This window comes from Lolium perenne, chromosome 4, assembly GCF_019359855.2.
Source record: "Lolium perenne isolate Kyuss_39 chromosome 4, Kyuss_2.0, whole genome shotgun sequence".
Taxonomy (NCBI): Eukaryota; Viridiplantae; Streptophyta; class Magnoliopsida; order Poales; family Poaceae; genus Lolium; species Lolium perenne.
In genome coordinates this window covers 40,010,638-40,082,726 of record NC_067247.2, presented here as the reverse complement: position 1 = coordinate 40,082,726, position 72,089 = coordinate 40,010,638, and the positions used below count along the sequence as shown (strand labels likewise).

The following is a 72,089-nucleotide window of genomic DNA, read 5'->3' as shown; positions in this document are numbered from 1 at the left end:
CTCTAGAGCTTAGGTTTTCGGGACGAAGATGTACGCGAAGGAGAGGAGGCCAGAGGGGGCTGTGGGCCCCCTCACATGGCGGCGCGGCCAGGGCAGGGCCCGCGCCGGCCTATGAGGGGGGCCCATGGCGGCCCTCCTCGGCTCCTCCTTCTGGCTCTCTTCGTCTTCTGGAAAAATAGGATTTTTCATATAATTTCTGTCAATTGTTGATCTTCCGAAATATTGCATTCTGACGGCGCTTTTTCCAGCAGAATCCTAACTCCGGTGCGCGATCCTCCAATAATCATGAAACATGCAAAATAGATGAAATAACATAAGTATTACCTCTAAATATGAAATATATCAATGAATAATAGCAAATTATGATATAAAATAGTGATGCAAAATGGCCGTATCAACTTCCCCCAAGCTTAGACTTCGCTTGTCCCCAAGCGAGACTGAACTCGGTAAACATGACCACATGTTTATGGAGTGAAGAGTCGATAAATAAAATACGGACAAGAAGCATCATATTAATTCACACAAGACATTCTAGTGAACAACTTCCTCTTATAATTCAACTTGAAACAAGTAGAAGGTAATCACAAATAAAGGTGCATAAGAAATCATAGTTGGTGATGGCAAACTTCGTTCTTGGTCAGAGAACAATTAACAGATTGTACTTATCTATCGAGCAGCGCTCTCATGTTAAAGTTTATATGGCACAACTTGCATACTCAATCATAATAATCTCTCATAATCATTGATAACTTTCAAAGCTATATTCATTCGGATAAAACTTGTACTAAACAAGGAAGAGTAAAAGGCATGATGAAGTAGATCACAATATAAATGGTTTGATCACAACAACTCAAATGCTTGCTTGAGATGGAGGGAGATAGGTTTACTGACTCAACATAAAGTAAAAGACAGGCCCTTCGCAGAGGGAAGCAGGGATTAAATCATGTGCTAGAGCTTTTTCAGTTTTGAAATTATATAAAGAGCATAAAAGTAACATTTTGAGAGGTGTTTGTTGTTGTCAACGAATGATAGCGGGTTCTCTAACCCCCTTGCCAGACAAACTCTCGAAGAGCGGTTCCCATAAAATTTTATTTTTGGTTGACACTCCTTCCAACCTTTGCTTTCACAAACCATGGCTAACCGAATCCTCGGGTGCCTGCCAACAATCTCATACCATGAAGGAGTCTCTTTTATTTTAGCTTTATTTAGATGACACTCCTCCCCTCCTTTGCTTTCTCAAGCCATGGCTAACCGAATCCTCGGGTGCCTTCCAACAATCACATACCATGGAGGAGTGTCTATTTGTAAAATTATGAAAATTAATTAATCGGGGCTGGGAACCCCATTGCCAGCTCTTTTCGCAAAATTATTGGATAAGCGGATGAAGCCACTAGTCCATTGGTGAAAGTTGCCCAACAAGATTGAAAGATAAAACACCACATACTTCCTCATGAGCTATAAAACATTGACACAAATAAGAGATAGTAAATTTTGAATTGTTTAAAGGTAGCACACGAAGTATTTACTTGGAATGGCAGGAAATACCATGTAGTAGGTAGTTATGGTGGACACAAATGGCATAGGTTTGGGTTAAGGTTTGGATGCACGAGAAGCATTCCCTCTCAGTACAGGTTTTTGGCTAGCAAGGTTGATTAGCAAGCATAAGAGTTGAGGGAAACAAACCAATATACATGTGATAGAAACAATCATGCATCTTCCTTGTAAGCACAAACAACTTTAACTTCAGAATAATAAGCTTAAGAGCTAACAAGAAAGAAAGACAATGGAACAACATATCTACATGTACTTCTCTTTTCTACTTAAACCTTAAAGTGTTGTTGCTATTGACCAATGCTAAGTTTGCCAAAACCAAATAGATTTATTCAATACTCCCAAAGTGATACCAATACTAATAACAAGATCAATCATATAATAGAGATTGCAAACTAAAATAAGATGTGCAATATGTAAATGATAAGACTTCTCATTAATATTCCATAACGATAACTCACACCAAGGGATACATAGACAACCAACTAAGGAGAGATACTTCCACACTGCAACCTATCTTATATGATAACTTCCCTACTCATGCTATGACACTACTTGATAGTAAAAAGTAAAAGATAGTGATGATGTGATACCGCAACACTCCCCCAAGCTTGGAACAAACCAAGGGGATGCCAATACCGATGATGAATTACTCCTTCGGCGGTGGTGGTGATGAATTCTTAACAAGCTTCTCAACAAGCTCCTGAAGCTCATCAATCTTGTAAATGAGGTTGCGAATCATCTCTGAATTGTGCTCGACGCGGTTAAGAAGTATGTCCGATGGCGAGCCCCAACTCTTGGAGTTATTTCCCCACTCTTCAGCTCCAGGCTTCATCCTTCCTGCAGTGTTAGAACGATCTATATCCCAATTGCTAGGCAATGCTGCCTTGGGAGTCCTTTCGATTTGACTATTGTAAATTAGATTGCGGAAGGGATGGTAAGTGCCTGGAGAAGATGTCTTTGGAGCTAAGTAGTGATGTGGAACCCTTCCTCCGGTGCGAATTCTTGCGCTCCTCTTGGCACTGAAAGGGTTTTCCACCACCTCGATGCTCGCGATGGCAGCACGCGGGTATGCACGCGAGTCTTCCTCCACTTCTTCTTCATCTTCTTCCTTGACGCTCTCGTCCACCTCTTTCCACTCGGGATCTTGACTATCTTCATCCGAAAGCCCCTTGCCCTTGTTGTTGGAGACCATGGTGCTTCTAGATCAAAGACAGATCCTGACAGAAACAGCTCGAAACAAAACACATCAAGAAAACGATATACAGACCTCCAGGGGTCCGGGGGATTATATAGCAGGAATTTTTACGACAAAAGGAAAGTACCAGGTCGAACCAGAGTCGGAGAGGGGAAACGAGGGGCTCTCCTCATAGGGCAGCGCAGCCAGGCTAGGGCCCGCGCCGGCCTATGAGGGCACGCCCTCGTGCGTCTCCTCCACTCCGTTTCGATCTCGTAATTTTTCATATTTTCCAAAAACAGCAAAAACATTGTTCGGAAAGTAAAACGCAAACTTTTTATTACCAGTACTGTTACCTATTCAAAGTCCAATTCTGCCGGACTGTCAATTTGACCTTTGATGAAAGCTTCCGGAGTTTCCACTCGAATAACATCAACATCTTCATTATAAGAATCACCTAAGATATAATGCTTGAGTCTTTGTCCATTCACCACTTGTGTGGCATCACCTCGGAGAGAACTAATTTTAATCGCTCCTGAACGATACACCTCCTCAACAACATAGGGTCCTTCCCACTTTGAGAGTAATTTCCCTGCAAAGAATCTGAGACGAGACCGATACAATAGGACTTTATCCCCAATATTAAATTCTCTTTTGATAATTCTTCTATGATGCCATTTCTTAACTTTCTCTTTAAAGAGTTTAGCATTTTCATAAGCTTCACTTCTCCATTCATCTAGAGAACTCAGTTGTAGCAATCTCTTCTTACCGGCAAGTTTAGGATCTTTATTTAGTTCTCTTACAGCCCAGTAAGCTTTGTGCTCTAGTTCTAAAGGTAAATGACAAGCTTTCCCATAAACCATTTTGTAAGGTGACACGCCCATGGGATTTTTATAAGCAGTTCTATAAGCCCATAGTGCTTCCTTCAATTTACTAGCCCAATTCTTTCTAGATTTATTAACAATCTTTTGCAAGATAGATTTAATCTCTCTATTTGATAGTTCTACTTGCCCACTAGTTTGAGGATGATAAGCAGAAGCAATTCTATGATTAATACCATATTTAGCAAGAGTTTTTCTAAAACCACCATGAATAAAATGAGAACCTCCATCAGTCATAATATATCTAGGAACTCCAAATCTAGGAAAAATAATATCTAAAAGCATTCTTAGAGAGGTCTCACCATCAGCACTTTTTGTGGGTATGGCTTCCACCCATTGAGTAACATAATCAACAGCGACAAGTATATGAGTGTTACCTTCTGAAGAGGGAAAAGGTCCCATGAAGTCAAATCCCCAACAATCGAATGGTTCAATAACAAGAGTATAATTCATAGGCATTTCATTGCGTCTGGAGATATTACCAACCCTTTGACATTCATCACAAGATAAAATAAACTTCCTTGCATCTTTGAAGAGAGTTGGCCAATATAAACCTAATTGTAGAACCTTTTGCGCGGTTCTATCTCCGGCGTGATGTCCTCCATAAGCACTACCATGACATTTACTCAATATTTCTTGTTGTTCATATTCGGGAACACATCTTCGCAGAATACCATCCACTCCTTCTTTATATAAGTGTGGGTCATCCCAAAAATAATGCCTCAAGTCATAAAAGAATTTCCTCCTTTGCTTTGAAATGAAAAGGTTGGAGGCAAGTACTTGGAAACAATAAAGTTAGCATAATCAGCATACCAAGGGCTATCTCGCGAGCTCACCTTTATTACAGCCAATTGTTCATTTGGAAAACTATCATTAACAGGAACATGATCATAAGCAATATTTTCCAATCTAGACAAATTATCAACAACATGATTATCAGCACCTTTCCTATCTACAATATGCAAATCCAATTCTTGCAACAGAAGCACCCATCTAATAAGCCTTGGCTTAGCATCTTTCTTTTGCATTAGGTATCTAATTGCAGCATGATCAATATGAATTGTAACTTTTGAATCAACAATATAAGATCTAAACTTGTCACAAGCAAAGACTACAGCTAACAATTCTTTTTCAGTAGTAGCATAATTTCTTTGAGCAGCATCAAGAGTTTTGCTAGCATAATGAATAACATTCAATTTTTTATCTACTCGCTATCCAAGAACAGCGCCTACAGCAAAATCACTAGCATCACACATAATTTCAAAAGGTAAGTTCCAATCAGGAGGTTCAACTATAGGTGCAGTTGTTAAGGCTTTCTTTAGAGTTTCAAAAGCTTCCTTACAATCATCATCAAAAACAAAAGGTACATCTTTTTGAAGAAGATTAGTAAGAGGTTTCGAAATCTTGGAGAAATCTTTAATAAATCTCCTATAAAACCCAGCATGACCAAGAACACTACGAATACCTTTAACATCCCTAGGATAGGGCATCTTCTCAATTGCTTCAACTTTAGCTCTATCAACTTCAATACCTCTCTCGGAAATTTTATGTCCCAATACAATTCCTTCATTAACCATAAAGTGGCATTTCTCCCAATTAAGAACAAGGTTAGTTTCTTCACACCTCCGCAAAACTTTATCGAGGTTTCGCAAGCAATTATCAAAAGAATTCCCATAGACAGAAAAATCATCCATGAATACCTCCACAATATTCTCGCAAAAGCCAAGAAAAATAGCAGACATGCATCTTTGAAAAGTAGCAGGAGCATTACATAAACCAAAAGGCATACGTCTATAAGCATAAGTTCCATAGGGACAAGTGAAAGTGGTTTTCTCTTGATCCTTAGTTTTAACAGCAATTTGTGAAAACCCAAAATAACCATCAAGAAAGCAAAAATGAGTATTTTTAGACAACATTTCTAACATTTGATCAATAAAAGGTAAAGGGTAATGATCTTTCTTAGTAACCTTATTAACTTTTCGATAATCAATGCACATTCTATACCCTACAACTACTCTTTGAGGGATGAGCTCATCATTATCATTAGGCACAACAGTCATTCCTCCTTTCTTAGGAACACAATGCACAGGACTAACCCATCTACTATCAGCAATAGGATATATAATACCAGCTTCAAGAAGTTTTAATACCTCATTTCTTACCACATCCTTCATCTTAGGAATTAGACGACGCTGATGTTCAACAACAGGCTTTGCATCATCTTCCATATTAATGGCATGTTGGCAAATAGAGGGAGAAATCCCCTTCAAGTCATCAAGAGTGTAGCCAATATCTCCTCAGTGTTTCTTCAATATTTCCAATAACTTTTCTTCCTCAATCTCTGAAAGCTTAGAACTAATAATAACAGGATATATTTTCTTATCATCAATATGAGCATATTTAAGATTATCAGGCAATGGTTTTAAATCAAAAACAGGATCTTCTTTTGGTGGCAGTGTTGTACCTAGATCTTCTACCGGTAAATCATGCTTAAGAATAGGTTGACGAAGGAAAATTTCATCAAGCTCATTTCTTTCTTCCCTAAAAACTTCACTCTCACTATTCTCCAAATGTTGCTGCAAAGGATTATTAGGAGCAAGAGCAATAGATGCACATTGTTCAACTCTAAAATCATTATTAGGCGAATCAGCTTTATAAGGAGTTTTGGCAAATTTAGAGAAATTAAACTCATAAGATTCACCAGCAAATTTAGTCAAAATTTTCTCTTTCTTGCAATCTATAACAACTCCACAAGTATTTAGAAAAGGTCTACCAAAAATGATAGGACAATACTTACTAGCAGCATAACCAAGTACCAAAAAGTCAGCAGGATATTTAATCTTACCACATAGAACTTCCACATCTCGAACAATACCAATTGGAGAGATAGTTTCTCTATTAGCTAGCCGAATAACCACATCAATATCTTCAAGTTCACAAGAACCAATTTCGTGCATAATCTCCGTGTAGAGCTCATAAGGAATAGCACTAATACTTGCACCAATATCGCATATATAAACCATAATAACAATGATCACCAATTCTAACAGATGGCATAGGAACACTAGTTTTTCTAGACTTATTAGGATGTGAAACAACATTAGAAGCATCTTCACAAAAAATAATATGACCATCTTCCACATTTTCAGTCACAAGATCTTTAACTATTGCAACAGCAGGTTCAACTTTTATTTGCTCGTTAGGTTCTATAGGTTTCTTTTCACTTTTATTAACAGCACTATTTATAACAGAGTACTCCTTCATTTTAGCAGGGAAAGGATTTTTTTCAATATAAGCTTCATGAATAACATGATCAACAGTTTCAATTACAACACATTTATTTATAGATGAATCAATTTTATCTTTATACGGTTCATGATACTTATCAAAATTCTTCTTAGGCAATTCATAATGAGAGGCAAAAGCTTTATAAAGATTTGCAGCAACTTGAGAATCAAGACCATAAGTAGCACTCATATTACGAAATTTATCAGTATCCATAAAAGCTTCAATGCATTTGTAATCATATTTTATACCTGACTCTCTATCTTTGTCGTTCTCCCATCCTTCAGTATTCTCCTGGATCCGATTAAGAAGGTCCGTTTTAAACTCTTCTTTGTTGCGTGTAAATGATCCAGAACAAGAAGTATCCAGCAAGGTCTTGTCTTGAAAAGAAAGTCTTGCATAGAAATTATCAATAATAATATTACCAGGAAGCTCATGAATGGGGCATTTGAGCATTAAAGACTTCAATCTCCCCCACGCTTGGGCAATACTCTCTCCATCATGAGGCCAGAAATTATATATGCGGTTCCGATCCTTGTGAATTTCACTTGGAGGATAGAATTTAGAATAAAATAGGGGCACAATATCATTCCATTCAAGAGAATCCCCATTATTCAGTAATTTGTACCAATGCGCCGCTTTACCAGACATCGATATAGAGAATAGCTTCTTCCTCACTTCATCCATAGCAATACCTGCACACTTGAATAAACCGCATAATTCAGGTAAGAACAATAAATGATCTCCAGGATGGACAGTTCCATCCCCTGTATAACGGTTATCCACAACACGTTCAATAATTTTCATAGGTATTTTGTATGGAACTTCTTCCTCACCTGGCACCTCATCCACTACCTTTGCAATAGTAGTAGATTTTCCAAATAAAAATTCAAGAGAAGATCTCTCCATAATGAATTATAGCAGCAGGCAGGAATAAAATCGGCACTAACAGTAAAAGTTCCCCTTACCAATTCCACTTACCAATAGCGCTTCACTCCCCGGCAACGGCGCCAGAAAATAGTCTTGCTGACCCACAAGTATAGGGGGTGTATCGTAGTATTTTCGATAAGTAAGAATGTCAATCCCAACGAGGAGCAGAAGGTGTTGACAAGCAGTTTCGATGAAGGATTCACTGTAAATGCTCACAGACAAGTATTCAGGGGGTTTTGATGTAGCAGATGAATAAAGTACGAGTAAGTAAAATGTGAGAGTAACAATTGCAGCGAGTGTCCCAATCCTTTTTAACACAAAGGACAAGCCGGTTTGTTTACTTATAATGACCAAACGTTCTTGAGGACACACGGGAATTTAGTCTAGTGCTTTCGCTTCATACAGCTGATTAATCTTCATTGTTTTGATAAGTGTTGTGTGGGTGAACCTATGCTAATGCACCGCCCTTCCTAGGACTAATACATACTTGTAATTATACCCCTTGCAAGCATCCGCAACTTCAAGAAAGTAATTAAGATAAATCTAACCACAGCCTTAAACTCTGAGATCCTGCTATCCCTCCTGCATCGATATACCAACGGGGGTTCAGGTTTCTGTCACTCCGGCAACCCCGCAATTGGCAAACGAGTACAAGATGTATTCCCCTAGGCCCATAAAGGTGAAGTATCATGTAGTCGACGTTCACATGACACCACTAGAAGAATAACACCACAACTTAAATATCATAACATTGAATATTACTCAACCATAATTCACTACTAACATTTAGACTTCACCCATGTCCTCAAGAACTAAACGAACTACTCACAAGACATCATATGGAACATGATCAGAGGTGATATGATGATGAATAACAATCTGAACATAAAACTTGGTTCAATGGTTTCACTCAATAGCATCAATAACAAGCAGAAATCAATATCGGGAGAGTTTCCCCTATCAAACAATCAAGATCCAACCCTAATTGTTACAGCGGTGACGAGGTGCAGCGGTGGAGATGGCGGTGGAGATGGCGGTGATGATGATGGAGATGATGGTGATGACGATGGAGATGATGTCCAACTCGATGACGGTGACGATGGCGTCGATTTCCCCCTCCTGGAGGGAATTTCCCCGGCAGATCTCAGCCTGCCGGAGAGCTCTTTTCTCTCTGGTGTTTTTCGCCCCGCAGAGGCGGCTGTGACTCTTCGCGACTATCCTCTGGAGCTTAGTTTTTCGGGACGAAGATGTACGCGAAGGAGAGGAGGCCAGAGGGGTCTGTGTGCCCCCTCCCCACATGGCGGCGCGGCCAGGGCAGGGCCCGCGCCGGCCTATGAGGGGGGCCCATGGCGGCCCTCCTCGGCTCCTCCTTCTGGCTCTCTTCGTCTTCTGGAAAAATAGGATTTTTCATATAATTTCCGTCAATTGTTGATCTTCCGAAATATTGCATTCTGACGGCGCTTTTTCTAGCAGAATCCTGACTCCGGTGCGCGATCCTCCAATAATCATGAAACATGCAAAATAGATGAAATAACATAAGTATTACCTCTAAATATGAAATATATCAATCAATAACAGCAAATTATGATATAACATAGTGATGCAAAATGGACGTATCAGAGTCCATTATCTGTTGTCTATGTTGTCCCGGTATGGATGTCTAAGTTGAGAATAATCAAAAGCGAGAAATCCAATGCGAGCTTTCTCCTTAGACCTTTGTACATGCGGCATAGAGGTACCCCTTTGTGATACTTGGTTAAAACATATGTTATACGATGATAATCCATGTAAATCCGAGCTAATTAGGACAAGGTGCGGGCACTATTGGTAATCTATGCATGAGGCTTGCAACTTGTAGGATATCTTATACATAACACATATGCTTTATTACTACCGTTGACATAAGAAGAAGGATATGATATGGGTAATAGTGGACAGACTTACCAAGAGTGCTCATTTCATAGCCGTAAACACAAAAGATACTGCAGAAAAGCTTGTGGATATATATGTGAAGGAAATTGTGAGTAAGCATGGAGTACCAAAGAAGATAGTCTCAGATAGAGGTTCAATTTTCACATCAGCATTCTGGAAACGACTACAAGAAGCTTTGGGATCCAAGTTGGATTTCAGTACAGCATATCATCCACAAACCGGAGGACAAAACAAAAGAACCAATCAGATACTTGAGGACATGCTTAGAGCTTGTGCCTTGAACTTTGGAGGCTCATGGGAGGACCATTTACCTCTAGCGGAGTTCTCATATAACAACAGTTATCAGAGTAGCATCCAGATGGCACCGTACGAAGCATTGTACGGAAGAAAGTGTCGATCACCAATTTGTTGGTTTGAAACCGGAGAAAACAAGGAGTTTACACCGGACTACATCAAGGAGAGACAAGACGTCATCGAGGTGATCCGGGATAGACTCAAAATAGCTCAGAGTCGTCAAAAGAGTTACGCCGACTTAAAGAGAAGAGATTGGGAACCGAAAGTGGGAGACATGGTTTATCTAAAGGTTAGCCCAATGAAAGGACTTAAGAGGTTCGGAGTGAAAGGAAAGTTAAGTCCTCGATATATTGGACCATTTAAGATACTTAGTCAGAATCGAGGAACAGCTTTTGAGTTGGAGTTACCGACACAATTAAGTCAAGTTCATAATGTGTTTCATGTTTCACAACTCAGAAAGTGTTTGAAGGCACCAGATGATCCCATTACATATGAAGAAATAGAATTGCAATCTGACCTAACTTATGTGGAAAGACCGGAAAAGATCTTAGAAGTACAATGGAAGAAGTTAAGAAACAGAGCAATCAAATACTGCAAAGTGCAATGGCAACATCATCCTGAGCGAGAAGCAACTTGGGAGACGGAAGAAGAATTAAGGAAGTCTTACCCCGAAATGTTCAGGTACCAATCTTAACTTCGGGACGAAGTTTTTGTTAAGGGGGAGAGGCTGTAATAACCCAGAACATAGGAACAACGAAGGGTAGATTTAGAAATGGGATGTGCATTTCATCGCAAAACGGGGGAAATTTTCGCGCCTTATTGCAACTAAACCTAAGAGGGATCGAGGTTCTCTCTCATTTTGCACTTAGGGTTAGGCAATGTGAGTTAGGGAAATTTTGACATGATCTCTTTTGTATCTTGTTGATTTGGGGAATTGATTTCATTTGACAAGTAAGATGCATTTGGAATATCAAACATTAAGTATAAATGAATATGGAAATTGAATTCACAATTCAAAAAAACAAATTATGAATTCAAATAACTTTGAATTTCAAAGTGAATAATAAATACAACATTTATTCCAGAATATAAACATTACACAAATCAAAAGCTCATAAGTAAAATTTGAGCTTTATTGATATCACAACACAGATTACATTGTCTTTACAATATTCTTGATACAAGAATTGATGAATAATAAACAGAAATGAAAATGAAGATTACAATATTGCCCCTAAATTAAAACCTAGACTAAATGACTTGAAGAATATCTTCTGGTCATATTCATCTTCAAAACCTGCAAAATAAAACACCAACACTAGACAAGGGTTATGTATTACACAGATATTCAGTTTGGACACACACCAAGTGTCATGCACACTTGTGCTTGTCCAAAACCAAGGACAGCACAAGATAAGGGCAACAGCAGACCAAACCTGAGCACCACCAGGGGCTCAAGTTTCAGCATATGAGAGCACACAGCTCATGTGTGCTAGGCAGGCCACAGCAAGGCAATGCATCAGCTTAGTCACAAAGCAAGCCATGCTTGTGTGTCATTGCAAGAACAGAAGTAGAGTTCATATAAAAGGGGCATAAACCCTAGAAACAGTAACCAGTCGACCAGATAAGGATTCACAAGGTAAGGTGAAGGTAGCACAGCATAGTTCATCCAGTTCTTGCTCAAGAACAGAACCAACACACACAACCACTCAACCACCAGAAATCATGGTGACCTGAGAAGATCATCCAAGACCTGGAGGTGAAGGGCTGTGACACAAACCACAAGTCTGCATCAACACAAAATTTCACACTAGGAGCTGGAACAAGGTATACCAAATACCTGGACAGATCCAATGGATCTGATCCATCACATATGCATGAAATGCTCATATGGGTAGATCATCACTTGGTTTTCACCAAGGATTACTGCCAGTCTAGAAGCCACTAAAACAGAAATCATCCAGATACAGATCTTGTGCACAGAAACTAGCAAACATGCATAGATGCACACACTAGCAAGATCTCATGCACAGATAGCACCAGTAGATGTATTGCAAGGTTTAGCAGCTAACCAAGACTACACAGAAAATCCTAAGCATGCAACCATCAGGAAACCCTAGATTTCTTCACAGGCAAGCATATTGGCATTCATATTTATTATGATCCCCAAATATGCAAGCAAAGATGAGTAGCCAACAAGATCCAACCAACCATGTGAGCAACCAGTCAGTAGCAAGGCTACTGAGGTCACATCACGCTTAGCATCAACTAAAATGAAGCCAAACATAGCACATCATTATCCAGGAATGGATTCAGACTCTATTTGCTTGTAAAAGAATCATGAACAGCAAATTCATATACAAGCAAGTAATTTAATCATCACTGCATAAGCAGTTCATCATAATTTAATTAATACAAGCATGAATTTATCACAGATCCATGCTAAGCACTGACAGTAGCATACTATTAAGCAACACAGTTTAATCCATAGCCACTAGAGCAAGTCTAGGTAGCTAAGATGAGCAACAGCACAAGTAAGCAACATCATAGTGATGCTTGAGCATCAGCATCACAAGATAATTGAATCAATTAGCCACAATATTAACCAGTAAGCTATCACTGGCATTTAATTGATCAAATGGATCAATTGAACCAAGTCAAGCCACACAGATAGGCTAGCCAACATGAAATGGTTGATCCAATGGATCATTGGATTATACAGGAGGCACTGAAGCATATCACAGGCATCACTGGCCTTCACAAGTGTCACAGATGCATAGCAGTACACCTAGACAAGCAAATATAATATGCCAGTAAGCATAGCAAGCTCATAAGCATGAACAGCATGGCATAGCAAGCAATAAACAAGCAACACATGACATGCACAGCCAGCAACACACACTGGCCAGTACCAGAGATTGGTAAATTGGCCAGAGCTTGCAGAAAATGAAAGCACAGGTAGCTTAAGCAGCAGTAGCAAGGCTCTGCATGATCACAGGATCATCAGAGAGCAGTAGAACAAGAGAAGAAGGAGCACAGAATCTTGGGAGGCGCACAGGCATGGAAAGGAGAAGGAGAAGGAGCAGAGCAACTTACACGCGCACAGTGGCGCAGGCTATGGCATGGCGAGGCAGTGCTCGCGCGGCCATAGCAGCTGCAAAGCCAGGGAAGGCGCCGGCGTTACGCCGACGAACACCACCACAGCAGCACGGCACGGAGACGACGGCACAGGTACTGCGAGCAGCACCCGCGCCAGGTCGGTCTCGGAGGCGCACACGTCGACGGCGAGGGCGAGAGCTCGTCGGAGATCACCCAATCGCCCTAGGCGATTCTCCACGAGATCCAGAGAGGAGGCGATTCGCCAGGAGAGGAAGCAATCGGAGAAACCACGCGGACAGATCGATAGATCGTCTCGCGGCGGTCCAGATCAGGTAGGTGGCGAGGTCAGGGAAGCACGGAGATGGCCGGAGCGAGGCGGCGGCCATGGCGGCGACGCCATCGCCAGGGCGTCGCGAGAGAGGCTAGGGTTAGAGGTGAACGAGAGAGAGAGGGCCGAGTGAGTGAGAGTGAGGTGGGCCGTTCGGCGCCACCGAACCCAAAAGGGATTAGCCTATTGGGCCGTCCCTGGGTTTAGGTAAATGGGCTGGGCCCAATAGGGGTCCAGGGGGGTATTTTGGTCTTTTAACATTTAATAAAAGGCCAGAACTTTACCAAATTTTAATAAATCAAACACAACTCTAAAAATCCATTAAAATTGGTTTAATGAATGAAAAATAAATCTTAACAAGAATAAAAATATGAAATGGAATTTATGAAACAAATTCAAAATTATGAATTTTAAGAATTTAAATAATAACTTGGAATTTAAAAATTATTATTTCCTTGTAATTAAAATTCAAGGAAAAATCTCAAATAAGTTCAAATACTTATTTTCAAACATTTCAAAATGAAATTCTAATATTCCAAGTCATTTCTTTTGGAAAAGGGTATTTTTCCCAGAAAAATACTATACTCCTTTTTATTTCCAAAAACTATAGAGGTAACTCTATAATTTTCAATTATTTTTGGAATGATTAAGGGAATCAACAAGTAAATAGTTTTACTTTGAATTGTTAAACTTTGTGTGAATTAAAAATGGTTTATACTTTTAAATCAATTGTAAATTACTGTCAAAGACATAAATCTTAAACGCAACCCTAAATTGATATGACTCAGCGGGGTAACGGGATTCAACATAAAATAATACATCCATGATTGCATTATTTGGATTTTATAACATTGTCCTTACCGGACAATGATGCTTCTTACAGAACCCGAGGTCCAGGTTCCATCAACTGCATTGAACTGCACTATCTCGCAGTCCACAGGCAAGTTCACCCTTGCTCATGTCAACTTGAGTATTTTCTACTACTTTAATGCAAAGCTATATACTTATCATTCCTGCATCGCAAATGAAATGTTACTTTCCAACTATGAATATGACTATGTGGCTGGCAATGGAACCATGGTATGTGTTGATATGGTGGAGGTTCCATTGCAATGGGTTATATCACCCTAGGATTAAATTACCAATGCCGTCCAGTGATTCTAGCGCCGTACAAATCGCGTTGACCATGAGATCTATAATGGCTCTGGGGAAGCCAGTCGTATCTTTTCCCTTCTGCACGCCAACGGATTGGTAGAGCCGGCGGGGTGTTGGAGGCACTGTCGTAAGTTGGGATAGCCTTTTAAATCCCCATCCATTAGTGATGATGGCTCTACGATCTATGAAGGATTGTCCGGAGTACACCATGAGTAAAGCCGTATTATCGGGGGAAGTCTACTGGAGGTGTACGGTTGGACAAAAGGGTGGGTTTGCAGTCGCGGAGAAGGCGGTGTGGGCTTGGATCTTTATACCTGGCCTCACACCAAAGGAAGTGTGAACGGGGCAAGTCCCTGCGGATGGCAAAAAGGGTGAGATCTCTTGTGGGAAAAGTAACGCACCTCTGCAGAGTGTATCAAATTGTGGCTGTCACTCCTTGTTCCAGGAAGGGAACTGCGAACGCGGCAGGAAAGGAACTCCACGAAGTTCTAGTCAACCTGTGAAGACTGACGGGCATAGTTTTCATAATAAAAGCAACCTTTTGAAGAAATGATTTCAAAACATGCATTGACCTGCGATTTCCTGATCAATGGTCGTAGCTAGTGCATCAAACACCTTTTTACTCTTTTAGAACTTGCTGAGTACCCCTGTACTCACTTTCTTTCGACACCCTTGCTAGATCGTGATCGGAAGTGGAGGCCATCAACGATGGAGCACCAGAAGGAAGTTACGAGCTGGTCTACGAAGAACCTGATCTTACCGGCGGAGTGGAAGGCGTAGACTATGGGATAGTCTACGGACCAGATGACACGGAGGTGGAGGAGTAGTGACATATGCTAGCATCATAGAGCCGAGCAACGTAGAACTTACCTAAATAAGTTGTCGAGCTCTTTATATTTGTTATGAGTTGTAATCGTACTTAAGTAGTATCTTAGGGTGTTCTCATAGGACCTGTGAGAATACCAACTTGTTAAGACAATGATTGTAATAAAGTATGGAGTGTTATGACCTGCAATGTTTCTGTTGTACCACTCTGAGGGATATGGCAAATTGTGAAGAAGTCCCTTCGCAAAGATCATATCAACGACTTGTATACTACAAAATGCAGTGGTATGCTGGGTCACCGCAAATGCCTTTACCTTGAATCTATTGCTTTATGAGTTAACTCTTATGCAAGACTTATTGATGCTTGTCTTGAAAGTACTATTCATGAAAAGTCTTTGCTATATGATTCAGTTGTTTAGTCATTGTCTTTACCATTGCTTTGAATCGCTGCATTCATCTCATATGCTTTACAATAGTATGATTAAGATCATGTTGGTAGCATGTCACTTCAGAAATTATCTTTGTTATCGTTTACCTACTCGAGGACGAGTAGGAACTAAGCTTGGGGATGCTGATACGTCTCCAACGTATCGATAATTTCTTATGTTCCATGCTTGTTTTATGACAATACCTACATGTTTTGTTCACACTTTATGATGATTTTATGCGTTTTCCGGAACTAACCTATTGACGAGATGCCGAAGTGCCAGTTCCTGTTTTCTGTTGTTTTTGGTTTCAGAAATCCTAGTAAGGAAATATTGTCGGAATTGGACGAAATCAACGCCCAGCATCTTATAATTCCACGAAGCTTCCAGAACACCGGAGAGGGGCCAGAGGAGGGCCACAGGCCCCCCACACGTGTGGGCGACGCGGCCCAGGGGGGGTGCCCCTGTTGTCTAGCGGCCCCAGACCCCCTCCGACTCCAAATCTCCGCCTATAAGAAGCTCCCTGACCAAAAACATCGACACGGATTGACGAAACTCCAGAAAACCTTCCAGAGCCGCCGCCATCGCGAAACTCCAATTCGGGGGACAGAAGCCTCCGTTCCGGCACCCTGTCGGGACGGGGAATTGCCCCCGGAAGCCATCTCCACCGCCATCTCCACCGCCATCTTCACCGCCATCGCTGTCTCCATGATGAGGAGGGAGTAATTCTCCCCCGAGGCTGAGGGCTCTACCGTAGCTATGTGGTTCATCTCTCTCTTTGTGATCTAGTTGAATATCATCTATGTGCTACTCTAGTGATGTTATTAAAGTAGTCTATTCCTCCTCCATGATGTAATGTTGACAGTGTGTGCATCATGTAGTACTTGGCATAGGTTATGATTGTGATCTCTTGTAGATTATGAAGTTAACTATTACTATGATGGTATTGATGTGATCTATTCCCCCTTTCATAGCCCGTCGGTGACGGTGTGCTTGCTATGTTAGTACTCGGTATAATTGCGTTGGTCTATCATGCACTCTAAGGTTATTTAAATATGAACATCGAATGTTGTGGAGCTTGTTAACTCCGGCATTGAGGTGCTCTTGTAGCCCTACACAATTAATGGTGTTTGTCATCCAACAAGAGAGTGTAGAGTGGTTTTATTATGTGATCAATGTTGAGAGTGTCCACTAGTGAAAGTATGATCCCTAGGCCTTGTTTCCGAATAGAGAAGTTACACCACAAAGATTCCTATCTCCCACGTCAACTTCACGCCAGAAAGCTATTTTCTGGTGCCATTGCCGGGGAGGTCACCATTTATTTACTGATCCACTGCATGTTTACTCGCTGCCATATTTCATTCAGATTGCTATTACCACTCATATTCATCCATATTACTTGTATTTCACTATCTCTTCGCCGAACTAGTGCACCTATACATCTGACAAGTGTATTGGGTGTGTTGGGGACACAAGAGACTTCTTGTATCGTGATTGCAGGGTTGCTTGAGCGGGATATCTTTGACCTCTTCCTCCCTGAGTTCGATAAACCTTGGGTGATCCACTTAAGGGAAAACTTGCTGCTGTTCTACAAACCTCTGCTTTTGGAGGCCCAACACTGTCTACAGGAAAAGAAGCCTGAGTAGACATCACTGGTCGATAGTGGTCAGCCGACAGTGCTGGGGGGCAACCACCGACAGTGCCGGGGTGCATTGATACGTCTCCAACGTATCTATAATTTCTTATGTTCCATGCTAGTTTTATGACAATACCTACATGTTTTATTCATACTTTATATCATTTCGATGCATTTTCCGGTACTAACCTATTGACAAGATGTCGAAGCGCCAATTCCTGTTTTCTGTTGTTTTTGGTTTTAGAAATCCTACACAAGAAATATTCTCGGAAATTGGACGAAACAAAAGCCCACGGCCCTATTTTCCACGGAGGGTTCCAGAACATCGAAGAAGAGTCGGAGACGGCCAGCAGGGGGGCCACCCCATAGGGCGGCGTGGCCAGGCCCCCTGGCGCGCCGAGGTGTGGGGAGCCAACCCCTGGCTCCCCCGACTCTGCCTCTTCGTCTATATATTCCTTCGTATCGGAAAACCCTAGTACCGAGAGCCAAAATACGAGAAAAGTTTCAGAGACGCCGCCGCCGTCAACCCCATCTCAGGGGGTTCTGAAGATCTCCTCCGGCACCCTGCCGGAGAGGGGAATTCATCACCGGAGGGCTCTACATCACCATGCCCGCCTCTGGACTGATGCGTGAGTAGTTCATCCTTGGACTATGGGTCCATAGCAGTAGCTAGATGGTTGTCTTCTACTATTGTGCCATCATGTTTAGATCTTGTGAGCTGCCTATCATGATCAAGATCATCTTATTGTAATGCTACATCTTGTGTTTGTTGGGATCCGATGAATATGGAATACTACGTCAAGTTGATTATTGATCTATCATATATGTGTTGTTTATGATCTGGCATGCTCTCCGTTTCTAGTAGAGGCTCTGGCCAAGTTGATACTTGTAACTCCAAGACAGAGTATTTATGCTAGATAGTAGGTTCATGCCTCCATTGAATCTGGGACAGTGACAGAAAGTTCTAAGGTTGTGGATGTGTTGTTGCCACTAGGGATAAAACATCAATGCTTTGTCTAAGGATATTTATATTGTTTACATTACGCACAGTACTTAATGCAATTGTCTGTTGTTTGCAACTTAATACTGGAAGAGGTGCGGATGCTAACCCGAAGGTGGACTTTTTAGGCATAGATGCATGCTGGATAGCGGTCTATGTTTTTGTCGTTATGCCCTAAGTAAATCTCATAGTAGTCATCATGATATGTATGTGAATTGTTATGCCCTCTCTATTTTTCAATTGCCCAACTGTAATTTGTTCACCCAACATGTTATTTATCTTATTGGAGAGACACAACTAGTGAACTGTGGACCCCGGTCCATTCTTTTACATCTGAAATATAACCTACTGCAATCATTGTTCTCTGTTGTTCTTTACAAGCAAACATCATTCTCCACACCATACGTTTAATCCTTTGTTTTCAGCAAGCCGGTGACATTGACAACCTCACTGTTAAGTTGGGGCAAAGTATCTTGATTGTGTTGTGAAAGTTCCACGTTGGCGCCGGAATCCCTGGTGTTACGCCGCACTACACTCCTTCACCAACAACCTTCACGTGACCTTCATCTCCTACTGGTTCAATAACCTTGGTTTCTTACTGAGGGAAAACTCGCTGCTGTACGCATCATACCTTCCTCTTGGGGTTTCCAACGGACGTGTGCTTTACCGTCACAAGCAGCTTTGTTGGCGCCGTCGCCGGGGAGGAATTAACACTCCATCACCGTTGTGCGCTATCAAACACTTTTCTGGCGCCATTGCCGGGGAGATCAAGACACGCCGAAAGGGGAGTCTCTCACACCCAACATATTTACTTTGTTTATTGTCTTGCTTTATTTTATTTTCTGTCCTGTTTGCTTTCTTTATATCAAAAACAAAAAAATTAGTTACTCGCATTTACTTTATCGGTTTAACCTTGTTTATTTCACCATGCTTCTCCCTAAGTTCACTTTGAAAGAATATCGGTAGGGAGTGGGTCTATCATTGGAAGAGATAATATAGAAGAATTTTTCAATCATGTTAGTAAGGTTGAAGATTTTGAAGATAGATCCTTGGTCGAACTTGCTCCAAATTATGAAATTGCTACTGCCTCTTTAATGCACATGTTGGAAGCTAGATTTGTCAATCTTAATCCTATAATACAACATATGTTCCTTACACTCCGTGATAGGGAAGAAGGGGAGAAGAAAGATTTTGTTTTAGAAACCCTTCTTAAAGAATTTGGTGATGCAGCTAGAGAAGGTAGAAAAGTCTTTATTCAACATAAGATGCTTGGCTTTTATATCAATGTTGCAAATACCCTTGAAATGATGGAAAAAAGATAAGCTAAAGTACACTAATGAAGCCAATTGTGAGGGGGAGACTAAAGTACCAATACCTTATAAGCTTATAGGAATGCATGAGGCACTAGAAAAGAATTTTGATTGGATTGTTCCTGAAAATTTATTTGAGGAGGATAGTAAGCCTAAAAGTAATGAAAGAGGAGCCTCTGAAACTTACATAGATAAGATACAATGCATCGTTGAGAAAACTCCCAACTCTGATAATGATGTTTCTTCTCCTGATATTACTTGATTTGCACTTTCTGAGCCTAGCTGAAAGGCGTTAAAGAAAAGCGCTTATGGGAGACAACTCATTATTTTATTTCTGCAATTTTTGTTTTATATTTGAGTCAAGGTGCTTGTTACTACTGTAGCAATACATTTGTATCTTTACTTTATTGCATTGTTGTGCCAACTAAAGTCTTTGATAAAAGTTGATACGAGATTTAAATTTCTGCGCAGAAACAGATTTTTAGCTGTCACGAATTTAAGCTGTTCTCTCTGTAGGAAAATCGTAAAATCTTGAAAAAATTCGTGAGTAATCCTCAGATATGTATGCAACTTTCATTCAATTTGAGCTTTTTCATCTGAGCATGTTAAGTGCCTCGAAAAAATTCGTCTTTACGGACTGTTCTGTTTTGACACATTCTGCTTTTTATTTTGCATTGCCTCTTTTACTATGTTTGAGTGGGTTTCTTTGCTCCATTAAATTTCAGTAACCTTGGGTAATGTCCATAAGTGTTGGAAATGATTGTGTCCTTGCTGAACATGCGAATTTTTGATTATGCACTAACCTGTTGGAGATATGCCCAAGAGGCAATAATAAAATGGTTATTATAATATCTTTGAGTTTATGATAATGTTTACATACCATGCTATAATTGTATTAACCGAAACATTGATACATGTGTGTTATGTGAACAACAAGGAGTCCCTAGTAAAGCCTCTTGTATAACTAGCTTGTTGATTAATAGATGATCATCGTTTCATGATCATGAACATTGGATGTTATTAATAACAAGGTTATGTCATTATGTGAATGATATAATGGACACACCCAATTAAGCGTAGCATAAGATCACGTCATTAAGTTATTTGCTATAAGCTTTTGATACATAGTTACCTAGTCCTTATGACCATGAGATCATGTAAATCACTTATACTGGAAAGGTACTTTGATTACATCAAACGCCACTGCGTAAATGGGTGGTTATAAAGATGGTATTAAGTATCCGGAAAGTATGAGTTGAGGCATATGGATCAACAGTGGGATTTGTCCATCCCAATGACGGATAGATATACTCTGGGCCCTCTCGGTGGAATGTCGTCTAATGTCTTGCAAGCATATGAATAAGTTCATAAGAGACCACATACCACGGTACGAGTAAAGAGTACTTGTCAGGAGACGAGGTTGAACAAGGTATAGAGTGATACCGATGATCAAACCTCGGACAAGTAAAATATCGCGTGACAAAGGGAATTGGTATCGTATGTGAATGGTTCATTCGATCACTAAGTCATCGTTGAATATGTGGGAGCCATTATGGATCTCCAGATCCCGCTATTGGTTATTGGTCGGAGACAGTACTCAACCATGTCCGCATAGTTCGCGAACCGTAGGGTGACACACTTAAGGTTTGATGTTGAAATGGTAGAACTTGAATATGGAATGGAGTTCGAAGTTTTATTCGAAGTCCCGGATGGGATCCCGGACATCACGAGGAGTTCCGGAATGGTCCGGAGAATAAAATTCATATATAAGAAGTCATATTCCAAGTTTGGAAATGATCCGGTGCATTTATGGCAGGTTCTAGAAGGTTCTAGAAAAGTCCGGAAGAAATCACCATGGAAAGTGGAGTCCCGGAGGGACTCCACCTTGCATGGCCAGCCAACCCTAAAGGGAAGGAGTCCAAGGTGGACTCCCCAAGGGTGGCCGGCCAACCCCCCAAGGAAAGGGTGGGAGTCCCACCTTGAGTGGGATTTCCCCCTTGAGTAGGTTTCCCACCTATGGGAGGTTTTGTTGTTGGGGTCTTATTCGAAGACTTGGACTACAACTCTTGGGGCTTCCACCTATATAATGAGGGGCATAGGAGAGGGGGCTGATCACCACAAGCCCATAGCTTGGCCGCACCCCTAGGTGGCCGGCCACCCCCTCTCCCAAACCCTAGCCGCCCCCTCTCTCCTCCTCTTCTCCCGCACGCTTAGCGAAGCTCCGCCGGAGATCTCCACCGCCACCGCCACCACGCCGTCGTGCTGCCGGATTCAAGGAGGAGCTACTACTTCCGCTGCCCGCTAGAACGGGGAGAAGGACGTCGTCTTCATCAACACCGAACGTGTGACCGAGTACGGAGGTGCTGCCCGATTGTGGCACCGTGATCAAGATCTTCTACGCGCTTTTGCAAGCGGCAAGTGATCGTCTACCGCAGCAATAAGAGCCTACTCTTATAGGCTTTGGAAATCTTCAAGGGTTAGTCTTGATCATCCCCCTCGTTGCTCCCGTCTTCTAGATTGCATCTTGGCTTGGATTGCGTTCTCGCGGTAGGAAAATTTTTGTTTTCTATGCAACGAATCCCTACAGTGGTATCAGAGCCGTGTCTATGCATAGATGGTTGCATGAGTAGAACACAATGGTTTTGTGGGCGTTGATGCTCTTGTTATCTTTAGTTTGAGTACTTTGCATCTTTGTGGCATAGTGGGATGAAGCGGCTCAGACTAACTTTACATGACCGCGTTCATGAGACTTGTTCCTCGTTCGACATGCAACTTGTATTGCATAAGAGGCTTTGCGGGTGTCTGTCTCTCCTACTATAGTGAAGGTTCAATTTACTCTTCTATTGACAACACTAGTATCACCGTTGTGGTTCATGTTCGTAGGTAGATTAGATCTTACTCGAAAACCCTAAACCACGTAAAATATGCAAACCAAATTAGAGACGTCTAACTTGTTTTTGCAGGGTTTGGTGATGTGATATGGCCATAATGTGATGATGAATATGTATGAGATGATCATTATTGTATTGTGGCAACCGGCAGGAGCCTTATGGTTGTCTTTAAATTTCATGTTGAGTAGTATTTCAAAGTAGTTGTAATAGTTGCTACATGAGGTGAACAACCATGAAGACGGCGCCATGAACCTTGACGCTACGCCGACGATGATGGAGATCATGCCCGTTGATGATGGAGATCATGTCCGTGCTTTGGAGATGAAGATCGAAGGCGCAAAGACTAAAGGGCCATATCATATCACATATGAATTGCATGTGATGTTAATCCTTTATGCATCTTATTTTGCTTAGAACGCGACGGTAGCATTATAAGATGATCCCTCACATTAATATCAAGATAATAAAGTGTTCTCCCCTCGTATGCACCGTTGCATTGTTTGACGTTTTGAAGCATCTCGTGATGATCGGGTGTGATAAACTCAACATACAACGGGTGTAAGCCATGTTGCACACGCGGAATACTTGGGTTTGCTTGACGAGCCTAGCATGTACAGACATGGCCTCGGGACAACGGAAACCGAAAGGTTGAACACGAGTCATATGGATGATATGATCAACATGTTGATGTTCACCATTGAAGCTACATCATCTCACGTGATGATCGGTTTTGGTGTAGTGGATTTGGATCGTGTACCACTTAACAACTATTGAGATAGAAATACTGTTAAAATCTGACAAGAAACTTTACGGATTGGTACCGTATTGTTAAAGAATCAAGTATTGATTAAATCCTATTGCAAACTTTTAGTAAACCTCATATTGTTGATTCAAAGAGCTATGGTTTCAATTAGTACCTAAAGTTATCTTGTCTCCGTGAAACTTGAAGTTCAAATTTGTTTGAAAAGTAAGGAGCTGAAAATTTAGTTTTCAGAAATAATCAAGGTATGAGATATATGTGATATCTAAGACCTTATTGCAAGATGATAGAATATAAATTTGGTGAGACTACATAAACTCATAAGTTTTATGGGAATGTATGAAGGTTGAAGACGCCAGGCGTCACAATCCTCCAACTATTGGGGCACTAATAATATTCGCATATCCATGAAGTTATCATCCTTAGTATGCACCGTTGCTAAGACTCGTCGTTTCGAAGCATCACGTGATGATCGGGTGTGATAGATTCTACGTGTGCTTACAACGGGTGCAAGCCAGATTTGCACATGCGAATACTGAGGTTAAACTTTATGAGCCTAGCATGTACAGACATGGTCTCGAAAAGTCGTCATGATATGATGGATAAAATTATGAGTGAAATTGTTCATCATATTACAAAGTTACTAATAGTGAAATCTGAAACACTTGTCATATGATGATCAACTTCAAAGTAAGAACCTCAAGGTTATTGGTATTTTGACCAACAAACCTAGAAGTTATTGAAGTAGAAATGTTTTCTGAATAATGAGGAAAGCTAAAAGAGAAACTACAAAAGATTATTGGCAGAAAGAAAAGAAAGACTAGAATGTCTAGCTCAGGTATATATAAATGATATACATGTTATGGTTGTATTCCTAGTTAGGTCACACAATGAAATTCTTGGGTATTAGTACTATATTGGTTGGTATGAAGTGTCATATAAAACAACGCAATACAAGAATACAATGGCCTAAGTGACTGACAAGGAATATGATAGGAATGCACGACTAGAACAAAATAAAGTGTTATTATGTTCGTCGTTAGCATTCTATCTAGCCCTTAGAATTTATAATAAAGAACTTAATAATTGTTATTTTGCTCTGGTCAAATGAAAACAATGAGTTGTTCAAATTATGACATTACTCCATGTACGATGGATAAGTTATTATAAATCTTAATGGTGAAACACACACACATAATACTGACGCTAAAATGCCATAAGGAAAATGATTTGAATTCCACTTATTTGTGGAACCGCCATTTAGGTCATATTGGAAAGGAACGCATGAAGAAACTCCATGCAAATGGATTATTGGAGTCATTTGATTTTTGAATCATTTGGCGCTTGCAAATCTTTTCTAAAGAGAATGACTAAAATACCGTTCATAGGCCAAGAGTTGAACGGGCAACTAACTTAGTGAAAACATACATGGTGATGTAGGTGGTTCACTGGGCATAGTTGTGTGCGGGAGATTCTTCTACTTCATGAAAACTTTCAACAATGAATTGAGTATATGTGGATATATTCGATAAGGAAGAAGTTTGAAACATTTGAATGGATTCAAATAATTTTTCAGCATGAAGTGGAAATCATCGTAATAAAAAAATCAAATATCTATGATTGGATCATGGTGGAAATATTTGTATTACGAGTTTTTAGCGAACATCTAAGAGAGTTATGAAATTGTTCTACAACTCACGTTTCTTGGAGTATCATAGTGATGATGAAGTATCCAAGAGATGTATCCAAACTTTGTTGGATTAATGATGAGATAAAATAAAATAAAGCCATTATATTTTTGTGGATTATGCTTTAGAGACTACCGCTTTTACACTGAATAGAGCATCATCATGATCCGTCAAAATGACACCATACGAGTTATGGCATGGGTATGAACCCTAATAGTCCTTTCTTAAATTTTGGTATGCATAGCATAAGTAAATAAGTTTACAACCAAAATCGGATGAATGTCTTTGTTGGTTATCCCAGAGAATTGATTGGGAATTCTTTCCACGTTTCTTATTTCCAAGAAATTGTTTTCTAGCGAAGTATTTGAGTGGGAGGACAATAGAACTTGATAAGGTTTATGAACCTAAGCATAATGATCAGAGTAGTGCAGCATCGGAATTGGTTCCGGAAGCGGCCACGTCGGTCATAGTTCCCATGACTACAAAGTGTTTTAGCCATGGAAGATCGAAGTACATATTGAACCTGTTGTGTTCAGAAACCCACCGGCGAGCAGCGACGGGCAACACAGTAGAGCCGGGAGGCTCCCAGGACTGCGGCTGGCCCTGGTCCCTCCGAGCGACTGCCCGCAAAGACTCGGCACGCACGTCCGATGCTGGTGCAAGGGCGTGCCACCTGACCTATACCTGGTCAGGAAGGTGATGGATGTGCCTCGCTTAGTTTCCTGCATGGCATACACGTAAACATTAAATACGAGCCTCGATCGGCTCTCAGGTTGTCCTGTGAATCGGCTCAAAGAGCCGATCCACCCATGATCCGTACGAGGTGTACGAATATATGGTGGTCCTGCTTGATCAGAATAAAGCTAAAACGACCTACTACGATTTAGGGTTTTCACCACATAATCGGAACATCCTACTCGTGATTGAGCCTGGCGGCCACGCACGGTGATCGTAAACCGTCCCTAGACAAGGCCTAAAAACAAGGAGCAATCATAACAGATCGGATCTACTAAATAACGATCAAGCGGGGTGCCGCCCTTACACCTAAGATAGGCGTAAGGGCGGCTAGACGTCTCAGGGTTGCACGACGATAGCATATGATACGATGAACAATGCTAACCCTAACACGTCTAAGATAACTACGTTGCTCGCCATCAAAAAGGCTTCAGTACGAGCAACGCATGAATAGCGAATAAACGTGTACTGCCTAGATCGCAAGATGCGATCTAGGCAGCATGATGCTTACCCGGAAGAAACCCTCGAGACAAGGGAGTTGGCGATGCGCCTAGATTGGTTTGTGGTGAACGTGATTGTTGTTTATTTCATAAACCCTAGATACATATTTATAGTCCGTAGACTTTCTAACGTGGGAATAATCCCAACCGTGCACGGGCCAAACTCTAATTAACCGACACGTATCCTATATTTACAGATACAAGGGCAAACTAGCCCAAACTTTGCATATAAGGCCGATTCACATATATTCTTCCATGTATATTCTTCAAGCCCATCTTGATCGCGGCCCACCTCTGATTCGGTCAAATTCTGGTGATAACACATGCCCCCTGGTTTTGGAATTGATAATTCCAAAATCACTCTGCTTTTCTTCGTCGGGTCATGTCGTGGCAGAACCGTCGCAGTATCCTTCATCATGATGCCTTGCCTCTTCCACTTCTGCGTGTCCTGGCAATTTTTTTGTTGTTGGGCACCACTTCCTCGGAAACTACTATGGCATTGAATTTCCACTATACCCCCTTTATTTAACCGTGCCGAACGGTTCGCCACTTCATCCCCTTGCTCTGCTCCTGCCATCGGCACCTAAAAAACCCTCTTTCCCTGTAGCAATGTCTTCTTCTTCCTCCATCTCCTCAGGCCTCTCTCTCCAATCTTCCTCCTCGAGCGAGCAGGAGTGGAACTTTGATCCCGTGCCAGATGGCCCACCCGAAGCACTCGTCGGGTCAGATGGTGACCTACCCCTGACCGATGGGGAAGACAACCTCGAGTTCCTCATCGAAGGGGAACTGAAGAGCGAGAGCGAAGACGACCTCCACTCCTGGGCGAACTCCACCTCCTCCGACGAGGAGGAGGAAGAAGAAGCAGAGGAAGAAGAGGAAGAGGAGGAGGATGATTCCTCCTCCTCCGCTGGGTATCCGCCGGCGAAGCGCTTCCGCGCTTGGGCGGACAGCGAGGATGATGATGATGACGAGGAAGAAGAAGCTCCGGCCGAGGGTTGGGGCAGCAGCGACAAGGAACTCTCTGGAAGCAGCGCCGGCGGTAGCTACAATGGCGACGATGAGGACAGCGATGACCCCTAGAACAGGGGCCAACTAGTGTAGGACTAGTAGTAGCCGTGCACTAGGTATCGGATGACCCTTTTGAGAGCCATCGGCTCTTTCTTGTAAAGCCGCTCCTTTGAATCAATAAGAATTGTTCTTCTAATTTGACTCTCAATTGATCCAATTCCAAGCCTTCCGTTTGCCGTACCAAGACCGATAACAACGTATCGGACTTTTCACCTCCGACGCCCATGAAGCCAGACTCAGATACCAATTAGACCGTCAGTCAAGCACTTCTCGAATTCAGACTGTAATTTGATGTCTGACCATAATACTTTGCAATCCTACAGCCGATGGCTGTCCATCGGCTGTTTTGAGAATCCAGTCTCCTTCATTTTCTTGTAGCAACAGGACGGTCCAAACCCCGTAGATGACGATGGCTTCCCTTTCCGCAGCTCTAGTAGTCTTCTTCTGCAACAACTCACCGCTTTCGAAGAAGGTTATGATGCAGGGTCAGCCGATGACACTCCAATCGGCTTCCAAAAACAGAGTGTCTATCAAATCAGCTGCCCCCCGAGCCTCAGTTAAGGTGAGAACAGTGGCGAGGATACACAGTTCAGTCTAAGGGCCTTGAACTCAGGCAACTTAGCCATTCCTACGAGCGTAGCTGAGAAGGTGGCCAACTTAGCCAGGCCGACGGTAGATACACCAGAGCCGATCACCTTTTCTTCCTTCGAAAGCCGATATTGCAGACGAAACACCAACGGCCCAATGAGTAAAAGGTTGGAGGTTGGCCTTGAGGCTGAACTGAAAACCGACTCGGTCGAAATCCGTGTCTTGAACACGCAACGGGTAGATCCTGTGTAATTTGTACTAGAGTCGATGGCTGTGCATCGGCTGTACACCATGAGAATTTTTTTTTTACTGGCCGATTTTCTATCGGCCCCCAATATTTCACTGCACATGTATCGCACATGTTCGTCTGACTAGGTGCCCCCCGAGCCGAATCTGCCAGGTAACTGCGGATATCGGCTCTGTAGTTAGCCAAGGCACTGTATTTGAACGTCGGCTCCATTAGGACTAATGTTGACTCTCATCAGCCGACGTAAAACCGCTGCCCATTAGATCGACGTTGAACACAGGCACAATGTGTGGTGAGGATAATTTTGGCCGATTGCTGGAATCGGCCTCCATGTCGATTGAATCGCTCAATGAAGGTTTTGTAATGTTCCTCCATAGATCTTTGGGGCCGATCCCAAGGATCGGCCTCGCCACGTTTGCCCATAGGTTTGTTCTTGTTATACCGTCAGGCCGGTGGATAAGACCAGCCTAACCCCATCCTTTGTCACGTCGATGCGCTCGCAGTCATCCAAATTGATGCCTGAGAGTGGCTCTTGGCCTGCTGTCTCCCAAGCGTTCATGCCAGCCGTTGAAATCTCGGCTGAGTCATCTGCATGGACGACCTCTACCTCATCTCCATCCCACTGTATTACGCATTGGTGCATCGTGGACGGAATGCAACAGTTGGCGTGGATCCAATCTCTTCCTAGCAGGACAGCATAGGTGCTCTTGCTATCGACAATAAAGAACATCGTAGGGATGGTTTTCCTTCCTACGGTCAGATCCACGTTCAGAACACCTTGTGCGTCAGACGCTTGGCCATTGAAATCGCTCAATGTCACGTTGGTCTTGATCAGATCCGAGCTAGAGCGTCCCAACCGACGTAGCATGGAGTATGGCATAATGTTGACTGTCGCTCCGGTGTCTACCAGCATCTTGTTGACAGGCTGCCCATTGATATAACCTCGCAAGTACAGGGCCTTCAGATGTCTGTAGCTTCTTTCTCGTGGCTTCTCAAAGATAACTGGCCGTGGGCCGCAGTCAAGTTGTGCACAGGTGCTTCGTCTAATCCTGGAGCACTAAACTCCGTCGGAAGGATGAACACCATGTTCGTGCCAGCCGATGTTTCATCATCGGCTTTCCTTTGCTTGGGGCGCCACTCCATTTTTTGTGGTCGACCCTCTTCATCCAGGGTTCGTTGAATTTTCGCGGCCAGATCAGGCCGCGCCTTCCTTAGCGTGTGCAGGTATAACCTTTCGGCTTCCTCCAAGCCACGCAGTCGCTGAACCCTACGCTTTTGGGAACGGCTGAGTCCATCAGGGCACCACCTTGGTCGGTGGTACCTGTCTTCTTCTTCCTCATCATCGTCTTCCAAATCCTCGAGATCTTCCACCCGAGGGGACTCAGCGTGCTTGTTCCGAGGCGGGAGAGGCCCTAGACGTTTGAACACGGACACGTTAGCTGCATCCTTCCTCTTCTGTCTACATTCTGGGCAGTTGCCGATTGTAGGCAATCGGCTCATTCCTGAATCCCAGCAGTGTCTGAAGAAGGGGCAGTCCCAGTGCCTATCCTCGTCGTCTCGCTCTCTTGACTTTTCCTTGGCGTGGCGCTCATATCTCTCCTCGTCGTGATCATGCCGACGACGTCTCCTGGCATCCCTAGCCAGACGATCTCTTTCATCATCGTCGTTGGGTCGTCGGCATTGGTCATATTGACTCACATACTTGTTGAGGAGGTGATCAGAGAGAGGTCGCTGATATTCACGTTCCTCACTTCTCCCTCTGTGATGTAGCACTTGCCATCGTGACGGAGCCGATCGCGTGGAATGGCTTCCTTTGTGTCCTTGCTACGAGAGCAGCTGCCCTCGTCTCCGCCCTTACCAGAGTGGTGTCCAGGTCCTACCATGTTGATGTTGAACGAGAATCCTGGCTGGCACCCTCCAGGGTAAGTGCACTCCACCATGTTAACGGCGGGGAAGGGGTGAGTGTCGACTTTCATGGCGTACTGGTTGAAAATTAGACGTCCTTGTTCTATCGCCATTTGGATCTGCTGACGCCACACCCTGCAGTCGTTGGTGGTATGGGAGAACAAGTTATGCCATTTGCAGTATGGCTTTCCGTTCAGCTCCTGTACCGTGGGGATTTTGAGGCCTTCGGGTAACTTCAGCTGCTTCTCCTTAAGTAAGAGGTCAAAAATTTGCTCAGTTTTAGTTACGTCGAAATCAAACCCTCTGGGCGGACCTGGTGGCTTAACCCATTTGCAGGATATGTGGGTTGCCCCCCGAGTCCATTCAGCCACTGCTACCTCTTGATCTCCCGCGGACCCTTCATCTTCATCTGCTTCAACCAAGACTACCGCACGCTTGAATTTGTCCTGGTACAAGTCTGGGTGGCGCTGTTCATATAACGTCAGTTTCTGAACCATGTGCGCTAGTGAAGGGTAGTCTGCTTGGGAGGCCATATCCTTGATTGGTGAGGCAAGGCCCACCACTGCCAACTCGACTGCTTCTTTTTCAGTCACACGAGCCGAATAACATCGGTTCCTAACAGTTCTGAAGCGCTGGACGTATTACGCCACGGTTTCTCCACGCTTCGACGTACTTGTGCTAGATCGGCAATGCCGGCCTCGGAAGCCTCTGAGTGATACTGCATGTGGAACTGCTCTTCCAACTGCTTCCACGTCCGGATTGAGTCTGGTGGCAGCGATGTGTACCACCCGAAAGCCGATCCTGTGAGGGACTGTGCGAAGAACCTCACACGCAGCTCATCTGCCGCTGAGATTGTGCCCAGTTGTGCCAAATATCGGCTCACATGCTCGATGGAGCTGGAACCATCTGATCCATTAAACTTGGAGAAATCAGGGAGCCGATATTTGGGTGGTAGCGGGATCAACTCGTACTCGTTGGGGTACGGCTTGGAATAGCCGATTGTCCTCCTTTTCGGCACCATGCCGAACTGTTCTCTCAGGATGGTACTGATCTGATCCGCGGTGCTGGCTGCAGGAATCGAACTCTGAAGATTCGCCGGAGTGGCATACTTAGCCAGCCATGCTTGCTTTTCCAGCTCTGAGCCAACTGCAGGAGCTGAGCTCTGGAGGTTTGTCGGAGTGGCATACTTAGCTAGCCACGTCTGCTTCTCAAGATCTGTTCCCGAAGTTCCTCCTGTTGTTCCAGAAGTCCCTGCTGTTGCAGCCTGGTTTGTGAGTGCCCAGTTACTGTAGTCTGGCACGTATGTGCACGTGTATCCGTGAGGGATCTCCTTAGGCGCCTCATGCAAGAACTGGTAGTCACTAGGGTCACCACCGATCTTGTAGACGACGTATGCCGGTGAATTCGGCACTTCTGGTGCTGCCAACGCGAATGGCAGCGGTGGACGGGACTGTAGTGGCATCTCTCCTTGGTAACTCCCGAGAGCTGGTCCTGACGGAGAGTACTGATGCCTCATGATTTCCTGGATCACCCGAAGAGCGACACGCTCCAAAGTGTTCACCAGGCTCTCAGAATGGTGGTGTAGCGAATGAGCTACCATGAAGTTAACCTCCTGACGCAGGGACCTGGTGCGTTCTTCTGACGGGGCGGACAGGTCCACCCCATCGAGCGCGCCTTCAGGTGAGAACCCTTTCCACCTGATGCCATGTGAGCAGGTTCTGTGAAAAGAGCCGATGAGGTCGGCTTCGAGGATTGCTTTGACCTCGTCATACTTCTTCTTGAGCTCCTCGGTCAGATCCTCGTACGTGACTGGAGTGCCGTCCGCCATCTCAGATGTAGATGGTGATGTGGTTGATGTCGCAGATTGTCCCACCGGGCGTGCCAGAATGTGTTGCGGTCAGAAACCCACCGGCGAGCAGCGACGGGCAACACAGTAGAGCCGGGAGGCTCCCAGGACTGCGGCTGGCCCTGGTCCCTCCGAGCGACGGCCCGCAAAGACTCGGCACGCACGTCCGATGCTGGTGCAAGGGCGTGCCACCTGACCTATACCTGGTCAGGAAGGTGATGGATGTGCCTCGCTTAGTTTCCTGCATGGCATACACGTAAACATTAAATACGAGCCTCGATCGGCTCTCAGGTTGTCCTGTGAATCGGCTCAAAGAGCCGATCCACCCATGATCCGTACGAGGTGTACGAATATATGGTGGTCCTGCTTGATCAGAATAAAGCTAAAATGACCTACTACGATTTAGGGTTTTCACCACATAATCGGAACATCCTACTCGTGATTGAGCCTGGCGGCCACGCACGGTGATCGTAAACCGACCCTAGACAAGGCCTAAAAACCAACACGAGGTTGATCCCCGGAACATCCTGTCTAGGGCTAGCAAACTACACCCTACGCGCCACTGAATCCTTCAACCCGTTTGTAAGGCCTAACTATGCAGATATTAAACTAATCCTTGAAGAACAAGGAGCAATCATAACAGATCGGATCTACTAAATAACGATCAAGCGGGGTGCCGCCCTTACACCTAAGATAGGCGTAAGGGCGGCTAGACGTCTCAGGGTTGCACGACGATAGCATATGATACGATGAACAATGCTAACCCTAACACGTCTAAGATAACTATGTTGCTCGCCATCAAAAAGGCTTCAGTACGAGCAACGCATGAACATCGAATAAACGTGTACTGCCTAGATCGCAAGATGCGATCTAGGCAGCATGATGCTTACCCGGAAGAAATCCTCGAGACAAGGGAGTTGGCGATGCGCCTAGATTGGTTTGTGGTGAATGTGATTGTTGTTTATTTCATAAACCCTAGATACATATTTATAGTCCGTAGACTTTCTAACGTGGGAATAATCCCAACCGTGCACGGGCCAAACTCTAACTAACCGACACATATCCTATATTTACAGATACAAGGGCAAACTAGCCCAAACTTTGCATATAAGGCCGATTCACATATATTCTTCCATGTATATTCTTCAAGCCCATCTTGATCGCGGCCCACCTCTGATTCGGTCAAATTCTGGTGATAACAGAACCTTGTAGGTATGGTTTATTTTGTGATCAAATAAATGATTTGTGGACAAAGGATTGATTTTGAACAATGATAAACCAACTACAAACAAAGAAGTTATGATGGGCCCTGACTCCGTTAAAATGGCTATACGCCATGAAATCCATAATAGATGAATACTTTTTGAAAGTAAATGGATCTATAGACTTGGATGAAATATCCTTGAAGAAGCTCGACTTGTCGAAAAGTTGTTTACGACAAAGTTCAAAGAGTTGACTACGATAAGATTAGATCTTCCGTAGCAATGCTTATAGTCTATGTGGATTATTCTAGTAATCACTACATATTTCTTTTATGAGATATGCTAGTAGGATGGCAAAATACATTACTTATCAGAAGTGTGTATTAAAGGTGTATACAAGATACAACCAAGAGTTTTGCTGGTCCGTGGAATACTAGATAGGTATACATACTTCAATTGGATGAAGTGAGTATCATGGAGTTGGAATCTTCACCAGATGAAATAGTCAAAGAGTTTTTGATTTCATTAGAGACGATGAAGAGACTTGCATTTGCAAGAAATTAAGTGGGAGCGCTAAGACATATTTATAATACTTTATGTAGATGACATATAGTTGGTTATAAATGATGTAATTATATACTTGATTAAAAAGGTTTCATTGAGAATTAATTTCAATGAAAGGATATGGACTGAAACAAATTTAGTGTCAAGATCTATGAAGATAGATTGAAACACATAAATAAGTTTAAGTCAAAGTACATAGGATGGATATTGAAGTAGTTCAATATAGAAATATTAAAAAAATGTTCTTGTCATGTGAAGGTTTAACAAGACTTGAGTGTATCTGACACTCAATGAGTAAAAACACATGAGTGATTATAGATCACGAATAATATGTACACAATCAGATGTCCTATGCTCTAAAAGTGTTATGAGCATGTACCAGAATGATTCATGTGATGATCATTAAAAAACAGTAAGAATATTCTTGAGTACTTAAGAAGAACCAAGTATATATATATATAGTTTTGTAAGGGGTAATGACAAACAAATCGCTGTAAACTGTTGCACCGATATTAGTTTGGTCACATATAAAAATGAATTTCAAATCTCAATTAGGCTAAGTGTTGTTCAAAAGGTAGCACAATGCTAGATTTAGAAGAGTTCTAAATATTGTGACGGATTCTACAAACATAGGCAAAGCATGACATTGTTTTGACAATGACTGAGGATGTTGAGTTGAGAAGTTCTTTGAGAACTTGGTGTAGTTCCGACAGAGTCAGAACTTTGAAACTATATTGTGTGTGACAATATTAGTGACATATTTCAGATCGCGGAATTAAGGTTCCACCAGAAGACCAAACATATTTAATGCTGACTCATTTGAAAATGATTGATGCGTTGAGACGCAAATGAATTACAAAATACATACGGTTCTGAGCATGTCAGGTCCGTTGACTAAAACCTCTCCCGTGAGCAAAACATGATAAAGCACCGGAAGGCCAAGGTGTTATATCTTTACAAATGTAAACTAGATTATTGACTCTAGTGCAAGTGGGAGACTGTTGGAGATATACCCAAGAGGCAATAATAAAATGGTTATTATAATATCTTTGAGTTTATGATAATGTTTACATACCATGCTATAATTGTATTAACCGAAACATTGATACATGTGTGTTATGTGAACAACAAGGAGTCCCTAGTAAAGCCTCTTGTATAACTAGCTTGTTGATTAATAGATGATCATCGTTTCATGATCATGAACATTGGATGTTATTAATAACAAGGTTATGTCATTATGTGAATGATATAATGGACACACCCAATTAAGCGTAGCATAAGATCACGTCATTAAGTTATTTGCTATAAGCTTTTGATACATAGTTACCTAGTCCTTATGACCATGAGATCATGTAAATCACTTATACTGGAAAGGTACTTTGATTACATCAAACGCCACTGCGTAAATGGGTGGTTATAAAGATGGGATTAAGTATCCGGAAAGTATGAGTTGAGGCATATGGATCAACAGTGGGATTTGTCCATCCCAATGACGGATAGATATACTCTGGGCCCTCTCGGTGGAATGTCGTCTAATGTCTTGCAAGCATATGAATAAGTTCATAAGAGACCACATACCACGGTACGAGTAAAGAGTACTTGTCAGGAGACAAGGTTGAACAAGGTATAGAGTGATACCGATGATCAAACCTCGGACAAGTAAAATATCGCGTGACAAAGGGAATTGGTATCGTATGTGAATGGTTCATTCGATCACTAAGTCATCGTTGAATATGTGGGAGCCATTATGGATCTCCAGATCCCGCTATTGGTTATTGGTCGGAGAGAGTACTCAACCATGTCCGCATAGTTCGCGAACCGTAGGGTGACACACTTAAGGTTTGATGTTGAAATGGTAGAACTTGAATATGGAATGGAGTTCGAAGTTTTGTTCGAAGTCCCGGATGGGATCCCGGACATCACGAGGAGTTCCGGAATGGTCCGGAGAATAAAATTCATATATAGGAAGTCATATTCCAAGTTTGGAAATGATCCGGTGCATTTATGGCAGGTTCTAGAAGGTTCTAGAAAAGTCCGGAAGAAATCACCATGGAAAGTGGAGTCCCGGAGGGACTCCACCTTGCATGGCCAGCCAACCCTAAAGGGAAGGAGTCCAAGGTGGACTCCCCAAGGGTGGCCGGCCAACCCCCCAAGGAAAGGGTGGGAGTCCCACCTTGAGTGGGATTTCCCCCTTGAGTAGGTTTCCCACCTATGGGAGGTTTTGTTGTTGGGGTCTTATTCGAAGACTTGGACTACAACTCTTGGGGCTTCCACCTATATAATGAGGGGCATAGGAGAGGGGGCTGATCACCACAAGCCCATAGCTTGGCCGCACCCCTAGGTGGCCGGCCACCCCCTCTCTCCTCCTCTTCTCCCGCACGCTTAGCGAAGCTCCGCCGGAGATCTCCACCGCCACCGCCACCACGCCGTCGTGCTGCCGGATTCAAGGAGGAGCTACTACTTCCGCTGCCCGCTGGAACGGGGAGAAGGACGTCGTCTTCATCAACACCGAACGTGTGACCGAGTACGGAGGTGCTGCCCGATTGTGGCACCGTGATCAAGATCTTCTACACGCTTTTGCAAGCGGCAAGTGATCATCTACCGCAGCAATAAGAGCCTACTCTTATAGGCTTTGGAAATCTTCAAGGGTTAGTCTTGATCATCCCCCTCGTTGCTCCCGTCTTCAAGATTGCATCTTGGCTTGGATTGCGTTCTCGCGGTAGGAAAATTTTTGTTTTCTATGCAACGAATCCCTACATAACCCTCTAATGAGATTGTTTTGAGTTTGGTGTGAAGGAAGTTTTCAAGGATCAAGAGAGGAGGATGATATAATATGATCAAGAAGAGTGAAAAGTGTAAGCTTGGGGATGCCCCCGTGGTTCATCCCTGCATATTTCAAGAAGACTCAAGCATCTAAGCTTGGGGATGCCCAAGGCATCCCCTTCTTCATCAATAACTTATCAGGTCACCTCCAGTGAAACTATATTTTTATTCCGTCACATCTTATGTGCTTTACTTGGAGCGTTTGTGTGCTTTTATTTTCGTTTTGTTATTTTCATTCTCTGAATAAATTCGGATCCTAACAATCCTTGTGTGGGAGAAAGAGACGCTCCGCTTTTTCATATGAACACTGATGTTCTTCGTTTTACTTTTAATGTTCATGGCAAAAGCTGAAAGCCGCTGCATTTATTGCTATTTGGTTGGAAACAGAAAATGCTTCATGTGGTAATTGGTATATTATCTTGAATAATTTGATACTTGGCAATTGTTTTGAGCTCTCAAGTAGATAATGTTTAAGCTTTTGCATCATGTAGTTTAAACCTATTAGTGGAGAACTACCGTAGAGCTTGTTGACATTTGGTTTGCATGATTGGTCCCTCTAAGGTCTAGATATTTTCTGGTAAAAGTGTTAGAGCAACAAGGACGACAGTGTAGAGTCTTATAATGCTTGCAATATGTTCTTATGTAAGTTTTGTTGTGCCGGTTCATACTTGTGTTTGCTTCAAACAACCTTGCTAGCCAAAGCCTTGTACTGAGAGGGAATGCTTCTCGTGGATCCAAAACCTTGAGCCAAAACCTATGCCATGTGTGTCCACCATAACTACCTACTATGTGGTATTTTTCTGCCATTCCAAGTAAATATTTCATGTGCTACCTTTAAAAAATTCAAAAGTTATCATCTCTTATTTGTGTCAATGTTTTATAGCTCATGAGGAAGTATGTGGTGTTTTATCTTTCAATCTTGTTGGGCAGACTTTCACCAATGGACTAGTGGCACATCCGCTTATCCAGTAATTTTGTAAAAAGAGCTAGCAACGGGGTTCCCAGCCCCAATTAATTAACTTTCATTAATAATTCTCTTCACATGTTTTGCCCTGATTCATCAGTAAGCAACTTAATTTTGCAAATAGACACTCCTCCATGGTATGTGAAATGTTGGAAGGCACCCGAGGATTCGGTTAGCCATGGCTTGTGAAAGAAAAAGGTTGGGAGGAGTGTCATCCATAAATAAAACTAAAGTGCATGTGTAAACAAAAGAGAAGAGGGATGATCTACATTGCTGGTAGAGATAACGTCCTTCATGGGAGCCGCTCTTTGAAAGTCTGTTTGACAAGGGGGTTAGAGTGCCCACTACCATTCGTTGACAACAACAAACACTTCTCAAAACTTTACTTTTATGCTCTCTATATGATTTCAAAACTTGAAAAGCTCTAGCACATGATTTAATCCCTGCTTCCCTCTGCGAAGGGCCTTTCTTTTACTTTATGTTGAGTCAGTCTACCTACTTCCTTCTATCTTAGAAGGAAACACTTGTGTAAACTATGTGCATTGATTCTTACATGCTTACTTATTGCACTCATCATATTACTTTGTGTTGACAATTATCCATGAGATATACATGTTGAAAGTTGAAAGCAACTAATGAAACTTAAATCTTCCTTTGTGTTTCTTCAAAATGTTCTATTAAGAATCTATTGCTTTGTGAGTTAACTCTTATGCAAGACTTTTTGATGCTTGTCTTGAAAGTACTATTCATGAAAAGTCTTTGCTATATGATTCAGTTGTTTAGTCTTTATCTATTTGTTAGTAAACTATAGACCATTGCTTTGAGTCACTTCATTCATCTCATATGCTTTACAATAGTATTGATCAAGATTATGTTGGTAGCATGTCACTCCAGAAATTATTCTTTTTATCGTTTACCTACTCGAGGGCGAGTAGGAACTAAGCTTGGGGATGCTTGATACGTCTCCAACGTATCTATAATTTCTTATGTTCCATGCTAGTTTTATGACAACACCTACATGTTTTATTCATACTTTATATCATTTTGATGCATTTTCCGGTACTAACCTATTAACAAGATGCCGAAGCGCCAGTTCCTATTTTCTGCTGTTTTTGGTTTCATAAATCCTACACAGAAAATATTCTCGGAATTGGACGAAACAAAAGCCCACGGCCCTATTTTCCACGGAGGGTTCCATAACATCTAAGAAGAGTCGGAGACGGCCAGTAGGGGGGCCACCCCATAGGGCGGCGCGGCCAGGCCCCCTGGCGCGCCGAGGTGTGGGGAGCCCACCCCTTGGCTCCCCCGACTCTGCCTCTTCGCCTATATATTCCTTCGTATCGGAAAACCCTAGTACCGAGAGCCAAAATACGAGAAAAGTTCCGGAGACGCCGCCGCCGTCAACCCCATCTCGGGGGGTTCTGAAGATCTCCTCCGGCACCCTTCCGGAGAGGGGAATTCATCACCGGAGGGCTCTACATCACCATGCCCGCCTCCGGACTGATGCGTGAGTAGTTCATCCTTGGACTATGGGTCCATAGCAGTAGCTAGATGGTTGTCTTCTCCTATTGTGCCATCATGTTTAGATCTTGTGAGCTGCCTATCATGATCAAGATCACCTTATTGTAATGCTACATGTTGTGTTTGTTGGGATCCGATGAATATGGAATACTACGTCAAGTTGATTATTGATCTATCATATATGTGTTGTTTATGATCTTGCATGCTCTCCGTTGCTAGTAGAGGCTCTGGCCAAGTTGATACTTGTAACTCCAAGAGGGAGTATTTATGCTAGATAGTGGGTTCATGCCTCCATTGAATGCAGGACGTGTGAGAAAGTCCTAAGGTTGTGGATGTCTTTGTTGCCACTAGGGATAAAACATCAATGCTTTGTCTAAGGATATTTGTATTGTTTACATTACACACAGTACTTAATGCAATTGTCTGTTGTTTGCAACTTAATACTGGAAGGGGTGCGGATGCTAACCTGAAGGTGGACTTTTTGGGCATAGATGCATGCTGGATAGCGGTCTATGTTCTTTGTCGTAATGCCCTAAGTAAATCTCATAGTAGTCATCATGATATGTATGTGCATTGTTATGCCCTCTCTATTTGTCAATTGCCCAACTGTAATTTGTTCACCCAACATGTTATTTATCTTATTGGAGAGACACCACTAGTGAACTGTGGACCCCGGTCCATTCTTTTACATCTGAAATACAACCTACTGCAATCATTGTTCTCTGTTGTTATTTACAAGCAAACATCATTCTCCACACCATACGTTTAATCCTTTGTTTTCAGCAAGCCGGTGAGATTGACAACCTCACTGTTAAGTTGGGGCAAAGTATCTTGATTGTGTTGTGCAGGTTCCACGTTGGCGCCGGAATCTCTGGTGTTGCGCCGCACTACACTCATTCACCAACAACCTTCACGTGGCCTTCATCTCCTACTGGTTCGATAACCTTGGTTTCTTACTGAGGGAAAATTCGCTGCTGTACGCATCATACCTTTCTCTTGGGGTTCCCAACGGATGTGTGCTTTACCGTCACAAGCAGCTTTGCTGGCACCGTCGCCGGGGAGGAATTAACACTCCATCACCGTCGCGCGCTATCATGCATCCATCGGCAGTGCCAGGGTGCAACCACCGGCAATGTCGGCCTCCTTCCACCGGCAGTGCCGGCCATACGGATTTTCAGCCCACTTCTTTTCTTCCTTTTTGGGGGGAACAAATTTATCAGATGTGACTCTTTTTCTTTATCTGTCACACACTTAGCACAGTGTTAGATCATCACCGATGTTGTTACCAAACACGCAAAATCCTAGAGATCATGAAATGTTCTTTCAGTTGCGGCGGGACAATATTATTCAAGAAGCTTCCAAACAAGATACACAATAGGATAATGAGAGCCATGCATTTTACATGTTTCATCTATGAATTAAAAGTGGAAATTTTATGTAGAAAACGGAGTGATAACATGTGAAACATGCCATACAAATCATAAGTACACCATACAAAGATAAGACACTATCACCATTCAGTTATGCTGAGTTTAACAAATCAGTCCATTAGTTCATCTCAGTAGAAAATAGTACAACCGACGATTGTTGAGAAATGTTAAGCCTAAGGGATTTGCTAGTTCAGCTAGCTGAGAACTAAGTTCGTGCTGAGTCAAGTCCTACATCATTGGATTGCATCATGATTCGTGCATATGAGTTGCAAGTAGGATTGCAACTGGGTTTTTTCAGTTGCAATTGAGATTTTGATTTTTTCAGTTGCGAGTGAGGATGTAACTGAAAAAATTTATCCTAACCGTTAGATTTGCTTCGTTATTTGTGCTACTCGTTAGTTGCAACATGAGTTGCAAGTGAGATTTGCATCTGATTGAAAAACAAAGTTAGATCTTCGTTGACTAAGAAATAGTCACACCCTAAGTCTAATGATTTTCTTGTAGATAATGCACAAAATTAGATTAGTCAATAGCGGGCTAGAATAAAACTGAAACATGATAATCCTTGGATACCTGGTCCGTAGTAATAAAACAATGGTAAAGGGAAGAACGCATGAAATTGTTATCTCTGAACAGTTGTTGGACCTTTAAAAAAAGAAACTACGAGAACATGGGTTGATCAAGCAAAGCATATAGCAATATAAATCCGACCAAGTGAGAAATTGGATGTTGTATTGAAGCATGTGGCAATACTGATGCCACGCTAGGGAGATCTCAAATAGACATCACAATCTAGGTCTGTTTGGTTGCTCGGAAGGGCGTTTCTCGTATTCAGTGGGCCAAAAAAATCGCTCGTTTGGTTGGCTAGGTCGCATGGAAAAATTGCATCACACAAACTTTAAAGCGGCCCAGAAGTTAGCCTGTGAGGTAAGCTCGATTGGTCCGTTTTTCTGGGGACAGACGCTAGCGAGCGCAAATCGGCCGGATTCGTGCGTGGGGAACGCGGTGGAAAAGACGGGAGCTCCCCGTTTAGGCGCGCAAAGTAGCCTCACCGCCCGACATACTCGGTCACCCTCCAGCGAAAAAAAGATATCCCTTCAGCGAAGAAGGCGGCGGTGATGGTGGTGATCTAGATCTGCGATGGAGGCGGCAAGCTAGATCTGCAGCGGAGATCTCTGGACCGTCTCTTGCAACCTCTCGATGCGTTGTCCAGCTGGTTTGCGAGCTCCAGATCTCCTAGAGCGGCGACCCGTCCAGAAGGTCCCTAAAATAGAAAAATACGAAAACAGAAGTTTTCTACATCCCATAAATTAAATACCAATTAAAAGAATTTTGTAGGAAAGTCCCGTAAATCAACTAAACATGCGTAAATAATGATGTATAATAGAAAATATCATTCAAAACTAATCATATGAGTCACAATATTGATGATGCAAAATGCGAGTATCAAAGGACATCATGTCGATTTCCTAAAATCAAACAGTCTACCTAGCTTCCCTTGTTTGAATACTGAATCTCTCTTCCTAATAGCGGACAACATGTCATCTAGCAGAAAAAAATGTATGGGTTGATCTCGTGTCTAGTAGTTAAAGCTGAACTTTCTCGATGAGTTATACTAAATATTCTTACTTAGTTTTCATTGATCTTTTCACTAAATGAATGTCTTATGCCATTCTACATCATATTTTAAATACATATTTGAAGGATAACTAACATAATTAACAATGTTATCATGTTTGTGCTTATTAAGAAACATATTTTCATATTTTTTGGTATTATCATCACAACAAATTTTCTTCTTCTAAGTTTAAACTATCTTTCTTTCAAAACAATTTTATTTAGCAAATATAGATTTGGATGTTCAAGGATACCCTCTCTTAAAATAAATTCCATTACAAATACAAGAAATCCAAAAGTGCCACTTTACTCCAAAATAAAAGGTATGCCCATTATTATATAAAATTACATTTATACAAGTACTTGTTCATACATAGTATGCTTAAATATCTTCCAAAAGTGTTAGAGTGTTTTGGGGTTTACTCATTTAACAATTGTTTTGAAAGAGGTTTCTAGAATATAAGACCATTATGCCCGAGAGCAACGAAATTTAGAATTCTAAAAATATTCATGTGGAAGCAAGTAGTTAGCGCTTGAGTACTTACACACTCGCTCATCATCGATTGTCATTCCTTGGTTTAGTTAGTAGTTAGAGTGCATCCTCTCTTCTTTGTCGATGTGTGTGAAGATAACACTATCACATTGTTTATACCATGCATGAATATACTTGAATACGACCTATGTGTGTTTTATTGTTCATTTTTGAATATAAACTGCTTCTTGTAAGCAAACTATCTGATTTCAATTAATTAATGAGAGTAAATCAGGGAAAAGACTAGGAAAACACACCACTATTATACATCCTTGATAAAACTAAAAGTTATATTGAAAGAGATTGGAAATCGTCATCTCTTACTCTACCTTTTGCATGTTGATGTTCGACCAAACTAGAAAGCCATAACCCAAACTAGTGTGAGTTAATCAGCCACACAATTCTAGTTGAAATATGGTGGTTGATAAAATCAATTGGAATCTTCCAAGCCAACTTGAAACCTCAAATCAGTGCATATGTGTGTTTTCAAATTGGTGAAGTGGACATGCTATGCTAGTGGGTTTTCTATGAATTTGAGTTGAATTCTAGATAGAAATAATAAACCAAGCAATGCGAAATGAAGACGAAAGGCAAAATGACCACCACACTGATTGTACAACCAAACTACCATTTATTCCTACCAAATAATCAACTACCAAATGGTTTATCACATTCAAATCAATTTATCTTTTGCACATTCATCATGACCTAGTGTTATTCGAAGTATGATACTATTTTATTAGTCTACAACAAGCCAACAAACTATAATTTTTTATTTATTTATTCATGAAACAATGATGAATGTAATTATGTTAATGTTGATTGTAACATCACACACAAATTTAGAATAATGGTGTCATATTATGGAACCACTCAAACGTGAGCCTATAGCCTCCATGCTAGACTTGTAACCACTACTTCATTATAAGGCTGATTATCGAAATCACACATAAGGGTCTACATGCACTTCAACATCAACAAATTTCGATAGCATGTTTCAATCTCTTTGACGGTGTTGCCGTCACAACCTTTCTTTGCTTCCATGGATAGAGTGAGCACCTATTTGCGGTCCTACTAAATGTTTAGTTTGTTTTTTTTTTTTTTTTTGAGCCAAGCTCCAACCATTTATTCAACAATTGGAACAATGTTTACAGGAAGATTTAACCCCTCCGGAGGAGTACCAAACCAAACATGGCGACCCACAGGGAGGGTAGTAGCTAACCTAGCTAATTTGTGAGCGTCGACATTGAAGCGCCTGCCCTCATGGCAGAAGCTCGTCCCCCCATGATTCTTAGCCATAGCTTCCGTCTCTTGGAGAATATGGCTGAACAGCCCCAGGTTCTTCCCCTGTCGCAATCCCTGCACCACCTCCAAACAGTCGGACGCGACCATGGTCGCGCCCATGTTCAGATCGGTGGCTAGAGCAACTCCTTCTCGGCATGCAAGGGCCTCCAAACAACCTGGATGGGTGATGCCCTCGAAGACCACTGCAGATGCACCCTGGAAGGCGCCACTGCGCGAGCGACACACGGCACCAACCGCACCACGTTGCTGCGACCTCGCAACTGCGCCGTCCACATTAACTTTGCACATGTCAGCAGGCGGTGGTAGCCAACCCCTCACCTTCTCGATAGTGGACCCGCCCTTCTTCTCCTTCGGCTCCGAAGACGTGCTCCCCAAGTCACGGAGGAAGGAGTCTATAAAGGCATGTGTCGCCGCCGGACTCTGCTGAATATCTTCATGGATCAGCTTCCTCCTAGCGTGCCAGATTGACCAGAGAGTGACGATCATCCTCGTCAAATCATCATGGTCCATTGATTCAAACATAGAGAACAACCACTGCCTGGCAGACGGCTCAGTAGACAAACTGACATGTTCCGCTATGACTGGGGTTGAGAGAGCCCAAATGCACCTTGACATGGTGCAATCGATCAAAGAGTGACGCCAAGAATCCTCCATACCACAGATCGAGCAGGATGGAGACGGTGCCATGCCCCTGTGATGTCTGATATCCCCCGTAGGTAATGAGCATTGAGCCAAACGCCAAAGAAACACTCTAACTTTTGATGGAACAGAGCACTTCCAAAGTTTAGTCCACATCTTCCCCTCTGAAACTGCATTCGCAGATCCTGGCCGTTCCTCAATCCAGTCCTCCCTCGTGCGTTTCACATTCACCAAAGCGCGATATGCTGAACGAACTGAGAAAATGCCTGACTTCTCGAAGTGCCACGCCCAAAAATCATCTTGAATCCGTGTGCACAACGGAATACCTTGGATTATCTCCGCATCCATAGGCAGAAAGAACTCCTCAATTTTGTCCGAGTCCCAAGCCGCTGAAGAGGCAATAATATAGTCACATACTCGCCTTGGTGCCTCATCCTTCTTTGGGGCAACCGGGATCAATCGCTCGTCCCGCGGCAACCAATTATCCGTCCAGGCATCAGTAGACCTACCATCACCAATGCGGCGTATCAGACCAATACGAAGGGCATCACGCCCCTCCACTATAGCACGCCAAACCTGCGAAGGATGTCCGCCTAGCTCGGCCTCCAAGAGGGTCGAGGAAGGGAAATAGACAGCCTTCAGCACACGTGCACTCAGAGTATCTGGCTCCTGGAGGATCCGCCAAGCCTGTCGTGCAAGCAAGGCAAGATTGAAGAGCTCAATGTCCCTAAACCCCAAACCTCCAGCAAATTTCGGCTGGGTCATTTTCTCCCATGATACCCAGCAGGTCTTCCGAGCACCGTCCTTGCAGCCCCACCAGAACTTTCTAAGCATTGAGTTGATATGCTCACATAGTCCTTTGGGTAGCTTAAAGCATGACATAGAGAAAGTCGGTATCGCTTGGGCCACTGATTTTATGAGAATCTCTTTGCCCCCTACTGACAAGAGTTGTTCCAGCCAGCCAAGCACCTTCTTCCATACCCTGTCTTTCAGGTATTTAAAAGCTCCACTCTTGGACCTGCCCACATCCGCTGGCATACCAAGATACTTCTCATTCAGCGTCTCTCTCTGAACATCGAGCTCCGCTTTGATGTCCCCCTTGATACCCTCCGGACACCTTCTACTGAAGAAAATAGATGATTTGTCCGTATTAATCCGTTGTCCTGAGGCATTACAATATTTCGCCAATGCCTCTTTAACTTCTCTCGCACCCTCCGCATTCGCCTTGAAGAACAGCAGGCTATCATCTGCAAAAAGGAGGTGGTTCACAGCCGGGGCTGTGGAAGCCACCTGGACTCCATTAAGCGCTGATGATTGGTCATGGTTTTTTAAAAGGCACGAAAGGCCCTCTGCCGCCAACAAGAACAAATAGGGGGAAATAGGGTCACCCTGGCGGATGCCCCTAGTCGGCCGAAACTCCTCCCGTGGCACTCCATTGAAGAGCACAGAGAAGGATACACTGGTCACCAATCTCATCACCATAGTGACCCACCGCCGGCTGAACCCCAGCTTAAGCATAATCTCCTCTAGATATTTCCACTCAACCCGGTCATAAGCCTTCCGCATATCCAGTTTCAGCGCGCAAAAGCGATGTTTCTTCGCCTTGTTACGCTTCATAAAATGGAGACACTCATATGTTTAGTTTGTAGAGCATAAGATTAGCACCCTATGCTATTGACTCGTGACATTCTTCGGCCCGTTCTAAACGCCGGCCCGCCCACTAGAATTCGTGAAATACATGGGCCAACCTATTTGTTTTGCAGGCCCATTTCGTCAAGGCCCAGCCCACTCCACCGCCGCATCTTCCCTGAAAACCCTAGCTCGAACGGGAAGGTCAATATAAATGCCCCGTCTCGTGTAGCTCTCCCACTCTTCGCGCCGCCAGAGCCTCCAAACCCTCATCTCCCCAACCCCAGCTTCCTCTCCCATCCACACCCAACCATGGCGGAGCGCGGCGGCGGCGAGCGCGGAGGAGAGCGCGGCGGGTTCGGGCGCGGCTTCGGGCGCGGCGACCGCGGCGGACGCGGCGACCGGGGCGGGCGTCGCGGCGGCCGCCGTGGGCCTCGCCAGGAGGAGGAGAAGTGGGTGCCGGTGACCAAGCTCGGCCGCCTCGTCAAGGAGGGCCGCTTCTCCAAGATGGAGGAGATCTACCTCCACTCGCTGCCCGTCAAGGAGCACCAGATCGTCGAGACGCTCTGCCCCGGGCTCAAGGACGAGGTCATGAAGATCACGCCCGTCCAGAAGCAGACCCGCGCCGGCCAGCGCACCCGCTTCAAGGCCTTCGTCGTCGTCGGCGACAGCAACGGCCACGTCGGCCTCGGCGTCAAGTGCGCCAAGGAGGTCGCCACCGCCATCCGCGGCGCCATCATCCTCGCCAAGCTCTCCATCGTGCCCGTCAGGAGGGGATACTGGGGGAACAAGATCGGCCAGCCACACACCGTGCCATGCAAGGTCACTGGTAAGTGTGGGTCTGTCACCGTGCGCATGGTGCCCGCCCCCAGGGGTTCGGGTATCGTCGCTGCTCGCGTTCCCAAGAAGGTCCTGCAGTTCGCTGGTATTGAGGATGTCTTCACCTCGTCCCGTGGATCCACCAAGACCCTCGGCAACTTCGTCAAGGTATAAATCTATCCTGCCCGTACCCCATCCATGTTCTATCAAACTAGATCTTCACTATCGGCTGTTTAATTCCTGATGTTATTTCTGTATTGTGTGATGTTCAATGCTAGTTACGCGAAATCTTCTGTTTTGTTTGGAGATAATTACTTATACTGTCAGATACAATTATACATGTTGTTGAACTAGGCTTATCTGATTTGTACTATATGCAATTGCATAATCTGTATTATATTCTCTATTTACAAATTGATGTAGAAATTGTACAGTTCTGCTCTAGCCAAAGTTTGTTCACCAAACTTCGATCTTCACTTTTTGCTTTGTATATTTGCTGGTTCTTCAGTTGATCAGTTGAAAATATATAATAGTAACCTCTGGTTACAATTTAGGTAGTTTGGTATTACAACCTGCTTATGCTTTTGATATGTAGATGTAGTACATCATAAACTTTGTTGTGTTCTAGCATGAAATGGCAGGCATTTCTGGCTTCATTTATTGATGTTTGTTTTGATCTGTAGCACTCTTACCTGTTTATGCTGTGCTATGCTCTGTTTTAGTTCTTATCTTGTCAGTGGTAGACTGAGCCTATATTTCTTTTACTCTGTGGACTATTCACTGAGTTGGTGTCTGTAAACATGATCCTAAATCTTGAATTTGATCTTGTCTGCTCTTTTGTTTCCAAACATCCCGCTGATAACTCTTTTCTTTCCAAACATCATGCTGATAACTCTTTTGTTTCCAGGCCACCTTTGACTGCTTGATGAAGACCTATGGATTCCTCACCCCTGACTTCTGGAGGGAGACCACCTTCACCAAGGCGCCCTACCAGGAGTTCACCGACCTCTTGGCCAAGCCAACCAAGGCCCTTCTGCTTGATGCACCAGTTGAGAAGATAGATGCTTAGGGTGTCGCAGTAAAGAGTTTTACTAGCTGGGAGTCGTCTAATGCACTTCGCTTTATTATTATAGTTAAGAACTGCGTGTCATCTTTGAATTGTGCTGCCTCTGGATGTCTCTGTTTGCTCTCAAGTTTTGGATTATGGTACAATGTTGCTCTTCTTAATCATATCAATGGATGCTACATAAGTATTGTCAATCATTTTTCGTTTGTCTTGGAACTCTTTACTTGTGTGCAAGATGTTTGATTGTTGATCTGCATTGTCTCCTGCTTTGCTGGTTTCTTTTTCTATTTTGTGCAGTATTCTACGTGAATCTGAGGTTGGTAGTTTGGCCGAAGATAATGTCCTACGGCTGGTGATCTATTTCTCATTCTATTCATGGAATCGTCTACCTATTATTGCTTTTACAAAACTGTTACTGGTAGTAATGAGTTAAGCCTTGTTACAATGATTTGCAACCTGCTAGCAATGAATCCTTTGTTAGATTGGTGGACTCCAAAAGAACTGCAGACTGAAATATGCCATGAGGGAAACTATAAATGCTCCGTAAAAGAGAGCTCTTCTGTGGCGATTGCCATGGCTCTCATTCCCTGAGGCATCTGTTGCACGGCAAGCATGAATTTCTCTACCCTATCTTGTGTCGATTAATCTCAAGTGAACTAAAGTTTCGGTACTTCCACTTGGTGGAGGGCTGCCTGGACATTATTTTCCTCGTCATCTTCAGACATTGACCAATATACCAGCTCATTAGGTCGACAAAACCAGTCGAACGCTGGAGCAACGATTCCTATGAATAGACCTGCAGTAAAGAGAGAAAACAGAGACAATATCAACAAGACAAATCCCGAGGACTATATGTAGTGTGCAGAAACTACTTTCGCCAGAAAAAGAGGAAGTGCAGAAACTAAGCTTTAATGTACTACCACTGTACTGTAGGATACAACCTGAGCTTTGCTCACATATATCTCTCTACAAGGGCCAAATGAGATGAGTGAACTGATTTGGTTTTGTAGGTCCCATAATTCCTACTAGAGGTAAACTCTTAGACTAGTCATAGTGGGGAGTAACTTAGACTAGTAACATGACATATGTTACTAGTCTAAGTTACTACCTCCATAGTGGGTAGTAACTTATATGTGATGTCATGCATTGTGTCATTTACTATGATATAAACTCAACTTATCTTGGGGTGTGTGATATTATGGTAACATAGCTAGTTACCACCTCACTCTCTTTCTTCATTCATTGTCATGCCATGACACCAAAATACTTTGGGTTGTGTGATGTTACTAGCTAAGTTACTCCCACTATGAGCAGTCTTAAGGGATAAACAAACTAGGCTACTTGAATCGAGGACACTAGTGCCGATATGAATATGCGACTTATGGCGTGTTTTTTAACAACCTTTCCAAGCACCAGACTGGTAAATCCACTATCGGCATAATACTCCACTAAGACAAGACTCCAAACATTATGTCCATGCACCAAATAGTATCTAAACCAACATCATTCTGCATAGCCAATTCAAGAGTACCAATATTTAATTTGTCGCCCAAGGAGATCACATGAAGCAGAACAACAATCTAAATCTCACAGTTTTGATTAAATTAAAAATTACCAAGGGTACAGCTCGTGAACAAAACTCGATAACGATCGTATGTGCATAAACTAGCTTCTACGTGTTACTGTAGCATATAACCTTAATTTTGTTCACAGGTTATTTAAGGCAAGTAAGAGTAGGCTAAAATTATACAAATATCGAGAATTCTTTGTCAGGCTGAAAAAGAGATGAAGTTGACTGGTTTGGCTCTTTTTAGCTGAATGATTTCTACAAGGTTTACTCGGAAAATAATAATGGTTACTAGCGGCAAATTGTACCAAATGGAGGAACTGAATCAATGCACTAGTATGAATTCAACAAGTTCCACATCGAGAAGCTGGTCTGCAATTAAACATGTGGTTTATAAATAACTATGGTTTCCAATCATCTGTACTCAGGCAGACTTAAAATCCAGAAGGTACACATAAATACCTATGGTTTCCAATCAACTATATTTAGTTACAAGACCAGACTAGTTTCAGGCATGTCCCAAGTTGTAACATAAGCAGATTAATTACCAACAGTTTGAGAAGCAGTTTCAGGCCACATTTAGTTCAGTAAACTGATTGTCAGACTACAACATTTTCAATCAACTGTTTTCTCAAGCACAAGCAGATTATCATCCAATTCCAAAATATCAAGTCAACCATCATTTGCTCATTGTGGAGAACAGATTCAATCAAGACCACCAACATGTATTTCTAGCCAAAAGGAGACCAGTAGGGAGTAGAGACTAGGGAGTTGGGAACATAGCGAGAGGCTCTCACATAGTGAGAACCTACAGGACACATTAAGCTGATGTTGCGGCATGTTTTCAAGCTCTGAACCTAGCTCTGATGGGAATAATTGCACCGATGCTGATTTTTTGTATATCAAAAAGCTGCAGCAAACACATATAGGAGAAATGCATGTACAAGCAACCCTGTCGACCTGTGACTCATCCATTTGTTCAATTCCATAAGCACTAGGTTCACTGCTTGATCATTATTTATTCGTGCTGCTATACGGAATGCATGATATGCATCCATCACCCACAAGGAATCCAGGAAGCAGTAGCAAGCAAACAGAAGTTTAACTTGCAGAAGAAACATGGGAGCTGTATATCTATCTTTCTGCTCTTCTAGGTGCATAGATAACCCTAGGTCTTCCCCGTCCTGAAACAGGCCACCGTAAGCCCGTCCGCGCTTCTCTTTCTCCCCTCTCCGTCCAGTCCACATTTGGGTGTCGCATTGCACGGGCGGCTGAATTGGGAGAACAAAGTGAGGCAGTTAGGCAGCAGATCAGTAGCCTTAATCTAAGAGCTTTGCAAAACAAACAAAAAAACAGTTACAAGATCAACAAGAAAAATCCTCCTCAGGACAATATATAATGTGCAGAAACTACTTTCGCCAACAAAAAAGTGCAGAAAACAAGCTTTAATGTACTTCTGTATGATACAACCTGAATTTTGCTCACATATTCTAGCAGAAAATTAGTATCATCTATACAAAGGTGAAACGAAATGACTGAATTGATTTGTTTTGTAAGATCCATAATTCCTACTATCGGTAAACTGTACGGAATGGCAAACTGGACTACTTGAATCAAGGACACTAGTGCAGATATGAATATTCGACTTATGACATGTTTTTTTAAACATTTCCAAGCATCTGTACACAGACTGGTAAATCCACAATTAGAGTAATAGGACTTCAATGTCCATGCACCAAATAGTATCTAAACCAACATCATTCTGCCTAGCCAATTCAAGACTAACAATATGCAATTCTCGCAAAAGAAGATCACAGGAAGCAGAACAACAATCTAAATCTCACAGTCTGATCAAATAAATTATTCTAACAATACCAAAAATACATCTCATGAACAGAACCTGAAAACAATAACATGTGCATAGACTAGTTTCTACGTGGTACTGTATGATAGACCTAGATTTTGCTCACAGGTTATTCAAGGCAAGTAAGAATAGGCTAAAGTTAAACAGATATCACCAACTTCTCTGTCAGGCTGAAAGAGAGATGAGGCAACTGGTTTGGCTTTTTAAGATTAACAATTTCTTCGAGGTTTACTAAATAATAATTATGTTCACTAGAAGCAAATAGTACCAAATGGAGGAACTGAGTCAATGCACTAGTATGAAACCAACATGCATGTGGTTTATAAATAACCAGGTAGCTCATACCATCTTTTAGCATCTGTACACAGCCAGACTTATAATCCACAAGGCACACGTATATACCTACTGTTTCCATTCAACTGTGTTTACTTATCTACAGGATTGAATAGTTTCAGGCATATGTCCCAAGTTGTAACGGAAGCATATTAATTAGCAACAGTTTCAGGCCACAGCTATTTCAGTAAACTGATTGTCAGACTGCAACAGTTTCAGTCAACTGTTGTTTCAAGCACAAGCAGATTAACATCCAATTCCAAAATATCAAGACAAGCAGCATCTGCTCATTGTGGAGAACATATTCAATCAAGACAACCAATATGTATTTCTTGCCAAAAGGAGACCAGTAGGGACTATATAGGGAGTTGGGGACATAGAGAGTGGCTCTCACCTAGCGCCCTTTCCATGAAGACGACGATCTCGATGGTAACTTCATGGCGGTGGCGGGGCAGGTTTTGGACGAGTGGGGTCAGCCTCCCGTAGCGGCCCGCTCGGACGCACATGAGGATGTAGAGCCCGTGGCTGAAGCCAAGGCGGCGGGCCAGGTCGTTCCTCAGGCGGTACACGGACCTCCCCCTGTAACGGCACTCCAACCAGCCCTCCTCGGGGTAGAGCCCGTTGTTGTTCGACAGCACGAACCGAATCAGCCGCAACGGCTCCACCGTGCGTCGCAGAACGACCACGGAGAAGTCCCCGGGGAGATGCTCCTGAAGAATTTCGCGATCGATCGAAGACACAAACGCAGTCAAGAATTGGAAATCCGGAGGTGGAAGCGCAAATTCGGCAAGAACAGAACCAAGAAACAGTTCCGCGGGATATCCGCCGAAAGCAAAGCAATTCGAGAAGAATGGAGAAGCGAACTCGCCCCACCTTGATCGGGCGATCTGAAATGGCAGGCATGCCCATCCTGGCGGGGATGGGCTCGACGATCCAGTGCATCATGTTGCTGATGTTGTCGTAGTCGTCGACGGTGACGGCGTTGTTGACGAGGAGGTACTTGCCGTTGGCGCGGAGGTAGCGGCCGGCGACGTTGCGGAGCAGGACGGCGTTCCCGGTCCCGGGGCCGGCCCCGACGACCTGCCACATGATGGACTGCACCTCCGGCTGGTCGTAGTTGCGCTGCACGACGCGGAAGCCGCGGTGGGCGAGCGGCGGCCGCCTGGCCGTGGCGGCGAGGTAGGTGCCGTAGGCGGCGCAGTGGAGGAGCAGGTACATGCCGAGGTCGTTGTGGTAGACGTGCACCGCCCACGCCGCGTTGAGCGTGGCGCGGCAGCCCTGGAGGGAGACGCCCACCCCGTCGTCGTCGGCGTGGAGGTAGTCGCCGGTCCCGCGGCTCCGCAGCCACACGTGGTGCCTGTCGTTCCACAGCTCCATCGCCATCGGTGGCCGGAGAGAGGTGGGGTGATGGGTTCTTGGTTTCTTGGCGCTCCGGCGAGGCGGAGAGGAGGGCAAGGGCGGCGCTGTCGGTTGAGACGGTTACGTTCGGGCGCCAAGGTGGGGTATTTCAAGGTCCCTGACACGCCATCGCCGTCGCTCACCTTGGGAACCAGTTGGGCTTGTGGGCCGTTTGCCACAGGCCGGCCCACAGGAGTTCCTTCTCCCCCGACCCCGACAGACGCGCGGCAGTGGCGGCGGCACGACCACCGGGGCCGGCAGCGCCGCTCGTTCCCTTCCTCCGCGAGCCTCTCCTGGCCCTGCAGCGGTGCGCTCTGCTCCAGCGTTCCTCCGGCGGAGACGAAATCTCCGGCGGCATTCCTGCCTCTGCCGCCCCGCCGCCCCGGCGTGCCGCACCCGCACGTACGCCGCCACGCCCGCCCGACACCAGCGAGCCGACAGCACCATCAGATCGAGCGAGATATCTCGCACCCCGCTGCTCCTCCCTTGTGGCTTCCCGCTTGCTTCTACAAAGTGTTGGTTCACCATTAGATCCATGTGGTATGGTGTGGTGTCGTGCTGCAGTGCTTGTTGGAATTCTGCGTGTGGGCTTTGGCGTGAGGATTGCTCAAAATTTTCATCTTGTATTGAATGTGGGCACATGAAATTTTGCTCAAACAAGTGAACTCTCGATTCTCACGATGCACTCATGTTTTTTAGAGGTAAAAAGGCTAAATGTCTGACATTAAATTAATAACGCCTTCAACGATAGAAAAGGTACATGGTGCTGAGCCTAGCTTTACAAGAGCGAAACAACACATCCACACAGGAGATAGACATCGCCGAGAAGCCACCAAACGCCAACCAAAGAGCAGGCCGATGATAACCCCCAAGTGCAGGGATCACTGCAGCATAATTCAATAAATATTTGAGTGTCGAGTTGACGAGAAGATGAAGGTAGACTATCTATTCTCTAAAGCCCTATAACCCACTTACATGACATTCTATGCAAAGCTAGGATCTATAGTGTGTGCGTGTGAAGAGGTTTCTACTATAAAACTATACATGCTGAAATTAAAATGCAAGAAATGAAACTAATGCAAGAAAAATAAGTGATATCAAGTGAAGTAAAATAAAGCAACTCAAGGGACTAATTGTTCAGGAAAATTGATATTTCATTTGTGTGGTTGTCACAATTGGTGAAGTTTAGTATAGTATTTTTAGTGTTTCTTCCAGAGAGGAGCCATAGATTGGTGCAACAATAAACATGAGCAAATACACCACTAGTGATTGATCCCACGACCAATTAAGAACAAGTGAATTATTAAGACATAAAGTCCAGCTACCGATGTTTAGTTTAAAGGTCCCTATAGTTATACCCCCATTGTTAACCATGAATTAATACAACATGAATCTATGAACTGGGACATGGTTTCTGTCAAGCTCCAGCTGTCCCTCTTACTATCATCATGCAACGGTCACAGACATATGTGTCCACTTATATATCAGTACAAGAGATCATCGTAGAAGATAACACACTTATATGCAACCATCAACAAAATATCTCACAATTGCCAAGAACAAGTCAATACTCAAACAAAGACATATTGTTTATAATTGGTCCCCTTACTTAAGGTGTTGTTTATTGTAAAACTAATTCCATTTGATATAGCCCATAGATCAAATCATCTCTACCCAAAACAAGGTTTTAGCAAAGATCACAGTGAAGTTTATAGCGCTTGCCTTGATGATCCTCATCAATTCCAGCAAGTCAAGTGAAACTACAGTTACTGTGGTAAGTTTTTTTGAAAGCGCGAAAATTCCCCGGATTTTCTATGCATGAATGGAATGCACACTTTGGTGTTTTCTCATTCTGTAGCCTATAAACCTGGGATATTACAATTCCCTACACTGGCTCAACAACATTATTATTCCTGATGATGAGAACTGGTTACTTGTGGGAGATTTTAATTTAATTTGATCATCCCAAGATAGAAACAGAGAGGGATGTAATGTAAATGAAATGCTTCTGTTCAATGAAGCAATTAGTAACTTGGGGCTGGTGGATATCCCTCTCAAGGGAAGAAAGTATACATGGAGTAATATGCAGGATTCCCCTCCGCTTCAAAGGTTGGACTGGTTTTTTTCTTCAGTTTCCTGGTCCACAACTTTCCCTAAAACTATGGCTTTGCCTCTAGATATGACTACTTCAGACCATGTGCCCGGTGTCAATTCCATCCAGACATCAATTCCAAAGTCAGTAATCTTCAGATTTGAGAACATATGGTTGGAACATCCTGATTTCATGGCTACTGTAGAGAACACCTGGAATCGGTCCATTCATTATGCTGATGCATCAAAAAGGATCACTGCTAAGTTTAAAATCCTTCGAAAAGAACTGAAGACATGGTCCAATTCCATCCCCTCCATCAATCAGGATGTCCAAGATTTAAGTAGCCTTATTTTTCTGATTGATGCCATTGAGAATTTTAGAGACCTCTATCCTATGGAAAGAAATTTCAGAAAATCCATGAAAATGCATTTAGCCAGTCTCCTCAAGCAGCAGCTTGCCTATTGGAAGCAGAGAGGCAAAATTAAATGGGTCACTTTGGGTGATGAAAATTCTAGGTTTTTCCATGCAATGGCTTCCAATCAAAAAAGAAAGAATCATATAGCTTCTCTCTCAAAGCCCAATGGAGACACAGTGACTGAGCATAGTGACAAGGCTAAAATTTACTACAATCATACAAAGAGAGATTGGGACAAATTGAAGCTGTTACTGGTTTGAATGAGTTTTCCTCTTTGTTAAGTAGGCATCCAAATCTGGATTTTCTAGAAGAACCTTTCACCACACAGGAAATAGATGATGTGGTGGCTGATTTTCCTCACAACAAGTCTCCTGGCCTAGATGGTTTCAATGCTGAATTTCTACAGAAAAGTTGGCCCATTGTCAAAAAGGATTTTTATGATCTATGCAATCAATTTCACCAAGGTTCTCTCTGTCTTGAAAGCATTAATAGCTGCTTCATTACACTGGTCCCCAAGAAAGATGATGCTTCTACTGTACATGATTTTAGGCCTATTTTCCTCCTCAATTGTACACTCAAGCGCATCACAAAGCTTTTGGCGAATAGGTTGCAGACTGTCATAATGCAACTTATTCATGAGAACCAATATGGATTTATCAAATCTAGAACTATTCAAGATTGCCTGGCATGGTCTTATGAATATATTCATCTTTGTCATAAATCTAAGAAAGAGACAATCCTGCTTAAGCTTGATTTTGAAAAGGCTTTTGATAAATTGGACCATTCTTTCATTATTGAGGTTTTAAGAAGAAAGGGGTTTGGAGACAAGTGGTGTGCTTGGATCAGGAAAATTCTATCCTCAACCACTTCATCAGTTCTACTTAATGGCATGGGCGGAGCTAGAATGTATTGATTGGTGTCAAATGACACCAATGGAATTTTGCTATTCCCCTTTACAAATGAAGCAATACTCTTAGAAATTCAAATTGACACCGGTAAAATTAAAGGAATGACACCAATGAAGTATTTTCCTAGCTTTGCTCATGCTTAATGGAGTTCCAGGGTCTGTTTTCAAATGTAAAAGATGAGTCAGACAGGGAGATCCTCTTTCTCCTTTACTTTTTTTGCTTACTGTTGACACTTTGCAAACTTTGGTTAATCATGCTCTGCTGAGTGGACACATACAAAGACCTCTTTCTCTCCATTGTTCCTCAGACTACCCAATTGTACCATATGCCGATGATACTCTTGTTATTATGCCGGCTGATATTTCACAATTGCTGCATCTGAAAGAGTTATTGCATACTTTTGGGAATGCTACTGGACTAAAAGTGAATTATGAGAAATCCAATCTAATCCCCATTAACATTCCAGATGATTGTGTAAGTCAGTACACATCTGCTCTCAACTGTCAGCTGGGGAATCTCCCTTTCCTTTATTTGGGACTTCCTTTAAGTACTACCAAACCCAGAAAGGAGTACTTTATGCCTCTCATTATGTGTATACAAAGGAGATTACCCTCATGTGCCATGTACTTGAATTATGGAAGCAAACTTAGATTGGTCAACTCAGTTCTCTCATCATTGCCCATCTTTGCTATGAGTACCTTGAAAATATATCAATGAGTATTGGATGAGTGTGACAAGTATAGGAGACACTGTCTATGGAGGAGTAAGGACCTAGATAGTAAAACCCCACCATTGGCTTCATGGGACCTTGTCTGTAGAACAAAAAATCAGGGAGGGCTTGGAGTTTTGAAATTGTCAGTGTAGAATGACTGTCTACTAATGAAGCATTTACATAAGTTCTATAACAAGGAGTCTATTCCTTGGGTGAACCTAGTCTAGGAAGATTTTTATTACCAAACTATTTTGCCACCTCTCCGTTCAAGAGATATTTCTTTTTGGTGGTGGGATTGTCTCAAATCTTTGAACACTTACAAGGGCATGACCTCATACACACTGCAGAATGGCAGATCCATTTTATTTTGGACAGATAAATGGGGACAAGAAATATTGGCACAGAAATAGCATTTCCTCTTTACATATGTCAAGAATGTCTCCCAATCAGTCTGGGATGTTATTAATACTCCCAATACTTTTGAGCTTTTTCATTTGCCATTATCAGTAGAAGCTATGGTGGAATATCATGCATTAGTGGATCTAGTGCAGACAACACACCTATCACAAGATAAAGATAACTGGACAATCACTGCAAATGGAACAGGCTATCAGGTTTCTTCTGCATACAAGTCTTGGACCCAGCATGGTCCTGTTATACCTGCTATCAAATGGCTATGGAAGAGTTGTTGTCAAGATAAGCATAGAGTGTTCTTCTGTGTGAATTAATTCACACTCAATTAAATACCAGAGCCCTCTTGTAGAGGAAGAACATTTTTATGAATGATTACACATGCATCATGTGCAATGAAGCAGTTCTTTAGACCAGAGATCATTTGTTCTTCACCTGCCCATTTGAAGTTCAATTTTGGAAGCATATGTGCCCTCTCTGGAACCTTCCTCAAGTTGCTATGCCGAATGTTATCCAGAGCTACATACAGAGTATCAAAGTGCATCTACGGCAACCTTTCTTCATGGAAATCATAGTACTCATATGCTGGTCGATATGGACGACACGTAATGATTTCATCTTCAAAGATCTTACTCCCAGCCTCTATAGAACCAAGCATAAGGTAAAGGATGAACTGCATCTCCTTATACACAAGGCCAGGAGGAAATCTTATGCGGGACTGAAGGTTTGGGTAGATAATTTTATTTGATCCTTTAGTTTAGTTTTCTCTTTTTTCTGTTTAAGTGCTTTTCTCTAGCACTGCATGTACAACTCTTTTTGTTACCCAAAAATTTAATAAAAATATATGCAGTGAGGAAACTCACTGTTCAGCTTTAAAAAAATTAACACCCCCTCTCCTCAAGTTCTTAATTATTAGGGCACGATGCAATGCAAGGGGCTTAACTAAATGTGCTTAAGGAGAGAGAGTGATGCAACGCCACCTAGCACCTGAATAATTTTCGTTTGCTCCAATGCTAGCAAGTCTATTGCTGTGCTTGGGTTGTAGGATTCGTCCAATCCTGTGCCAAAAAAAAAAACGGTTACTTTCTTTAGACTAGTTACAATGAAAAGTATCATAGACTATTATCATGCATACTGATACTAGTTCATGATACCACCCATATAATGCATAGTATTAATGCGGTATCATATATCTTTATCATATTTAATGTTTTGTAGAATTTCAATGCAAATTATTGCACATGATGCATTTGCCACTAAATTTTCTAGTTTCACGTGCTATAATACATTAATACCGTATATACCTATGATACTCCCTCCATCTCAGTTTAACAGGCACACACGTAGTTTAAGGCAAACTTTAACCATTAATTTGATCCATAAAATATATTTTTTTTGTCTACAAAATCTATATCATTAGATTTGCATGCAAAAACATTTCCAATGGTATAATTTTGTGACATATATTTCATATTTTATTGACCAAAATAATGGTTAAACCAATTTCTTAAACTACGTGCGTGCCTGTTAAACTGAGACGGAGGGAGTACTAGTCACATCTCTCTCTTCATTAATTATTGTGCCACATCATGTTTTTGCTAACATGGCATGCATGATACTATCTATGATACTCCCATTGTGGCTAGTCTTAGCAGCCACTAGGCATCGAAGCCAAAGCAGGCACTCATTCCTTTCCTCAAGCACCCGATGACGCCTAGTCTTAGGTGGCAAAAAAACCCTAGGTTTTCTGCCCTTATGTACTCACCCTAAGCACTTGCGATGTACCTGGCCTTACAATCCAAAAGATGGAGTCGAGTAGGGTGAGTAGTGGGTGGGAAAGGAGAATGAGGGCGAGGAAGATAGCGTCTGCCATTAAACGCCGACGTGTGCCCCGTCAACGGGACGCGTCAATACCTATCTGTTATCACCAGAATATGACCGAGTCAAGAGGTGGGCCGCGATCAAGATGGACTTAAGGAAATATACATGGAAGAATTACGTGAATCGGCCTGTTATGCTGAGTTTGGGCTAGTTTGCCCTTGTATCTGTAATATATTAGGTTACGTGTCGATTAAGTTAGAGTTTTGCCCGTGCACGGTTAGGTGCACGTCTAAAGTTAGAAAGTCCCTTGGACTATAAATATGTATCTAGGGTTTATAGAATAAACAACAACCAACGTTCAACCAAACAAATCAATCTCGGCGCATCGCCAACTCCTTCGTCTCGAGGGTTTCTATCGGTAAGCGACATGCTGCCTAGATCGCATCTTGCGATCTAGGCAGCACAAGCTCCACGTTGTTCATGCGTTGCTCGTACTGAAGCCTTGTTGATGGCGAGCAACGTAGTTATCATAGATATGTTAGGGTTAGCATAGTTCTTCGCTTAACATGCTATCGTAGTGCAACCCTTGCATGTCTAGCCGCCCTCACACCTATCTTAGGTGTGGGGGCGGCACCCCGCTTGATCATTATTTAGTAGATCTGATCCGTTACGGTTGCTCCTTGTTCTACAAGGATTAGTTTAATATCTGCAATAGTTAGGCCTTACAAAGGGGGGGAGGATCCAGCGGCACGTAGGGTGTCGTTCGCTAGTCCTAAACAGGATGTTCCGGGGATCAACTTCGTGTTGGTTTTTAGGCCTTGTTTAGGATCGGCTTACGATCACCGTGCGTGGCCGCGAGGCCCAACCTGGAGTAGGATGATCCGATTATGCGGTGAAAACCCTAAATCGTCGTAGATCTCATTAGCTTTATCTTGATCAAGCAGGACCACCATATATTCGTGCACCCCGTACGAATCATGGGTGGATCGGCTCCTTGAGCCGATTCACAGGACAACCTGAGAGCCGATCGAGGCTCGTATTTAATGTTTACGTGTATGCCATGCAGGAAACTAAGCGAGGCATCTCCATCACCTTCCTGACCAGGTATAGGTCAGGTGGCACGCCCTTGCAATCAGCATCGGACGTGTGACCAGAAAGGCTTTGCGGGCCGTCGCTCGGAGGGACCTCAGCCAGCCACAGCTCTAGGTTGTTCCCGGCTCTACGGTGTTGCCCGTCGCTGCCCGCCGGTGGGTTTCTGATGACAACACATTCTGGCACGCCCGGTGGGACAAGCTTCTACATCAACCACATCGCCATCTACATCTGAGATGGCGGACGGCACGCCAGTCACCTACGAGGAGCTGCCCGACGAGCTCAAGAAGAGGTATGACGAGATCAAAGTCACCCTCGAAGCCGACCTCATCGGCTCTTTTCAGAGAACCCGTTCACATGGCATCAGATGGAAGGGGTTCTCACCGCAAGGTGCACTCGATGGGATAGACCTCTCTGCCCCGTCAGAGGAACGCACCAGGTCCCTGCGGCAGGAGATCAACTACTTGGTGGCTCACTCGCTACACCGTCACTCTGAGAACCTGGTCAACACGTTGGAGCGTGTCGCTCTTCGCGTGATCCAGGAAATCATGAGGCACCAGTACTCGCCGTCAGGACCAGCTCTCGGGACGCATCAAGGAGAGTTGCCACTCCAGTCCCGTCCACCGCTGCCATATGCGTTGGCAGCACCAGAAGTGCCGGCTACACCGGCATTCGTCGTCTACAAGATCGGTGGTGACCCTAGTGACTACCAGTTCTTGCCCGAGGTGCCTAAGGAGATCCCTCACGGGTACACGTGCACGTATGTGCCAGATTGTGGCAACTGGGCACTCACAAACCAGGCCACAACATCAGGGACTTCTGGGAAAACAGGAGGGACGTCAGCGACAGAGCTTGAGAAGCAGACGTGGCTAACTAAGTACGCCACCCCGACGAACCTCCATAGCTCAGCTCCTGCAGTTGGCTCAGAGCTGGAAAAGCAAACATGGCTGGCTAAGTACGCCACCCCGGCGAATCTTCAGAATTCAACTCCTGCAGCCAGCACAGCGGATCAGATCAGTACCATACTGAGAGACCAATTCGGCATGGTGCCGAAAAGGAGGGCAATCGGCTATTCCAAGCCGTACCCCGACAACTACGAGATGATCCCGCTACCACCCAAATATCGGCTCCCTGATTTCTCCAAATTCGGTGGATCAGATGGTTCCAGCTCCATCGAGCACGTCGGCCGATATTTGGCGCAACTAGGACCGGCTTCGGTGTCGGATCAACTACGCGTGAGGCTCTTCTCACGGTCCCTCCCGGGATCGGCTTTCGGATGGTATACCTCTTTGCCACCGAGACTCCATCCGGACTTGGAAGCAGTTGGAAGAGCAGTTCCATATGCGGTACCATTCGGAGGCTTCGAGTACGGCATTGCCGATCTAGCACAATTACGTCGAAGCGCGGAGAAAGCGTGACGAGAATACATCCAGCGCTTCAGGAATCTTAGGAACCGATGTTATTCGGTTCGTATAAGCTGAAAAAGAACGATCGAGTTGGCAGTAGCAGGCCTTGCAACACAGCTCAAGGACATGGCCTCCCAAGCAGATTATCCCTCACCGGCGCACATGGTTCGAAACTATCGGCATATGAACAGCGCCACCCGGACCTGTACCAAGACAAGTTCAAGCGTGCGGTAGTCCCGGTCGATGCAGAGGAAGACGAAGTTCTGCGGGAGACCAAGAGGTAGCGATGGCTGAATGGACTCGGGGAGGAACCCCGTGTCCTGCAAATGGGTAAAGCCACCAGGCCCACCCAGGGGATTTGATTTTGACGTGACCAAGACTGAGCAAATCTTCGACCTCCTGCTCAAGGAGAAACAGTTGACGATTCCTGAAGGTCTCAAATTCCCCACGGTGCAAGAGCTGAACGGAAAGCCATACTGCAAATGGCACAACTCGCTATCCCATGCCACCAACGACTGCAGGGTATGGCGTCAGCACATCCAAGCGGCGATAGAAAAAGGGCGTCTAATTTTCAACCAGTACGCCATGAAGGTCGACACCCAGCCCTTTCCCGCCGTTAACATGGTGGAGTGCACTTACCCTGAAGGTTGCCAGCCAGGATCCTCGTTCAGCATCAACATGGTAGGACCTGGGCACCACTCTGGCAAAGATGGAGACGAGGGCAGCTGCTCTCGTAGTAAGGACACAGAGGAGGCCGCTCCACGCGATCGGCTCCATCATGATGGCAAGCGCTACGTCACAGAGGGAGAGGTGAAGAACATAAGATATCAGCGACCCCTCTCTGATCACCTCCTCAACAAGTATGTAAGTCAGTATGACCAACGCCGACGGTCCAGCTATGATGATGAAGGAGATCGTCTGGCTAGAGAAGCCAGAAGATATCGTCGGCATGATCATGAGGAGGAGGAGCACGAGCGCCGTGCCATAGAAAAATCAAGGGAGCAAGATGACACCGCCAGGCACTGGGACTGCCCCTTCTTCAGACACTGCTGGGATTCAGGAATGAGCCGATTGCCCACAATCGGCAATTGCCCAGAATGCAACCAGAAGAAGAAGGAGGCAGCCAACGTGTCTGTGTTTAGGCGCTTAGGGACTCTCCCGCCACAAAGCAAACGTGCTGAGTCCCCTCGGTGGGCAGATCTCGAGGATTCCGAAGACGAGGGACAAGACGAAGAAGGAGACAGGTACCACCGTCCAAGGTGGTGCCCTGACGGACTCAGCCGTTCACAAAAGCGCAGGGTTCAGCGATTGCGCGGCCTGGAGGAAGCCGAAAGGTTATGCCTGCATACTTTAAGGAAGGCACGACCTGATCTGGCTGCAAAGGTTCAGCGAACCCTGGATGAAGAGGGTCGTCCACGGAAAATGGAGTGGCGCCCCAAGCAAAGGAAAGCCGATGATGAAACATCGGCTGGCACAAACATGGTGTTCATCCTCCCTTCGGAGTTCAGTGCTCCAGGGTTAGACGAGGCACCTGTTGCACAACTTGACTGCGGCCCGAGGCCGGTTATCTTTGAGAAGCCACGAGAAAGAAGCTACAGACATCTGAAGGCCTTGTATTTGCGAGGTTATATCGATGGGAGGCCCGTAAATAAGATGCTGGTGGACACTGGAGCGGCAGTCAACATCATGCCGTACTCTATGCTACGTCGGCTGGGACGCTCTAGTTCAGATCTAATCAAGACCAACGTGACACTGAGCGATTTCAACGGCCAAGCGTCTGACGCACAAGGTGTTCTGAACGTGGATCTGACCGTAGGAAGGAAAACTATCCCTACAACGTTCTTCATCGTCGATAGCACGAGCACTTATGCTGTTCTGCTAGGAAGAGATTGGATCCACGCCAACTGCTGCATTCCCTCCACGATGCACCAATGCATAATACAGTGGGATGGAGATGAGGTAGAAGTCGTCCAGGCCGATGATTCAGCCAAAATTTCAACGGCTGGCATGAACGCATGGGAAGCAGCAGGCCAAGAACCCCTCTCAGGTATCAATTTGGACGACTACGAGCGCATTGACGTGACGAAGGGAAGGGTTAAGCTGGTTTTATCCACTGGCCTGACCATGTAGCTGAGGCAAAGCAATGAGCAAATGGGGCGAGGCTGATCCTTGTGATCGGCCCCAAAAATTATGAAGGAGCATTACAGAACCTTCAGTCAACACTTCAATAGATATGGAGGCCGATTCCAGCGATCGGCCAAAATTATCCTCACCACATGTTCTGCTTGTGTTCGTCCTTGATCCTATCAGGAGCCGACGTGCGAATTACAGAGCCGATATCTGCCATTCCCTGACAGAATCGGCTCGGGGGGCATACAGTCAGATGAACATGTGCAGATAAACGTGTGTAAACATGTGTGCAGCGAAATATTGGGGCCGATAGGAGAAAATCGGCCAGTAAAAAAATTTTTTTTTACTGACAGCCGATGCAAGGGCATCGACTTTAGAATTGAGAAGCAGCCGATGCGCAGCCATCGACTCTAGTGGAGTTATGCGAGGTTCACCGAATCTCCACCAAATCCAGGCCAACTGTGGTGCCTTCTGCTTCTTCGCAGGAGTAAAACAATGGAAATTTCTTCAGCTGCTTCGAGCCGATCCGGGTTCCTGAATCTTTTTGTCGAGGATTTCTAATCTTTGGTGCTAGTTCAGCCGTGTTGACGGAAGGGGTGGTCGGCTTTCTAAGGAGGAAAGGTGATCGGTTTTGGTGCGTCCTCTCTGACATTCTCGCCCCGAGTAAGGCTCGGGGGGCAGCAGGCCTGGTGGATGCTCTGTTTAGGAGCCGATTGGGGTACCATCGGCTGGTCTTTCGTCGCCACCTTCTTCACAAATGATGAGTATTAAAGAAGACCATTAGGTTTGGTTGGAAGAATTCAAAGGCTTCCTTGAAGATTCTACATTATCCACCAGATTTTAAAATCATCAGTTGAAGGATGGAAGGGTGAATTTTAAAGGACCGATGCGTTGCTATCGGCTCATTACGCATTGGCAAAAAGGGGACAAATCGGCAAGGTCAGTATGAGAGGGAATCGGCTAAATTGAGCTCAAAGGAAATCGGCAAAATCAAATTGGGGAAAGTTCTTCATTGATAGGCGAGATTTCTTACATAAAGAGCTGATTGCTCTCAAAAGGAAGTACTAGGGGATACATTGCCCCATCTACTACTACTGGCCCTATACTAGAGGTCCTATCTACGGGCCGTCACTGCCCTCGTCGTCGCCGTCGTCGCCGCTGTCGGCGCTGCTTCCGGCGGGCTCGTCGTCGCTCCAATGGCCGCCGACCGGGCCCTCATTGTCCTCGTCCTCTTCATCAGCGTCATCGTCGCTGTCGAAGTCGCTGAGGTTGCCCGGCCAGGGGCAGAACCGCTTGGCCGGCGGCTCGTCAGAGGAGGTGTCATCCTCCTCCTCTTCCGGCTCCTCCTCCTCCTCGGAAGAGGTGAAGTCGCAGGAGAAGCGATCGTCATCGCTCTCCTCCTCCTCCTCCTCCGTTTCCCCGTTGGCGAGGAAGCGGAGGTCGCTTTCCCCGTCGGTCAAGGACTTATCGTCCTCAGACCAGACGGAGAAGTCGTGGCTGGACTCCTCCCCAGCTTCAATGGCGCGGCGGGTGTTCGCCGCGTGGACTTCCTCCTGGGTCGGCTCCGGCGTCGGCTCACGGGAAGGGGAGGACTGGCTGGAAAGATCCGATGGAGCAGAGGAGGAAGAAGACATGGTGGCACAGGAGGGTTTTTGGAGTGCTAATGCGAAGGAGATGCAGAGGAGAACTGTTCATAGCGGTTAAATAAAAGGGGATACTGCAACGGTTCTGCCACGACATGGCCCGACGAAGGAAAGCAGAGTGATTTTGGAATTACCAATTCCAAAACCAGGGGGGCATGTGTTATCACCAGAATTTGACCGAGTCAAGAGGTGGGCCGCGATCAAGATGGACTTAAGGAAATATACATGGAAGAATTACGTGAATCGGCCTGTTATGCTGAGTTTGGGCTAGTTTGCCCTTGTATCTGTAATATATTAGGTTACGTGTCGATTAAGTTAGAGTTTTGCCCGTGCACGGTTAGGTGCACGTCTAAAGTTAGAAAGTCCCTTGGACTATAAATATGTATCTAGGGTTTATGGAATAAACAACAACCAACGTTCAACCAAACAAATCAATCTCGGCGCATCGCCAACTCCTTCGTCTCGAGGGTTTCTATCGGTAAGCGACATGCTGCCTAGATCGCATCTTGCGATCTAGGCAGCACAAGCTCCACGTTGTTCATGCGTTGCTCGTACTGAAGCCTTGTTGATGGCGAGCAACGTAGTTATCATAGATATGTTAGGGTTAGCATAGTTCTTCGCGTAACATGCTATCGTAGTGCAACCCTTGCATGTCTAGCCGCCCTCACACCTATCTTAGGTGTGGGGGCGGCACCCCGCTTGATCATTATTTAGTAGATCTGATCCGTTACGGTTGCTCCTTGTTCTACAAGGATTAGTTTAATATCTGCAATAGTTAGGCCTTACAAAGGGGGGGAGGATCCAGCGGCACGTAGGGTGTCGTTCGCTAGTCCTAAACAGGATGTTCCGGGGATCAACTTCGTGTTGGTTTTTAGGCCTTGTTTAGGATCGGCTTACGATCACCGTGCGTGGCCGCGAGGCCCAACCTGGAGTAGGATGATCCGATTATGCGGTGAAAACCCTAAATCGTCGTAGATCTAATTAGCTTTATCTTGATCAAGCAGGACCACCATATATTCGTGCACCCTGCATTTAATCATGGGTGGATCGGCTCCTTGAGCCGATTCACAGGACAACCTGAGAGCCGATCGAGGCTCGTATTTAATGTTTACGTGTATGCCATGCAGGAAACTAAGCGAGACATCTCCATCACCTTCCTGACCAGGTATAGGTCAGGTGGCACGCCCTTGCATCAGCATCGGACGTGTGACCAGAAGGCTTTGCGGGCCGTCGCTCGGAGGGACCTCAGCCAGCCGCAGCTCTAGGTTGTTCCCGGCTCTACGGTGTTGCCCGTCGCTGCCCGCCGGTGGATTTCTGACGACAACACTATCGCCGCTGCAAAGCTGGATGCGATCAGGCGCCGAACCATTCACGCGGGCGTGTAAGGTGAGGAGTAAGACAACTGGTCCGCAACAGCTGACTAAACTGGCCCACAACAACTGGCCGATTCGCGCGCTCTCTTCCCGCCCTGCTTCCTGCCAACTCGCGCTCATCCGGCGGCCCTGCTAGCCTCCCCGTGGGTTGGATCCGGCCTAGAGTCGCCAGATAAGTTGTTGGGCTGCGCTGGCGCCAAAACAAAATTTGGGTGGTGATACGTCTCAAACGTATCTATAATTTCTTATGTTCCATGCTATTTTTATGATGATACTCACATGTTTTATACACACTTTATGTCATTATTATGCATTTTCCGGCACTAACCTATTGACGAGATGCCGAAGAGCCAGTTGCTGTTTTCTGCTATTTTTGGTTTCAGAAATCCTACAAAGGAAATATTCTCGGAATTGGATGAAATCAACGCCCAGGGTCTTATTTTTTCACGGAGCTTCCAGAAGACCGAAGGGGATATGAAGTGGGGCCACGAGGCGCCGCCACGCCTGGGCCGCGCGGCCAGGGAGGGGCCCGCGCCGCCCTAGTGTGTGGGCCCCTCGTCAGCCCTCCGACTCTGCCCTTCCGCCTATTTATTCCCTCCGTCGCGAAAACCCTATTACCGAGAGCCACGATACGGAAATACTTCCAGAGACGCAGCCGCCGCCAATCCCATCTCGGGGGATTCAGGAGATCGCCTCCGGCACCCTGCCGGAGAGGGGAATCATCTCCCGGAGGACTCTTCATCACCATGATCGCCTCCGGATTGATGTGTGAGTAGTTCATCAGTGGACTATGGGTCCATAGCAGTAGCTAGATGGTTGTCTTCTCCTAATTGTGCTATCATGTTAGATCTTGTGAGCTGCCTATCATGATCAAGATCATCTATTTGTAATGCTACATGTTGTGTTTGTTGGGATCCGATGAATATGGAATACTATGTCAAGTTGATTATCAATCTATCATATATGTGTTGTTTATGTTCTTGCATGCTCTCCGTTGCTAGTAGAGGCTCTGGCCAAGTTGATACTTGTGACTCCAAGAGGGAGTATTTATGCTCGATAGTGGGTTCATGCCTCCATTGAATCTGAGACACTGACAGAAAGTTCTAAGGTTGTGGATTTGCTGTTGCCACTAGGGATAAAACATCAATGCTTTGTCTAGGGATATTTGTGTTGATTACATTACGCACCATACTTAATGCAATTGTCTGTTGTTTGCAACTTAATACTGGAAGGAGTGTGGATGCTAACCCGAAGGTGGACTTTTTAGGCATAGATGCATGCTGGATAGCGGTCTATGTACTTTGTCGTAATGCCCTGATTAAATCTCATAGTAGTCATCATGATATGTATGTGCATTGTTATACCCTCTTTATTTGTCAATTGCTCAACTGTAATTTGTTCACCCAACATGCTATTTATCTTATTGGAGAGACACCACTAGTGAACTGTGGACCCCGGTCCATTCTTTTACATCTGAATACAATCTACTGCAACATTGTTCTCTACTGTTCTTCGCAAACAAACATCATCTTCCACACTATACATTTAATCCTTTGTTTACAGCAAGCCGGTGAGATTGACAACCTCACTGTTACGTTGGGGCAAAGTATCTTGATTGTGTTGTGCAGGTTCCACGTTGGCGCCGGAATCCCTGGTGTTGCGCCGCACTACACTCCTCCGCCGACAACCTTCACGTGGTCCGTGACTCCTACTGGTTCGATAACCTTGGTTTCTTACTGAGGGAAAACTTGCTACTGTACGCATCACACCTTCCTCTTGGGGTTCCCAACGGACGTGTGCTTCACACGTATCAAGCTCTTTTTCTAGCGCCGTTGCCGGGGAGATCAAGACACGCTGCAAGGGGAGTCTCCCACATCCAATCTCTTTACTTTGTTTTTTTCTTGCTTTACTTTATTTTATTTACTGCTTTGTTTGTTTTCTTTATATCAAAAATACAAAAAAAATAGTTACTTGTTTTACTTTATTTACTGTCTTGTTTGCGTTCTCCATATTAAAAACACAAAAAATTAGTTACTTGCATTTACTTTATTTAGATTTCTTTATTTACTATTGCTAAAATGGGTACTCCTGAGAATACTAAGTTGTGTGATTTCACTAGCACAAATAATAATGATTTCTATGCACACCTATTGCTCCACCTGCTACTACAGCAGAATTTTTTGAAATTAAACCTGCTTTACTAAATCTTAATGATAATGCTACCAAGAAACCTTTGGGGAGGATTGATAATGTTCGCATTACGGTTAACAATAACCTTGTCCCCGTTGATTTTGTTGTCTTGGATATTGAATGCAATGCATCTTGTCCCATTATTTTGGGAAGACCTTTTCTTCGAACTGTTGGTGCTACTATTGATATGAAGGAAGGTAATATTAAGTATCAATTTCCTCTCAAGAAAGGTATGGAACACTTCCCTAGAAAGAGAATGAAGTTACCTTATGATTCTATTATTAGAACAAATTATGATGTTGATGCTTCATCTCTTGATGTTACTTGATTCACACTTTCTGCGCATAGCTGAAAGGCGTTAAAGAAAAGCGCTTATGGGAGACAACCCATTATTTTACTTCTGCACTTTTGTTTTATATTTGAGTCTTGGAAGTTGTTACTACTGTAGCAACCTCTCCTTATCTTTATTTTATTGCATTGTTGTGCCAAGTAAGGTCTTTGATAGTAGGGTTGATACTAGATTTGGATTACTAAAAAGATTTCTTGCTGTCACGAAATTGAGTAGCCCCGTCTGTAGGTAACTCAGAAAAATCTGCCAATTTACGTGCGTGATCCTCAGATATGTACGCAACTTTCATTCAATTTGAGCTTTTTCATCTGAGCAAGTTAAGTGCCCCAGAAAAATTCGTCTTTACGGACTGTTATGTTTTGACAGATTCTGCCTTTTATTTCGCATTGCCTGTTTTGCTATGTTTGATGGATTTCTTTGTTCCATTAACTTTCAGTAGCTTTGTGCAATGTCCAGAAGTGTTAAGAATGATTATATCACCTCTGAATATGTGAATTTTTGATTATGCACTAACCCTCTAATGAGTTTGTTTTGAGTTTGGTGTGGAGGAAGTTTTCAAGGGTCAAGAGAGGAGGATGATACAATATGATCAAGAAGAGTGAAAAGTCTAAGCATGGGGATGCCCCCGTGGTTCATCCCTGCATATTTCAAGAAGACTCAAGTATCTAAGCTTGGGGATGCCCAAGGCATCCCTTCTTCATCGACAACTTATCAGGTCACCTCTAGTGAAACTATATTTTTATGACGTCACATCTTATGTGCTTTACTTGGAGCGTCTGTATGTTTTTATTTTTCTTTTTGTTTGAATAAAATCGGATCCTAGCATTCTTTATGTGGGAGAGAGACACGCTCCGCTGTTGCATATGAACACATGTGTTCTTAGCTTTACTTTTAATGTTCACAGCGAAGGTTGAAACTTCTTCGTTCATCATTATTATGGTTGGAAACAGAAAATGCTTCATGTGGTAATTGGTATAATATCTTGAATAATTTGATACTTGGCAATTGTTGTGCTCAAATAGATCATGTTTAAGCTCTTGCATCATGTACTTTGCACCTATTAATGAAGAACTACCATAGAGCTGGTTAAAATTTGGTTTGCATGATTGGTCTCTCTAGAGTCTAGATATTTTTTGGTGAGGTGTTTGAACAACAAGGAAAACAATGTAGAGTCTTATAATGCTTGCAATATGTTCTTATGTAAGTTTTGCTGTACCGGTTCATACTTGTGTTTGCTTCAAACAACCTTGCTAGCCAAAGCCTTGTATTGAGAGGGAATACTTCTCGTGCATCCAAATCCTTGAGCCAAAAACTATGCCATTTGTGTCCACCATACCTACCTACTACATGGTATTTCTCTACCATTCCAAAGTAAATTACTTTAGTGCTACCTTTAAAATTCCATTCTTTGTCTTTGCAATATATAGCTCATGGGAAAATAGCTTAAAAACTATTGTGGTATTGAATATGTACTTATGTATCTTATCTCTTATAAGTTGCTTGTTGAGCGGTAACCATGTTTCTGGGGACACCATCAACTATTAAACCTTGTTGAATATCATGTGAGTTGCTATGCATGTTCGTCTTGTCTGAAGTAAGGGTGATTTATCATGATCAAATGGTTTGAGTATGCATATTGTTAGAGAAGAACATTGGGCCGCTAACTAAAGCCATGAATCATGGTGGAAGTTTCAGTTTGGACATTAATCCTCAATCTCTTATGAGAATATTATCTGTTGTTGAATGCTTATGCATTAAAGAGGAGTCCATTATCTGTTTTCTATGTTGTCCCGGTATGGATGTCTAAGTTGAGAATAATCAAAAGCGAGAAATCCAATGCAAACTTTCTCCTTAGACCTTTGTACAGGCGACATAGAGGTACCCCTTTGTGACACTTGGTTGAAACATATGTTATGCAATGATAATCCATATAAATCCAAGCTAATTAGGACAAGGTGCGAGCACTATTGGTATTCTATGCATGAGGCTTGCAACTTATAGGATGTCTTATGCATAACACATATGAATTATTACTACCGTTGACAAAATTGTTTCTATGTTTTCAAATAAAAGCTCTAGCATAAAAATAGTAATCCATGCTTCTCTCTGCGAAGGGCCTTTCTTTTACTTTTATGTTGAGTCAGTTTACCTACTTCTTTCTATCTTAGAAGCAAACACTTGTGTCAACTGTGTGCATTGATTCCTACATACTTGCTTA

At 43.7% G+C, this 72,089-nt stretch overlaps 2 protein-coding genes across 2 annotated transcripts; one reads left to right on the top strand and one right to left on the bottom strand.

Moving 5' to 3' along the window:
* The first annotated feature begins 46,518 nt into the window (after window positions 1-46,518).
* Window positions 46,519-48,364, top strand: LOC127292244 (uncharacterized). The gene is made up of 2 exons (XM_051321601.1): window positions 46,519-47,269; window positions 48,009-48,364. Exons 1-2 carry the CDS (start codon window positions 46,595-46,597, stop codon window positions 48,168-48,170), a joined length of 837 nt encoding a protein of 278 aa, XP_051177561.1. The 5' UTR covers window positions 46,519-46,594; the 3' UTR covers window positions 48,171-48,364.
* A 2,311-nt stretch (window positions 48,365-50,675) lies between these two features.
* LOC127292243 (uncharacterized) lies at window positions 50,676-53,934 on the bottom strand. The gene is made up of 3 exons (XM_051321599.2): window positions 52,805-53,934; window positions 52,326-52,641; window positions 50,676-51,005 (listed from the first exon to the last, which is right to left on the bottom strand). Exons 1-3 carry the CDS (start codon window positions 53,312-53,314, stop codon window positions 50,869-50,871), a joined length of 963 nt encoding a protein of 320 aa, XP_051177559.1. The 5' UTR covers window positions 53,315-53,934; the 3' UTR covers window positions 50,676-50,868.
* Between the last annotated feature and the right edge of the window lie 18,155 nt (window positions 53,935-72,089).

Bases quoted from the DNA above. Each gene is read 5' to 3' on its own strand.
- LOC127292244 (XM_051321601.1), top strand. From the start codon at position 46,595: ATGGCGGAGCGCGGCGGCGGCGAGCGCGGAGGAGAGCGCGGCGGGTTC. The intron at 47,270-48,008 runs GTATAAATCTAT...TTTTGTTTCCAG, and splicing joins CCCTCGGCAACTTCGTCAAG to GCCACCTTTGACTGCTTGAT.
- LOC127292243 (XM_051321599.2), bottom strand. From the start codon at position 53,314: ATGGCGATGGAGCTGTGGAACGACAGGCACCACGTGTGGCTGCGGAGC. The intron at 52,642-52,804 runs GTGGGGCGAGTT...GAAATTCTTCAG, and splicing joins TTTCAGATCGCCCGATCAAG to GAGCATCTCCCCGGGGACTT. The intron at 51,006-52,325 runs GTGAGAGCCACT...CTCCCAATTCAG, and splicing joins CTTCATGGAAAGGGCGCTAG to CCGCCCGTGCAATGCGACAC.